Raw genomic sequence first — 72,089 nt, 5'->3', positions numbered from 1 at the left:
CTTTATTCACTTGTATTTTGCAGTAGCCTGTTTATTAACAAGTTATTTAGTTTTAATTGAATGAGTTCCAGTTACGAGAGGTAGTAATGCTGTCCTTCCAATGCAAGGAAAATTAGTAAGAATCTGGGCTGCGGAACCAGTTGTAGTAATGAATCCTTACGAAACAAAAGGTTATGGGTAAGCTAAATGATAGAGTATCTTGGAGGTCAGGAGAAAGGGCAGGTTCTTGGAAGAGAAATCCATTGAGGGATGTCAGTGACATGGACACCACATATGGCTGGGAAACTCCCCTGCCATGAGCAGTGAGAAGGCATGAGAGATGCTGTGATTCATACGTGCCTCCTCTTTTCTTGTACCCCTTCCAAGGCATCTGCTTATGGCCATTGTCAGTGACAAGGTACTGGACTAGGTGGACCTCTGATTTAACTGAGAATGGCCATTTTCATGCTCTTAGAGGTGCTAAAGCTTCGTTTGGATCTGGACCTTTGGTAGCTGTTTTAAATGATATTCTGCCTAAGCACGGTAATGTTTTCTTGCAAGTGAAGACGTGTAGGCTGAATATCAAGCAAATATAACTGTCTGGCTAGAAGGCTCTGAGCTGACTTGGGTATCTCTGTGCAGGGTGTGTAGGCAAAACTTTTAAGACATACGAGGAACGGAGCGAAGAGGACACTGCTCATGCTTTTATATCTAAAGATATTATTTAGTTTTACTCTAGAATCACTTTAATATTTTGCAGAAGCTGGTGTTTGCATAAGCAGAAATCAGGTTTGCTGTTGACCCTGCCTTATCAAGGGACTTGCCTCATAGTCATGACTGGAAAGAAAACTCTTGGCCTGATTTCATGGGAAGTTTCCCTGCTAAGGTTTGTAGGTCTTTGCCCTTGGACCAAATGTAAAACAATATTGCACCTATTTGAGGGTATGGATTAGGTCTGGGTTGGTCTGTGAAGTCCTAGAAATTTCATGTTTCTGTCCTTGGAAGCTGGGGTGGTTAGTGATATTACATTTGGGGTTTAACTGTATTTTAAGACTTTATTGAGAGCTGAAACTCAGAAGGTGTAATTCAGATGTAAAATGCTAACTTGAACAATCAAGAAGGCCACTCCACAGAAATGAATGGTATATCATCCTTTTCATGTTTTCTCCTATTTGTAATGAAACAATCAAATGCTTCTGTCAAAATATTTCACAAGAATGGAAGCAGGAGATGTTGATTGAGAAGAAGCAGATGTTTCAATCCTTATTAACTAGCAGGGAAAATAATTTAGCTTTTGTATTAAATCAACCTGAATCATTGATAACTATAGTAAATTCTGTAGTGCATTACTGCTGACCTATCACAAAATGTATAATTTGTTTGGAATGTTTTTCAATATTAAATGTTGAAAATTCAAAATATGTTTTATTGTCGAGAATAGGAAATACTTATTTTGCTTTGAGTTGTGGTGAAACCTACTCTGGAACATCAGTATTTCTCACAAAATAAGAATTCTGAGTTTGTTACCTCTATTACCCACACTGAGAAGGTGGTTGCGTACCTTTTTTGCAGTGTTGTAAGCCGACAAGTTACAGACCAACTTCTCAAAGGCAAGGGTCAGGGTGAAAATGTATTTTAGGGACTTGTTTTATGGAGTAGCATTTGTAATGAATTGTATCAATGATCTGAGCAGACTCATATTGATCAGAGGTATGAAACATCTATTTCACGCTCAACAAGTTTGAAATCTTCCTCTTGCACTGGAAAACTCACTTCTATGAGTTGCCTTGTCATCTCTTTTATACTTCTGACTTGACAGTAGTTAGCTTGCGATATCTAGATGTGATACAAAGTGCCTTTCAGAAAGAAAGGAGTATTACAGCTCGTCAGACCTGGACTCTGCATTTCTAAAGGTAACATTTTAATTTTTAAATGCTGTGTTTGTTCTTTTATAAGAAGAGTCTGAATTTTATTCGCTGTTGGGTGCTCATGAAGAAAAAATGCAAAAAAACCCCCCCTAACACTGCAGTTTTACTTTGGATTTCTTCTGGTTTTTTACTTTGGTGGGCCTGACTGAAGAATTAAAAAAGATCTCTGGTCTATAATCATATTAGATTCTGGCTTTACTGTGGGAAATTCTATTGTAAATCCCTCTGAATCAGTTTGGTTTTTTTTCCCAGGTTAAGATTATTTATCTAATTTTTTCCTCTTTTCCAATGTAGCAGTGTCCTTCTCTGCTTTCAGATTTTACTTGCTGACTACTTGCTTCTACATCTGAAGAATATGGGTACCGGGGAGAAACTTAAATACTACTTTTCTTTTTTTTACAGTGTTATTTTTATATTTTCAGTGGTCTTCCTGTGTGTGTAACCTTCTGTGATGGCAGGTGAATTTTGTTCTGGAGTCACACAACCCAATGAGTACTCTCCAAGACTTTCTGGCAGTTGTGTAGAAACTTTGGGGTTTGTCATGTGTTGTTTTTTGTATTTTTTTTTTCCTTCTCATTATTTCTTATGACGAGGAATGCTTTCAGCTTCTTTTAAAAGAGGTCTTTTTGCTGTGTTACACTTTTCAGTTAAGAGGTTGAGGGAGTTGATTTGCAAATGTCTATTATCAGAGATTTGTGTGGGTAGTGGTTATGGAAGTGTAACACATATCACCAGTGGTGAAATGGTATTTATAAACTATATTTCAGATGAAACTCCCTGTATGTCTATTAGCTTGTATTCGGTAACTAATGCCTTTAGTTCTGTGGATAAAATAGTTTTGCTACTTATACTAAAAGCATGCAGACTTTTTTCTTCATGTGTTTACTATCCTAGGCTTTTTCTAAATAGGCTGCGTTCATTAGTCCAGTAATTGTTATTAGTCAGAAGTACTTCTGGTGTCAGCCAAACAGTGGGGCAGTCTGTATGACCATTCATATCAAATACATTTCATTTTGCTTAGAAGTTGGGCTCTTTTTCCTCACCACCCTTTTGGGGAAACTTTACTTTTTCCTCCCCAGAACTTCCCTTAGGTGGGTATGCTGGTGCAGGGAGCTGCAGGAGAGGTTCTGGGAAGGTTCTGCCAGTGGGAAACCTGGGCAGAAGGGCATCAAAGCCATGGTCTGCTAGCACCATACTGCCAGGTAGGGTATAGCAGGGTGGTAAGAAAACAGCTGTGGCACTGTGGCGGGGAGGGGGGAAATAATTCCTGTTATGAGTTGTCATCACTGGTGTTTTTCGGGAGAGCAAAGGCAGCGGGATCTTTTACCCGCTTAGAACATATGCTGCTTTCAGTGAAACAAGTTGCTTGTAGTTAACATGGTGCTTAATTGATTTCTGGATGGGAGTTAAACTTTCCTGGTTAGCAATTTCACATTTATTCAAAAAATTGTTTAACAAAATCCATATGCTTTGACCAGAATCCTCATTAATGTTTTTGAACTCCATACCTATCATGATATATCCCCTGAAGTACAGCATTTGAAGACCTGTGTATCCATAAAGTACAATGTATGTAAATTTTTCATTAACACAAGAAATTCCAGTCTGCTTCCAGACAATAATTTTTTCTAAAGTACATTACCCCATAGTCCATATTTTCTGCTTATTTACCAAACTTGAAGGCAATGAATTGCTGTTGATTACATTATTCAGCTATCAGATTGTTTTATTCCTTCAGAAGGTGTGGGAGGGAAAGCTCCAGAAAAGCTTTTTGTAAAGCAGCAGTGCTCCTGCTGCATTTATTCAAGCTCAGGCTGGTTCATACTAGACTCCCATGAAATGGTGGTGCTGTGATACTTCGAAGAGCAAGGAAAATGAGGAATCAGCTTTTAGCCTGGGATAAGAAAATTACTGCAGAGTTATGTTTTGTTTCTCTGTCTCTCTTTATGCTGAAATCTGCACTCCTGGGTATACAGTCATTTAACTCGAACCTTCTTTCCCCAGAAAAAAATACTTCTTTTTTCCCCTGAATTGCTCTCCCTTTTCCATTTCAAACTGTTTCCAAGAATCCAGTTTTTTTCCTTTCCATTTAGGATACAACTATGTACTGCTGCTGCAATCATCATTTGTATTGCACGTCATTTTTCACTACTCTGCTCTTCTCTCTGTGTCATGTCAAACATAAGCCATAGCTTTTCTCTTAAGGCCTAACTGTCCTTTGTCCCAGCACTGAGAGCTCAACTCCCACCTCTAGTAATCATCTGGAACCAGAAGTGCCAGATGCTTTCACCCTAATTTTTTTTTTTATGTTCACGGACATGTACTTTTGTGCTGTCTCCTGCTAGCACAGGTGCTTGTGAGCAATTCCAGTGGTCTCCTCCACCACTGTGCTCTCTTTCAAATGCCTGCTTGTAATTCTCCTTAAAACTCCCCTAATACCTACCAGAAACTTGATGAGAGCTGGGCTGCCATGGGTTGGGCTGCCAATGGGCTGGCATCAGCTGCAATGCTGAGTGCTGTTTTCTCCGTGGTTTCAGACCCTTGCCCACATACCCCTTCACTTGGGTTCAGACCCTAAAGTTTGGAGGCTGATACTCTGTTTGCTTGACTGCCCATGCTATGGGCTGCTATGTGTGACCAGCAGGCTGGTGTGCGAAGACAGGATGAGAAATACATACCACCACTATTGGGGAACATCCATCTGCTGCGTTGTTGTTATGTATCTAGCAATTTCATTTTGCTCAATGTTTTCAGTATATCTTAAGAACCAGAAAAGGCAATGATAGACCAGTGATGTTATAAAATTCATTATATGAGTACATAGTCTCATATAGTCTGGAGAAAAGGAGGCTCAGGGGAGACCTTATCGCTCTCTACAGCTACCTGAAAGGAGGTTGTCGAGAGGTGGGGGTCGGTCTCTTCTCCCAAGTAACAAGTGATAGGACAAGAGGAAGTGGCCGCAAGTTGCGCCAGGGGAGGTTTAGATTGGATAGTAAGAAAAATTCCCTCACTGAAAGGGTTGTCAAGCATTGGACCAGGCTGCCCAGGGAGGTGGTTGAGTCACCATCTCTGGAGGTATTTAAAAGACGTGTAGATGTGGTGCTTAGGGACATGGTTTGGTGGTGGACTTGGCAGTGCTGTGTTAATGGTTGGACTTGATCATCTTAAAGGTCTTTTCCAACCTAAATGATTCTATGATAGGTGTTTAAAATAGATGTGTGCCAAGATGCCATAGAGGTGGAAGGCTTCTTTTTGCTGTGTGATGCAAGCAGTAGTGTCACTCAGCTGCATGTTCGGTACTTGCCCTACAAAGATTTCTTTTGCCCTTGTGTGCTGAGTGTCCAGGATTCTCCCATGCCTCCTGTGAAAACAGGCAGCACTGCTCTGGGTTCCCTTCCTGGCCTTGCAAGTTTGTGTGGTCTTCGTCTATTCTCTTAATAAACTTATGTTTGATTTCTTTTATATGGGATATATTTACGAAATATACAGAATATAGGTCTAGAAACTGAAATCTGTAGTGAAAAGTGTTAACTATTATTAAAAGTCTTGACTTTGGCTGATATAAAATACAAAGACAACCTAAACATAAAAATTCCAGTTACTTTGTAAGTTAGTTTCTCATATTTATTTAGCTCTTCCTTGCACTAGTTTGTCAGTGCAACAAGAAAATACTTGCTTTATATGTTCAAGAACTACGGGGTGGGGGGGCCCTCTCCTTACCCCAGATTTCAGAAGGGCCTAGAGAGAACTGTATGTGCTATTTTAAAATACATTATAATAAAAAATCTCTAATAAAAATGACTTATCTCAGTCACGTTCTTCACAAAAATGTTAGGCTTTTTCAAAGGACTTTTATACTTTTACCATCTAAATGTTAGTCAAGCTCTTTAATAATTAAACACTGATGGCTAGAAAAAAAATATTAATTATGCATCTCCTAGGCCACAGAAATAAGCTATTTTATCAGGCTACAAAATGATTTAGTATGCATAAAATTTAACATTTAATAATACCACCAAGAACTTTTATTTTAAATGTTTCCATGTTCTAGTCTTGTCTAATTAATATTTAAGTGTTAGTGCATTAGTTATGCTCTTTTGTTTCTTACTCTGTGCAACTGAAGTTTTTTGTTTAGCAGACCTTGGTTGAAGCTTCAACAAACCATACAATGGAGTAAACAGGCTGCCTGGTGTAGACTTGGGGATCCTGACATACCTCAGAAGTAAGGTTTATGAGGAATGGTCATAAGAAATGTTTTCTGCTACAGATGAACATGAGGTATTGTCTATCACCAAAAAAATACAGAGAATAGGGTTTGGGAGGTATTATGTGGGTTAAAGAAGATTGCATCCCTCAGACCTGCATTTTCATGCATAACTAGAGAAGCACTGAAGATTGTTTTGGCTTGACTAGCATTTAAAAGTGTGCACTGGAGCAAGTTTTCTAATGTCCTCTTGAATTTCAGTTCCTGAAAGACATGCTGCACCTGACAGCATATTAAGCTATTCAAGCCAAGAGGAAGCCTTTAAGCTCAGCAATTGTTATCTGTTAAAGTGCAGAAATATTGGTTCTAAGCTAGGCAATGTATAGACAAAATATAGATTGAGCTAGATGACATGTTCTCATAGTGTCATCTATGAGTCTTGTCCTTACCAAAATAAGACCTGATGTAGTATCTTTGGGTGAAAAGATATTTCAAGTGCAGAACAATAACATCTGAATAGAATAGAAGTCCTTCCAGGATATGACTGCTGCTTTATCAGTTAATTTACCCTCCTCCTCCTTCAGTGGCATGCAGACACTGGGGCATTCATTCATTGATAGACACTGATGTCAAGTAGTGAATCCATCAAGGAGCCTAAGTGTTAAGAACTGGAAACCCCTATTTTATTCCTTTCTGAAACTATTGCACAACCTTTCTCTTCCCTTCTCTGTTTCTTCACCATTTACCTTTTCCTGCCCTGCAGACACCTTGGAAGTGTGGGAAGAGTCCTAGAGGCCTCACCAATTCATTTGTTCCCTTCCTTCACGTGAAGCCTTTGATTAAATAATCCACATGTGCTAGGTGGGGTGGATTCTACTCTGAGGCATCACCTTTATGAAAAATATTTATTGGGTAGAGGAGTATGGATAAAAGCTTGAGCAATAGCTGCAAAATGGCAACCTCACATAACTGAAATTCCAAAGGCAATGCCTGTCAGCATCACAGACAACAACTTGGTAAATTGTCTAACAAATAAGTAAATAGCCTGATTTCATTACATAGAATTCAAGTGAGAATTGTGTAAAGGGTGTGAGGTCTGAGCATCCCCTGTAAGGAGAGTTAAGCTTAATGGCGACAGCCACAAGAGGAGACTTCACTTGTATTAGGCCAGTATGGAAGGCTTGTCTGGAGAAAAAAAAAAAAGTATAAGAAGGAAAACTGTCTAATTTGAAAGGTTAGCACATGAGATGTCTCAAGAAAGGCCATCAATATGAGGCCAGCTCTTCTTTACCATATGTGGTTTTGGTTGCTCTCAGCAGTATTTTGTGTCAGAACACGGAAGGGATGGAAACTGGACTCTGAGTAAAGCTTGTGTGTGTGATCAGGTGGTGCTTTGAAAGGTGAAGTGAGCAGTCCAGTGCCAGTTTTCTCGCTTCCTTCTGGTCACAGAACCAGAGGATAGCTGAGGAGGTGACTTGGTTCTTCCTCAACTTTCTTCCTGGATCCCCAAAGCTGTCTGTGGTCTATATGTGGATCTGTAGTACCTTTCGTTCTGCTATCTACCCTCGCCAGGCCAGCAAGGACTTGCCGAGGACCGTAGGCCCATGCTGGCATGCTGAGCTGCCAAACTGGGGCAGTGGAAGAACTGCTGCATGCCCAGCTCTGCTGCTGTGGAGCCACTGATTCAGCAAAGGGGCCATTGGGAAGCTGGGGTAGCCACTGATCCCAGACTCGCCAGAGTATTCTTTCCACTTCTTCCTGGCGAAGCCAAGCGACAAGGGGTGCGGCCAAGAGCACTGCTTAAAAGCTGGGGTATCAACTCACATGAGCTGCTGTTACCATGCCTGTGGCCGTGCCGTTACAGTGGAAGGTTGGTCTCTGCTGGCGGGTAGTGTCCTGCACCAGCACTTCATGTAGTGTGTAAGTTAGTGACACCTCTTTATGATATGCAGTTCTCAAAACAACTGTTAGATTATTTTGCAAAGACCCCTACTCTGGCATCATGGGAACTTAGACATAAGAGTTAAGACCTGGCAAGGTATCTTCTTGTTAGCACGATCTTGGTGTGAGGTGCTATGTTTAAATAAAACAAATAGTAACCTGTTTTTCAATCGTGGCACTAGAAGTTTGATTTTATTTCCTTAATGAAATCAATTTAGTTTTTAATGCTTAGATTCTGCTGGAGGTGGCCTCAAGGGGAGCTGATAAATTTGGGTGTTTCTTTCTTTAAAGGAAACCATTCCAAATACAGTGATAAGAGCATAATCCTTGGGAAAATTGTTCTGTGAGGTATGTAATGGGCTGGTGTCCTGGTTTCAGCTGAGATAGAGTTAATTTTCTTTATAGTGGCTGGTGTGGGGCTATGTTTCGGATTTGTGCTGAAAACAGTGTTGATAATACAGAGATGTTTTAGTTGTTGCTGCACTAGTCAAGGACTTTTCAGCTTCCCATGCTCTGCCAGGTGCAGGAGAAGCTGGGAGGGGACACAGCCAGGAGAATTGATCCAAACTGACCAAAGGGCTATTCCATACCACATGACGTCATGCTCAGTATATAAAGCTGGGGAAGAAGAAGGAAGGGGGGGACATTCGGAGTGATGGCGTTTGTCTTCCCAAGTAACCGTTAGGCGTGATGGAGCCCTGCTTTCCTGGAGATGGCTGAACACCTGCCTGCCCATGGGAAGGAGTGAATGAATTCCTTGCTTTGCTTTGCTTGCGTGCGCGGCTTTTGCTTTCCCTATTAAACTGTCTTTATCTCAACCCATGAGTTTTCTTACTTTTGCTCTTCCGATTCTCTCCCCCATCCCACCAGGGGGGAGTGAGTGAGCGGCTGCATGGTGCTTAGTTGCCAGCTGGGGCTAAACCACGACAGCTGGAAAGTGTCTTCTGCCAAGCTACAAGGCCAGTACAGGAACCAGCATTGCTGGATTGTGATCCCACTGGCACAGAAAGAGCAGGACCCAGGTATCCACTCCTTACCCCCTTGGAGACACCAGGCAGCTCAGGGCAGTTTCCAAAGCACTTCACAAAGTGCCTTTGGCTCGACAATCAGCAGTGAGTGTGGTTCCTCACGTGTGAAACACCAGCAGCATGGCTGAGTCTAGTCTGTGGGAGAGATCGTGTATCACTTTTTAGGTTTTTTTCTAAACATTTATACAAATATTCTCACGGTCAGAGTAGGAAACCCACTAAAATACTGATTGAAGGGATCTATATCGTTCCATCACTTTTTAAATTTTTTTTTTCTTTATTAATGAGCTGGTATAGTTACAGAGAAAGTCTTTGGCATCACAAAGAGGTGGTGTGGAGTCAGGGCTGAATGGGGCCGAGAGCTGGGAAGGAGCTGAGAGGGGGTCCTTGGTAAAAGACGCAAGTGCTGTTGCTAAGGAGCGGTCTGAACAGGCTGTCTGCTTTGTAGATCCAACTGCAGCTTGGAGCTGCCAGCCTCTGAGTCAGTTTTGGACATGCTTGGGATTAGTGAGTTTGCAGTTTGTGTTAGGCACGGCCATGCCCTTGAGGCAACAGATAGCAATTCTGAGCTTGCTTTGCTTTTTTGTCTGCTGGTCTCTGAGCTGTCTGTGACAAGAAATGCTGCACTTCTGTATGCGCTGGTGGAGAAAGAAAGAATTATAAGGAAGACAGCTCTTCTGCTTGAAGTCTCTGCTCTTTCAGTTAATCTCTAAATCCAGTATTATTCTAATACTTTTTAGTGCTCTGCAAGAAAAGCAAAGTTGAGCCACTGATAAGTTTTTATCTGCAGGTAAACATTTCCTTTCACTGTAAGAAAACTAGACTTTAGGGACCTGTAAAGAAATTACTTCCTCTTCCTCTCCACAGATTTGATGGGTTTTCAGTAAGACAGTGGTGGTGATGAGGGAGCTGAGGAAAAGGGAGCAAAGAGACAGCAGCCACCTATCTGCAAATACAAAATGCATTTAGATTTAATAAAGGCAGTGAGCAAAGGGATGGGACTTGAGCAAGTGGAAAGTCTTGATGGGTTTGACAAGCCTTTTCTTTATTCTCTTGAGCTAATTGTGTCACTTGACAGGCTGGCATCAGGGTACAGTCAAATTCTGACAGGCTAATTTGAGCTTGTGGTTCCAATGAAACATACATACGGCACTCATTATATTTAGTGACAATCAGTGTCATTTTCTGCTTAAATGCAGACAGCTCAATGCATTTATTCAGCTGCCTATCTGTAAATGAAGCAAGCAACCCAATGATGAAGGTAAAGCAAAAGGGTTAGGTCAGGGGGTCTATTTGTACTCTTGATAATAGTTGGGGTCCAGAAAGAGGGTGGGAGGTTGACTGTTAAGCTGGTCTGAGTGAGACTGGGAGAGGGGGAGACAGGAGGGTAATTGCCATAACCTGCCATTTGATGTGGTAAAGTGAGAGGAATTTTCCTTTCTGCGATAATTGAGCTAGGGATTGAAAGGGCTGGTGACAAAACTATCCCTGCTTAGCAGAGGCTGCCTCCTGGATACTGAGTAAGCACAAAACCACTCATTATTACATAATCTTAACTACCTGTTGGGAAGTGTATTGGGGAAAGCAGCCAGCTGGGGCGAGCACTGTTGGAAGATGGCAGTCTCAGCCATGAGCTGCCCTTCAAAACTGAGGAAGTTGGACTGCGTGCAGGCTGTCACCCTGGAACAAATAATCATCAGTATTAAAATTCTGCAGTTAGAAAGCTAAGTGATAAATAACGTAATAGAAAAAAACCTCCTTAAATTCTTTTTTTTTTTTGTGCTACTAATTTGCATTTGCTTACTGTTGCCTTTGAACACATGCTCCAGTGAATTTGATTTGGGTCCAAAAATTATTAGATAAATGTCTCGTGAGGGCATAGGGAAGAAGAAACACGATTTTTCAGTGTTGGCTCATGTTATTTGTTAAATGTATATAAGTTCCCGTAACTCGGGGTTAGGACCTGATCCTCTGTTTTGTTACATCATCTTTGGCTAATGCTATAATCTTAGGGCTGTTGTGCTATAAATCTAATGAAATGAAAACTCCATGACATTCTTCTCTCCTTTCCAACTTTTAAATTCTCTGTCACTAGAAATGGTATTTTTCTCTTGGAGCAGATGCAGCTATTCAGCGTGACTGTAAAATACCTGAAGTATGTACTATCTAAATCTGTATTGCACCAAAGAAAAAAAGCATGTATGTTTGTAATGCTGTAACATGAGAATTTTTTTTTTTGGCTGATCATGATTGAGGTCTGTGTGCAAAGCAGAGGCGACTTGTGCAGAGATTGTTACCCTTGACCATTGCTAAGTTTGTTATGATTAATACTCTGATATAGCCCTAAAAACAAGAGTTGGAGATGTGTAAGGCCTGTTTGTCTCGGCATCCTAACTGTCCTTCTGTTCATGTGGCATAACTGTGTGTTGTACATTCAGGAGGGCTCTACCTCTTTTCTGATCAGCAGAGGCCCAACATATGGCTAACAAAGATGTAAGAAGTCTGCGTTGAGCTATATTATGGTGAATTCATGTAGAATGGCAGCCTCTGGCTTTAACTTCCAGTCTACTTTTAGTCTTTGTTTGACAATTCACAAAATTCACTTCTCACTTTGGGGGGAGGGGAAGAGAAACTGGCATTGAAATCTTGCAGCTGGATTTCACTGAAGCTTTCACTGGATTTCACTTGGACCCAGAGTCTGGCTTTGAACTGTTCTTACTACTGATGGCACAATTTATATTTTTATTTGTTTTCCAAAATCCATGCCCCTAAAGAGTGAACATTTTATAGAAGGTGAGGGAAATGTAACTGATATCTGGGGAATTTGATAATTTTCTGTAGGCTTTATTCAGTTTTAAAGTATTAACACATTTCCTCAAGATGTATCCCCCTCTTGCATCAACACAATCTTGCATTTCTCTACAAGGTTATGTTGATTATGTGCTAATGTGATGATGCTGTCATTCAAAATGAAGATCAACATTTTAATGCTAATGAGCTGATTTCAACTTTGGAAAGAAACCTGTGCTTAGCTCCATCAAGGCAACTTTGTGTGACATATGTCACAGTTTGGAATTGATCCAACTAGGTGTTATGTTGTAAACACCTTGTTTCCCCTCCAGTGTTCAGAGGCTGAGATGTAATTTATTCCAATCAGGATGTACTTTGACAAGCCAGCTGAATGGGATGCAGCTGCTGTTGTTAAATATTTCCATCTCCCTCTGCTTTTCAGGTTTTCCCAGATGTCATCATCTTCAGAGCTCTCCATGCTAGCGTTGCAGGCAGCTCTGCCAAGGGTTAGGAGGAAGTGGGAGTAGGATGAGCTGGAAGGAAAAGTAGCCCAGTATGCTCATTATAGAAAGAGATGGACAAAGGGTTTTGATTGGAAAAGACTTCTCCACTGATGAATAACTAATTCACTCGGATACTAAATCTGACACTTATTGTGATTTGATGAATGCTTTGAAAATTCTGTATGTGGAAAGACATTTCATACTAATGTGACTCAGAAACAGTGAAGCAATTTAAAACCAGAGATTCTACCTGAGCTGAAATCATGCTGTTTTTGCTTTGGAATACAAAAACTTTGAAAGCCAATGTGTTTCCCTCCACTCCACAGACCTAGTAGGTAATGAGCATTGCAGTAAACTTCACATATCAGCAGAGAAGCCTGTCTCCTAAACCAGTCCTCCCAAGCCAGCAAAATTTTTGCTGGATAACTTTTTAAGGAGGTTTTTGTACAGTTTGTCATTGTCCTTTTGCAGTGGAGCCAGCAGTGGAGTTATTCCACGAGGTCTTTTGAAAGTGTATCAGTATGAAATAGTGTATGAAGCTGTCTGCATCTTTTGAAACTGAGTCATTGCGTCTCAAAGACTGAAAAAGGAACAGTAAAGGTTATTTGTATCTTGTTTAGCTACAAGCATCACACAAACTTACTACCCCATCCTTAGGCAAACATGTATGCTTAGGGTCTTCTGTGCTATGGATTATCTGACAATCTAGTTGACTTCAGCAGAGCTCTGACTTTCTCACTCACTTAAAATGACATCAGAAATAATTTCTCAACCATTTGTTTTCCCTTACAGTGGCTAGTTTTGTTTATAGTCTCTCTCTAATTTTTTTTCTGTGGTCAATATTTTTACTTCAACAGTGAAGCAAATTGGGAGAAAGGGAGACAGCGTTATACCTTTGTTAAAGTGGAGCAAGTGACATTAGAGCTGGGTTTTGGGTTTTATTGACTCTTTATTGCAGTCTTTGTCGCTCTGATTGCTAGGGCTAAGAAATAAACTTCAGTCTCTGAACTACACTCTGTGTATCAAACATCTTTACAGAGAGAATAGTTCTTTTGCACTGTTCTTTCCATGCTCTTTAATTGAAGGGAAAAGTAAAGATCACCAACGGGGAAAGAATACTTTTCCTCTTAGAGATCAAGTTGCAAGGAGGAAACACACACTCTGTAGGGAAAGATCATATTTAGGGGCCTTTTAAGTCATTCCTAGTGTTCCATGACATCCCTGAGCAGACTTGGGGGTAGACTAGATTAAATTTATAACAGTTTCTCTATGAATGCTCCATCTATGCAGAAGGTCTTCCCAACTCCAACACATACTGTATGCTGCTTTGGGGCTTGCTCTGAAAAAAAAATCTTCCATTGATGGCTTTTAGGCATTTATGGTTCCTACAGTATAGGGCAGTAGTAGAGAGAGTAAAACCTCTGGTTTTGTGTTAATAAAAATATCAGATTTTAAAAGTTTGGCTATGAACTCTCTGAGTAGACATAGCAAAAGGCACTGCAATGGAAAGTTCTTCAGGCTGCCTTACATATTTTACCCAAAGAGGCCTGCTACTAAAATTTAAAAGAGTATGTAACTATGCCCATTTGGGTAAGGACCAACTGGATTGCTAAACTGCCAGTTAATGTGGCTTGTAATGGTAGCTTTTGTGATTCATGCTCTGGTTTGCTACAGAGCTAATTTGGGCTATCTGTTCTTTTCACACAAATGGAAAATAGGTGGAAAATAGTGAATTGACAGTAACTTCCTACCTTTGCATAGCCCTCAGGCTCTATTCAGACAAAGCAGAAGACCTGTAATCCACTACCAGTTCCTTGGGCCTTCTGTTCTGCTTCTAAAATGTGTCAGCAACATGGCCTGATGGAAACCACATCATCTTTCAAGTCTGCTAGTATTTATTCATTTCTTGGGAAATGGCCTACCTGCTTCTGGTTTGTGTAGTGTGGTGGTTTTTGTTTTTTTTTTTTCCCTTGATTCTTCCTCCTGCCCTTATATTTCCTTTTAGATAAGGAAATCAGGAAATCATGAGAAAAAAAGTTCATTCATACTCTTGTCATCATCACTGATTCCGTTCTCCAAACCTGGATGAATTATGCAGGTGACAAGTTATGGCAAAGTTTATAGGTGCAGAAAGTGCTGTCAAAATCTAGCTGTCAACATCACAAAGTGAACTTCTGAATGCTGTCTCTTCCTTACAATTAAAATCCACCATATTGCCTCTACAAATCCAAGGTGTTGATGTTATGAACCTATAAGCAAAAACCAGCAGCAGAGTTGTCGGTGTTCAGATTCAGGAAGGATCTGTGTATAATATGCCTTTATTTTCTGAATACTCTCTCTCACAGAAAATGTCAAGGGTCACAGTTGCTTACAGCTGTGATTCTGTCAGATCTTTCATCAGGATAACTAGCTTCTGTTTTACCACAATCTATCTTGATTTCTCCCCTCATAGTGCCCAGTCCTGAAAAATGAAGTGAATACCTGAGTTAAGGGTGCAGGGTGGTGTAAGCAGAGCTGAAATCTTCATCATATGGTTTATTTCAAGACATCTCTACTTCGAATCTGGGGAGCAAAATAAGAATATGTTTTGAGAAAATGTATTTTTTAGAAATTACCATAATTTAAACTATTTTAAGGGAAACTTTCAGCATATTTTGGAGTCATTTGAGAAATAGACAGACAGTGGGCAATCCTGTCCAGAAAAGCAACTCTAGAATTATTTCAAGCATGGACAAAAACCCCCAAACCAAACATTTTTTTTTTCCATCTGAAGTTTAATATGCAATTTAAAAAATATTATATATTTGTCATATGATTCAGCTCACTGGTATAATTCTATAACAATCACCAGACACTTTAGAAAAAAGCCACTAAATGTGCATAATTCAGCCAGGATAAATGACATTTGTGCTGTAAATACACTATGAAAATTACATTCTGAGGACTAGTTTCTGAGTTCATAGCCCATTGCTCTGCTCAAGTGCACGTGGCATGTAGTGACTTTTTTTTAGTACTTTCTGCTGGGTTAATTTGGCCAGAGAGTCTTACTGGACGCTTCCTGACCCCTCATGTAGGGAGGAGCCAAGGTGGAAGTGCTCCTTTGCTGTGCTTTTTCCCTTGCTGTATTAGGTTTCCCGCAGACCTTTTTGGGCATAAAGAGTAGTTTTTACTGCCAGTCAACATAGTTTTCACTTCTGAGTAAGTTGTATAAACTTCTGGCACCGTCATTCATGCTCTGAAAGGGTGGAATTGATAGTGGCGAATACTGAATACCTTTCAATGCAAAAAATGAATACCCAGAGCAAAAGGCACTTTCATTTCCTCCATGACAACTTCACAGATTGTACAGTTCAAACCTGTCTAAAAAAACCCCCAGAATTAAGTGTGGGAGAATGATGATACCTGCTGAAAAGTGACTGCTTTTGGGTTGCTAAGCAGAAAGAGGTCAGCTTTCCTTTAACAGCTTGGCAATCAGAACCTTGATTTTAAAATATTATCTGAATGACTGACATTATTTTTCGATCTCTTCCTTTTTATAATGGCTAAGCTGTTTCCCTAGCTTTGTGCTTCATTTTTGCTGCCGTTTGATAATCAGAAGTTGAGATATAAAGATTTTTCTTTTACATGAAAACTAAATTTAGTTTTTGATCAGCAGTTACTGTTTCCTAGATATTTAAGAATTTTTCAGTGTCTCTTGAAACTATCTTCATTTTTTGAAAGTAGTCTGGGTTTAATAGATCAACTTGTGAAACCTCTTCAGCACAATGGGTACAGCTGGCAAATAAACAGCTCCATGCAAACGCATTGATCTGTTCCTTCCATGCTGCCTTCCACGCTGCAGTGCCCAGCATGCCATCGTTCATCAAAGGAGACTTATGGCAATGATACAATCACTGTTGAAGTGGGTGGAAGCAATACAGAGATCTACAGCTGTTTAACAGTTAAGATCATCTTTCTTGTTGATATCAGAAATATCATACCCAGGTAGATCAAAAACTGTGTACTGTTATGTGTGTGGATGTTGCATTTTTGCCCCCATGCAAGTACAAGATGAAAAAGTGTTTCCTTCTCTCTTCTAGGCACTCCTGTCTCTGGCATTTCTGCCCAGATAAAATAGACATAAACATTGTTTCCAGAGCTAAATATAGGGGGAAAAGTTGTTATATCTTGGAGTATTTCCACCACCTGACTTGGAATTACAATGCTTAAAACTTACTGGTATTTTGTCTGCTTTTTTTCTCACACCCACTTCTGTTTCTTGTCTGTTTCTCCTGCTTCTTCTCACCTACAGTCTCATTCTTCAACCCTAAGCAATGCAATGGCTAATTTTTATTGTTCTACATGAGAATTATTCTTAACTTTAAGGAGGAAGATTGTGTTTTCCATTACTCGTTACTCCTTTCCCATGCTAGCTTGGACCATCAATGCTTTCTCCTTAATTTTTTTCTTTTTCTCTTTGTGATTCCTCTTGCAGTGAGGCGATAGCTTTTTGTGTATACTTTTGGTGTCAGGGTTACCACAAGCAGAGCTTCTGCTGATGGCTTGCTGTAGCAAAGTGGAAAAAGATTTTGGGTCAAAATGTGAAAATGGCAAGTTCCAACTTGTCCAGACAAATCTAAACAATAGGACTACAAATGGACTGGCATGTGATGTTGTGGAGCTGTTGTCAGAAAAATTGTGATCCAAGAGTTTACACAGGGAGGATTGCAAATGCACCCAGACTTTCCTTCAGAGCACAGTTTGCTGCATGGAAAAGAAGGGAATAGAAATGGGAGTAAATAATATGTTCTTAGGACATAAAACTTTAGGAGCGAGTAAGGAGGACGAGTGCTACTTGGTGTTCTGAGGCAAATGCAAATATCAGGTATGATATTTATTTACAGATATGCCAGTTTTTATACTGCATTTGCCAGAACTGTTGTCTAACATAACACTCATTTCCAAGCTAGAGTCTAAATACATACTGAAACAGTTCACAATTATTAAAACTTCTGCTGATGTTGCTGTGGGGTTGAGATTGTTCAAAGATTACGTGTTGACACTTGTGTTTTTATTGCACTGCATGTATCTCTATGAAATTTAACCTAACAGTGCTGGATAGAGCAGGGCTAGCAAGATGGGCCAATGCCTTTGGGAAATGACATGTAAACAACCTTTTCACTACTGGTTCACAGATCTCCATCAATGTGGCTTCCCTCCTCCTGCTTCCATGTTGGTTATTACTTATTGACACACAGAACCTCAAGAAGCTGCAAAACAACCTACACAGATTCCTGAGACCTCATAGTGGATTTTGCACTGACACATGATGTCAGTCACTTATGTGGAGATGCTACTAAGTGGTTCTAAAAGGCAAAGTATCTTGTTGATCCACAAGTTGCAGATTCGCATGAATAGAAGTCTTAACGTGATCGTTCAGAGTGGCTCCCCTGAAGCGATTTTACTGCTTTGTGTTAATCTGTCTGGGAGCCATTTATGGTATTAATAATGTTGCAGGTTGGCCCAGCATCATGTTCAGTGTTGCAGTGGACTTGCATGATAAATGGGTGGTTGGGGTCTATGAAAAAGTGTCAATTCTTCTATTTCCAAAATATATAGCAATGTTCACTGCTTCCCAAGAGTCCATTATGTGATCTGAGGCAGTTTTTATCAAAGCAGGCATAGTACAGCTTCATGTTATGGATTCTTTCTTTGCCTCCTTATTGCCTCTTTCTGGTACTTCATAGCTATCAAGCTGCTTGTGATTAACACAATACACTTGTTTGTGCATGCCTACTGTTAGTCTACATTTTTTGCTATGAGGTTAATCCTCTAGAAAGTGATCTTGTCTTTCATAATCTGTTAGAAGCTGCTCAGGAATTTCTACCTTTATGCTGAGAAAGAAGCGCCTGGAACAGAAGTTGTACAGATGGAGCAAGTCTGACAGGACTCTCTGATCCTATGAAGTGACTCACCTTACATCTGTGGAGGAACTGAGGGATAATTGTGCTTGTTGGTTTGATTTCCTCTGTCACGTTTCTCTGCACATCCTCATTCTGGCCACAACTAGAAGTAGAAATGACACAATGTGATGAGATAGCAGCTTCAAGTGGCTGGCCTGGCTAAGCTTTGGTTAGCACAGAACATATTCCAAAGTGACACAACCAGAGACATTTGAATACTTCCTGCTTCCAGATTTCTTTCTTTCAGGGAAGAGACTCTGCTGATACCTTTATGAGTAAAAGCAGGCCAGTACAAGCTTCCCCAGCCCCATTTTCTATTTGCTGGACACTTTTTGTGCCCACCTTATCTGGTTATCTGGTGTTTGTGTATTGCTGCGCTCTCAATGTGGGTCTAGACTTTGCTGCTGACTCTCAGTGGCTTCATAGCTGTGCTGGTTTTGGCTGGGATAGAATTAATTTTCTTTATAGTAGCTAGTATGGGGCTATGTTTTGGATTTGTGCTGAAAACAGTGTTGATAATACAGGGATGTTTTAGGTGTTGCTAAGTAGTGCTTATACTAAATCCAGGACTCTTCAGCTTCCCATGCTCTGCCAGGTGCACAAGAAGCTGGGAGGGGACACAGCTGGGACAGCTGCCCCCAACTGACCAAAGGGATATCCCATACCATATGACATATGGTCAGTATATAAAGCTGGGGAAGAAGAAGGAAGGGGGGATGTTTGGAGTGATGGCGTTTGTCTTCCCAAGTAACCATTACACGTGATGGAGCCCTGCTTTCCTGAAAATGGCTGAACACCTGCCTGCCCATGGGAAGGAGTGAATTCCATGAAAGCCATGCGTGCATGGCTTTTGCTTTCCCTATTAAACTGTCTTTATCTCAACCCATGAGTTTTCTCACTTTTACTCTTCCGATTCTCTCCCCCATCTCACCAGGGGGGAGTGAGCAAGTGGCTGTGTGGTGATTAGTTGCCAGCTGGGGTTAAACCACGACAACAGGAGCCTAGATCCTGCACAAACTTCTTGTCTGGGGGTTCAAGAAGACCTCATCTCTGCTTTCATTCTAGCAGCTGCAGCTACGTGGCGGTCCTGCACTGCTTGGTGTTGTGGTGGGTACTGGGCATCAGCCCTGTCCTCTTGGGTCACCTAATGGGGGCAGAAGGGAAGTCTTCTCTGAGGCTCTGGCTCATTTTCATGCGCAGAATAGCTCAGATTCATGGACATCACTTGTCCACATTGTTGTCTCCATTGCTACTCCTGTTCAGGCCCTGTAATCTTGCTTCAGACAACCAATTCTCACACCCTGTACAGGTTTCTCTCTTTCCCTAGAAGGCTTAATCTCAGGGAGTTCTTGCTGTTTCTGTGCTTAATTTCTGTGTCCTTGTTCCTCCACCAGTCAGAGCTTCACAGTACAAGCTGTCAGGGCAAGTATTATACCATCTCTGTGGGGTTTCATCCCCTCCCCTGCTCCACAAACTAACCTTCAGAATAACTTTAGCCGGTGCTGCTGCATGGGAACCCTTGGTCTCGTGGTTAACGTAGAATGAAACATTTGTAGGAAAGGCTTTCATCTACCTCCAAACATTTTAAGGGTATTTCAAGGGCCACCTGCAGGAGACGTCTGGAAAAGCATTGACATCTGCTCTATCACATTCATGCTAAAGCAAAAATAACTGCTGAACTCAGTGTAGTTACTGCATATTGACAATTTTGTTAATGGAAAGTATTTCTGTTGTTGGCCTTTTTGCATCAAAAATCAGAAATACCTTCTGATTTTGTCTCTAAAATGGTTGTTTTGGTCTTCATTTTTTAAAAGATGTTTAGGTTTTACATATCCCATGAAATCAGTGCTCTTGAGGCCAAGGGACCTTTGAAAAGAGTGGCCCTAACAGGTTAGTCTAATTGCCTTCTCTCATTTTTGCTTGCTTTCTGCCTTTTTTCAAAATGAAGTATAACATTTTAAATTGGTGTTTGATTAGTAGTTGTTGATTATTCCAATTATTTAATTAGTAGCCATCTCAAAAAGCTGTTCTCCTGAAGAAAATATGACTTTTAAATACAAATATATTAAAACCCAAAAAACCCAAAAACCACAAACCAAAACTCACCCCCCCAAAAAACCCCAGAAATGTGACTAGTTCTATAGAGTATTTTGCCAGTCAAGGTATAGTATTATCCATAATTACATTACGCTTAAAGTTTATCTCTGTGCCCTACCTGTAAAAACTTAGTAGCAGCTCTCCAGTGAAGAGTGTTCCATTTATTAATCAGTAGCAGACTCATACAATTGTATAATAATCAACATTGCCTTGAACCTTCTTCAAAGGGAGATTGTTTGTAACAAATTCACTTTAGATTCTGCTTTGGGTTTCAGTAGAAATGAATTTAAAAGGGTTGTGATTAAAGGCCATGCTCAGCATTGCATTCAAGAGACGTCAAAAGGCTTTACAAAGGAAGAGACCAAAGATTGAGGATTACCTGATTGACTAGAGGGCTCAGCTACATTGAAACAGATTAAATTGGCCTCTAACTTGGCATTTTGGCTGTGTGGCCCTGGGAAGAAAACCACTGTTCCCCCTGCTCCAGTCTTGATGCCTGCCTGCCTGGTTCTGACCTTTTCACTTCCATGTGTGACCCTGTGGGGGTAGGTGTAGCCGTAGAGGGAAAGCCTGTTGTTGCTGCAGCTGAAGCAGAACGGGCAGCTCTGTGCCACTGGGTGCCAGCCAGGGTTCACTTCATCCTCCTGAGATGCTGGGCCAGGCCATATTCTGCGTTTGTCAGTCTGATGTGGAGACGGCATGCTTGGTGAGATAAGATATGCCCAATGTTTGACGTTTCACCTGCTAATTCTGTAATGTATTTTAAAGCTGATTTCTTAACTGATCATCTTTTTGTCAATCACTAGGCAATTGCTCAATACTAAGAGCTCAGTTCTGCCTCTTCACAGCCCACATTAAAAACCCAGCCCTGGAAATCTTAGGGGTCTTTCCCTCTCCTGCAAGAAACTGGACCGAATTGCTCAGAATTGAGCCCTGTGGAGCAGGGCTGTGGCTCTGTCATCGCGTGTCTAGATACTCATGAGATGAGAGGTACAAGTTGCGTTCTGTAGAGGGTCTTTTGTGCAGTACTGAAGAAAGAAGAAAATGCTTAAAGTAAGGCTTGTAGGCTGGGATTGGGAAGGCCTCATTTCTGGTTTGTAGCTCAGGATCGTTTCTGTGACTTCCATGAAAAAACATTGCAGGGTAGTGAAGAGAAAGAATCCTTGAAGTGGGAACTAGGTCAGCGTCTCACTTTACTTATTGGCCAGATAACTTGCCTTTATCTGAGATAAATTTTGAAGGTTGACTGTGGTCTTCTGATCCCAAACATCTGGGAAAAGCTGTTATATGAATGATGGGCAATGGTAGTGTCCTTTCTTTTTCTTCCAGTACCTGTGGTTTAAAAAGTTAGTTCTGTTTTGTTTTGGCTTGTTCTGGAGACTTGTAGGTGCCTGATTGAAGAAAAGCATTAATCTAGTCCTGACTTCAGTACCTAAACTCTAGAAAGTGATCAAGAGTTCAGACGTACCAAACCAGACGTTCCTGCTGGTTTGCTACAAAGGGAACAAGCTTATTCATTCATTTATTTGGCTTGGTCTTCTAAACTGACATATTAGCATAGATGGGGTGCTGATAGCAACTTCCTGCCTTCACTCTGGAAACCCAATGTTCTCCCAAAACCAGGAATTTCACTACCTTGCCTCTAGGTGCCTACTTCATCTCCTGGTTTCCAGTAATGGTCTCTAGTACTGGGAGAACTGCTTATGTGCATACACAGAGGTTTGGAAGATGTTCTGCTCCATATCGAGAACCTGCAATTCCTTGGTGTTACTAAGCAAGATTTAGAGGGCTATTAGCATGGTGTGAGCACAGATGTTGGTTGTAGCCAAAGTAGATCCACCTTCAAAGAGCAGGTGTGTACATTGCGGAAATGTGAAATAAAAAAAGTAATTAGTGAGTTTTTCAGTAGCATGGTGAGTTTACTCCTGAACCATGAATATCTCATCTGTATGCTTTGCCGCTAATGAAATTGAGCGAGTCCTAAGTTCATTTGTAGTTCACCTCTCTAGAAAGGGCTTTGCCTCTTGTTTATAAGGCTTCTTTGATTGCTCTACAGCTGAGTGAATTCATGTTGATGTTTCATTACCGACTGAATAGCATAAACTGTGAATGTGAGATAGAAACTTTGTTGTTTTAAATTCCATTAAGCTCCCTGGCTTAAAAATCCTAGCCCTTAAAATCAGATGTTCTGCATGGAAATATACTGTACTACATCTGCTTAAATCTGTGTAGGCAACCACAGAGGTGGCAAGAGGAAAAGATACTGACACGATCATTGAAGTGCAGAGGAAGGAGGGTATTCAGCTGAAATCATGTTTCATTCTTCCAGGTTTGTTACATTAGGACTCGAATGAATAGTGCTGCACAATCAAATGCTTTGCAGACATCATTTGCTCAAAACACTGCTTCCCCATTTAATGACTGGTTGTTGAATGCTTTGTATATCCAGAATTTTCTTTTTCCTATTTTGAGAATAGCGTTATGGTGTTCAAACTATTTGCTTTTATCAGCGTTATAATATCTTGAGTCCAAATGACTATAATTTAAGATTCTTTTCTAATACCACCCAATAACTGTAGAAAAAAAACAAAATATTTTGATTGTATGCTTAGACCGAGCAAGCAGAAAAGGTAATGCTCCAATATTAGCCTTTGACGAGACAAGAGACTCCCTTTTTTTCTTCTCTTATAAAATGCAATTTTGAATTGCTTTGTGCAATTATCAGTTTGTTTGTTTTTTAAAGCTGCTCTTCCAGGCTTTGCAGCCTTTTGCCTTTTTATAAAAGCTACAGCAAGTCATGCAAGTCTGAGAGGAATAAGTGTAAAGAATAAGTGATATGTTTGTGAAAGAGCTACTATAGTTGTTTTTGTAGGTTAGTAAAGGCAGTCAGGATAAGCTTGAGGAGCACAATGACCATATGAAAGAAAATAATTTTAATGTCTTTGAGTAGAAAGTTGTTCATCTCAGATTAACTTTCAATGCTGACTACTGCATGATACTGGGAGAAATATAGCATTGTTATTGGTTCTTCTTTCCTTGAGTCTTTAGTGTGAAGCAAAAAGTGTTTCTTCCACGAAGAACATTAACCTTGTATCTCTGCATTTGTCTCAATTTCCTTCCATATCACTGTCTTTATTTATGATATCCCTTATATTCAACACACTACGGCTAGTGTTTAAATGCGCAGACACCAATATGGAAAAACATCCATACTGTGGAGGAGCATTTAGGTCCACTGATTCTAGTGATTTATGCTTAAAAGTTATGCTGAGCTGAACGTGCTTGAGTGAGGTTTCATGTTTGTGAGCTAAAACCATAACTGTCCAACACAGGTGGCAGAATTAATCAGAGCTACTTAAAAACCAAATTCTTAGGTATTGCTCTCTAATTGTCAGGCACCACTGTGGAAAAATTTTTAGGGTCAAGTTATGTAGCAAGCAAAGATGTGTAGGTCTTGAAAGCAACATATACTGCATTGTATTATTGAAACAGTGAAGCATGTCAATGTATCTACTTAATTAAAACAAAAAACCCACTGCAACAAAACATGCAGATCTAAATTGTGTGGAAATTCTCTGGAGCCACAGTTCATACAAAAACTATATTGGTTTAATTGCTAATTATGCAAAGCCAATGTAACCCCAAAAGAATGACCTGCACCCACACCAAATGTCAAGGTAGAAATACAATTCCCAGAGGAAGCTGTGGGGCTGCACAGTGTAGCCGAGGGCTGGGGCAGAGCATCCCTTACAGAACGGGTGGGGTTCTGGTAGAGGAGAGCCCAAAGTGCATTTCAGCTCTGACAGAGTGAACAGCTGAGGAAATCTGGTATGCAATAAACAGGGCACATTATACACAGAGCTGCATAATGTTACTTTAAAGTAACTTTTCAGGATACAACTGTATTTAAATTCTGTACAACTTACTGTTTCTTCCTGACAAAATAATTCATTCCTGAGTCTTGCCTGTATAAAGCAGAACTGCTCTTGCTGCTGTTAGAAAAAAGAAGGGAAGTACAAAGTCAATAATGGGGGAATTGAAATGCTTTTGTAAATAAAAGTACAAGTGTTATGCACTCATGCTCTTCTGAATAGTCAATCTATATACGTTTTGTGTCCAGATTGCATGAAGCTATGACCTTTTGTTAAATTTGTCTCTTTGGAATTGGGTACCCACACTGGACACCAAAAAGGATTGTGGTGGGTTAACCTTGGCTGGCTGTCAGGTGCCCAACAAGCCACTCTCTCACTCCCCCTCCTCAGCAGGACAGAGAGAGAAAATAAGATTAAAAAATCCAGTGGAACAGTGGAAGCAAAGAAGAAAAAAAAAAAAAAAAAAGATTTATACTCTACTTCCCATCAGCAGCTGATGTCCAGCCACTTTCTGGGAAGCAAGGCCTCAGTATATGTAGCAGCTGCCTGGGAAGACAAAAGCCTTAATAACAAATGCTCCCCACCCCGCAGCTTTTATTACTTCGCATGACATCATATGGTGTGGAATATCCCTTTGGTCAGTTTGGGTCAGCTGTCCTGGCTGTGTCTTCTCACAACCTCTTGCCCGCCCCCAGCCTATTGGCCTTTGCAGATGTGTGTGGGGTTGGAGAGACAGCCTTGAATGCTGTGCGAGCACTGTGCAGCAGTAGCCAAAGCACTGGTGTGTTATCAACACTGTTCTACCCACAGGTGCAAAGCACAGCACTATAAGGGCTACTATGAGGAAAGCTAACTCCATCCTAGCTGGACTGAGTACAGGAATAAAAAGAGACAACCATATGTGGGTGGTTACATTTTTTTTGTTTTGTTATCAAAACATGCATCTAATGGTTTGGATCCATGACTTTGCCAAAATGATGCTGCATCTGTGTTTGATTGAATAACCTTTGATGCAGCAAGGGTAGATACACTTGTTACTAAAATTATTGCATGTCACTATCTAACCAAACTAGACTTCATATGTGAGATGTTCTAAGTAATCTTCATGGGTTTATAGCTTCATCCTTGTCTGCAGATAAAATGGATTGTTTTGGACAGAAGAGTGAAAAAATGAGTAAATCTCATTGCCATTTGGTTCCTGGGAGAGGTCTCTGATTTTGAGCTTACTTTTTGCAGACACTAGCTTGTATGCACTGATAATCGCAGTTGGAAAACAGAAAGCTGTCATTGCTGTGGGACATTCAGGTCTGTCACCTTGGAACAATAAACCTCTTCTCATACAGCTGCCATAATGAGCAATCTGTTTTTCAGTCAGAGGGTCAGGTGTGGTCTTTGTCTTGCCAGGTGCAGATAAATCATTTAGTGCTGTGCTGCTGTGGTATTGGTAATGGGAAGGCAAAGTTCAGGAGATCTTCTGTTGACAGATAAGAAGTTTTGTCAGTTTTGCTATTGTTGTTGCACTTTTAGGGTGAACACAGAAGTAAGTAGAGGTCTGTGTAGCTATTTGAAATGTTCAGGAAGCTCCTAATTCAGCATTCAGCAATTGCTATAGCCATATGCTTGTCAAGTCCTTGTAGATACTCAGGCAGATCATTCTCCCTGGTATATAAGACAGAGCTACAGAGTTGTATGGCATTATTACTAGTAGCAGAATTTCTCAAGGATTTAGCCTAAGATATGCTTTTGACAAATATAATGTTGAACTTTGTCTTTCATATTGCCAGCTGACGGCTTTCAGTTAACATTGCTGATCAGGCCCTGCAGATTTGCCAAGTTAGAGAATTTTCATCTTTAAATTCTAGACCATATCTTCAGCCAAGGTTAGCTGACGCCTCCTCCAAGCTGTATGGTACCTTCTGAGAAACCTAGCCGTTGATCTGCTCTGTATCTCTACTTATTCGGTGTTGGCATATTTTATGATCCTGCCTTGGAAATGGAAAGCTTGACTGTTTTATTGAACTCTTGCTAACAATTGGCTCTATATTAAAAATCACCCCTGCCAGGTCTCAGAAATATTTTACAGCTGCAAGAAAGCTTATGAGCATTAAGCTGAATGTGGACATTTTGTCAACAATGCCAGGATGTTTAGGCTTTTTTGTGGTACTTTTTTTTTTGTGTGTGTCTAGAGGATGGTGCTGTCTGTGGCTTTCAAGGGACATACATAACAATAGCCATGCAAGCAAAGGAGCACGTTATGAAGATAGTTGCGTCAGCCCAGACATGGAGTAAACCCTAGAGATGAAAGAAGTCTGTGAATTAATTTCACTTGACAATTATAATCGTGCACAAAACATACTAGACATGAGGTAATTTAATTAGTGAAATTAAATAGTTAAACCACTAATGCAATATGCACCCTTACATTTTATTTCCTTTTCTTTACAGTAATACACACTATTGAAGGCCATAGTACTAACTTGGACTCGATGCCAGAATTCTAACTTTCTAAATAACTGTTTTATTCAATTTTTCCCCTTCCCAAAGGATCCCCCAAACCTTTCATCTTGAACAGTAGGTTTTGCTAAAGAAAAATACCTGCACTCCTCCTTCAGACTGCCTCCTTCAGACTGTGCAATCTTTGGACTGAGTGGTGGCTGGGGGTCAAAAAGCTGGATGAGGAGGGTGAGACTACAAGGTTAACTGTGTGTGAGCTATTTCTAGACAGAAAGAGCTATTTATTTCTCAGGTGCCCATTACAGAGAAGGGCAAGGAGCTGTAGCTCAGTTTCAGGTATAAGACTATTAAAATGAGTGTCATTTTATATGTAATGATGAACTTGATCCTTAGTTGCTCCATTAAACAACCTCAGGGAAGCCAGAATTGCACCCAGTAAGTTATTTTGGAAATTCACTATTCTGTATTCCAGCTTTTTTTTTTTTTAAAGTTCTATCCCTCTTTCTTTTTGTATGCTTCTTTTGTCCCTCCTTCAGACTCCTGCAGATAAGTTCCCCCCAGGTGCTTTTATAGCTGCTTATCATTTAACCAGCCAGACCTCTCCTTATCAGTTAGTTATTTGGGTTACCACTGTATTGCATGGTTTTCTTTTCATCTCTCTTTTTTTTTTTTTTTCTCCTTTGTACCATTACTAAATTCTTTAGTAAGTCTGGGAAGATGTTTCCCCTTGTGATTGTAAGGGAATCTGGGATTAAGTGTTTACAGCCAATCTGCCACAGCCTGTGAAGCCATTAAGACAGTTAGCTCTGCACGAAAGGTCAGGAAAAGTAACCTTTTTCAGCTCTACCACTCCTTAATCTCATTAGCTACCTCAAAAAGTTGTGCTTTCTCTTCTGGAGGTAGGTCTATTATAATATCTGTCTATAAATAGGTCTTAAATCAGCTGCAGGGGGATAAAGCATTGTCCCTGAGGACACAAAGGCTTCATGCAATTTCTGGAACATGCATTTTGACCAGTTTCTCTGAATGGGGAGTGGTGGAGAGAGGGACACTAATGAGGCTCAGCTTACCAGCTGGTGATCCAAACCTCTAGTGTCTGACATCCTTGCAAATTAGTCCCTCAGGCACCATCTTTATGTGGTATCATCTTTATTGAACAATGAACAGCATTTCACAATATAATGCACCATTCCTGAAAATTTGGAACATTCTTTAAATATAGGGCTACTTGGGTGAAGCTACTTAAGTTAAAGTGTTGTTATTTACTTGTTCTTAGGCTAGGCTTTCTATCTGCCCTTGGAACATCTAGTTTCTTAACACCTTTCATGCATACACTTTTGATTTTTCCTTTCTTGGGTTTAGGGACTTTCTGCAGAATTACAGTCTAATCAAAATAAGAGGATTTAAAGTAGAAGTTGAGTGCATTTTAGTGTGATAAGATATTAAGCATACCTTCAGCTGATCAAAATCTGAGGTCAGATTTAAGTTAAGGCTTCATCTACAAAAAGCCTCTTCAGTGACTGTACTTTGTTTAACTGTAGCACTAGTCAGGTTTTGGGTTTTTTGGTGGTGGTCGTTGTTGTTATTGTATGTTTGGGGTTTTTTTGTGTTTTGTTCTTTTTGTTTTTCCAAATAGCACTTATCACTGTAGCAGAGTTTTCCATGTAAGAGACTCTGATCTAACAAAGTCAAGACTCTTGACTTTTCTCTCAGAGAAAATCAGAATGAAATATATCATGTTGGGTCTGCCACTCCACTTGCAGAATAAAATGTACTCCATCATGCCTGAGTCACAAACAATACTGTAATTAATACAAATGAAAAGCTGGTGTGTCACACTGGTGGCAAATATTCACATACTAGTAGTTCAAAATACAATCTTCTTTTTTTTTTTGGCCAGATCTTCAGCTAGTGATTTGGCTCCGATTTAGGTAGACTCCTGGGCAACCGTATTCAGAATATCTAGTTCATTAAGCAACATGATTTGTGTCACGTGAGTTGCATTTTCTGTTTGCTTTTTTAATCTCATCCTTTCTCCAGGGAGACAATTGTTTGTGGAGAGGATTGCCTTTGAAGGTTCTGTTTTGTTTTATTTATAGCAGTGCTATGCATGCTATAATTGTGTATTCTAGTCTTCCCTATACCTGGACAATTTGCACCTGTTTTAATTGCTGAATGTTATTTAGGCCTAGATGTCATAATTTATTCAAAACCTTATTGCCTTGAACCTCCCTTGCAGAGCTGTTTCATGAGCATTTTACATTCCTTTTGTGCAACAGTAAATTACTACAACTTTTACATGAGGCGCAATGTAGCGTAAGTGCAGGTTTAGGAGTGTAGTCCCATTCGGTGTCATATTGGAAGAAACAGTTTAGGAGCTCTGTCTTCGAATCATAGAATCATACAACTCTGCCCTAGTACTTGGAAGGGTTGTTCTCCTCTAAAGCATTATTTCCACTGAATTCAGTGAATAGACATGTACTGCATATTAACCAGGTTCTGGAGAGGATTAATCAGGTTCTGGAGAGGGATCTATTGATATTTAAATTTTGGGGTTTATTTGGAGCTGGGACTGGTCATGTTTCTGTTTGCCCTGAAGTTTCTGATAAGATCACAGCCAGAAATAGAAGGAGTGGAAAGAGAAAGATGCTTGTGTGACTACGAGTGAAAATATTCCTCTGAATAAACTTAGCACCAGTATTTGTGACAGTGTATTTCTATATCAGTGGAATGACTAATAAGGTATAACAAGGACCAGGAGTTTCTGTCTTTGCCACTGCAATGCATTTTAAAGCATTTTATAATAAAAGCCCTGCTGTTTGTCTAAGAATAACAACTGTGTTGTACAGTGCGACTTGTGGAATTCTTGTACGGAAACTGTCACTCAGCATCCTTCTGCTACTTGAAATGTAGGGCTGTGTATAACAAGATTTTGGATTCGCAGCTTAGTCATGTGAAAAACTTTAAAAATATGGTTTTAATATTGAAAGAATAGACTGGTCATGAGTTTCAGATGTGTTTATATCCTTGGCTTCACTGCCTGAAACTTCAATTACTTTTAAAATATCAAATATATGGGATATTTTAAGCTCTCAATTTAGATTTCTTAGGGGAAAAAAAAAAGCCTATCTGTGAAAGAAGGGAGGATAAAGGAAGAAGTATTGGATTGGAAAAAGCTGATGGAGGACAGCAAGGGCTCATTTTGATTTGTTCGGACTTTATGAAATGTACATTTTACAAATGTGTGGGATTTATTTTGCTGTAATAAAAGAAATAAGAGCCCATCAGTTACAACTGACCTGTTTCAAGCAGTCTGGTGCCATTAGAAAAATGCAGAGGATTTTCTCTTGCTATTAATTTTGTACAGCTTTCTCATCAAGTGTGCATGTTGAAATCTCTTTAATTAGAGATCCCAAATACTAAAAAAATAATAGCTATTTTATGTCAAGTTCTCAGCTACCCTTCTTCATTATCTTTACCCTTTGTATGCCAGTGATGAAAATGAACAACTTCTATACAACAATGTAAACATTATTTTCTGTCTGCTCTGTCATACTCTGCCTCACATATGTACATGGCATGATTCTTAGTCAATGTTGTGTTTAGTAAAGCCTATGAAAAAATATCTTCCTATTTTCTTTTTCTTAAAAAAGAGGCAGAAAACAGTTTTCAAAAGTAAACCTATTTTTTCACCTTCTATATTCTTTCATACAAGGCATTTAAAAGAATTCTCACATATGCCCAAGGCTTCTGATGGTAAACATTGCCTGAGCTATGAGAAACCTACCAAGTGGTCTCTACAAAGAGACAAATGTATGGAAGTATTATGGAGAGCTTGTAACTGCAGCAACAGCAAGCATATGTGATCCTATAGGCTTGGTTCTTCATGACTATGCTCAGGGCACAGTAGATGTAAGCTTTGTCTTTTGTATGCCCTCAGCCTTGACAATCAACTAAGCATCTGGCTGTTGCAGGATGGATTTGCGTAACTTACAGTTTGGATGATAGACACCCCCCCCCACCCCCCCAAAGTCATCATGTAAGGGAAGAATTGTGGGCTGTAAAGTCACTGCAGCCCTGCTTGTGTGCTGCTCACTCCCTGTTGTAGGACTCTTGCTTAGGTATGGGCACTTTTTTTGCAGGGGGTGGGAGGGGGCAGAGAGATCTTTGTTATCTGGCTCCCTAGTTACTTTGCAGTGTCAGATCAGTGTAAAAGAGGAGACATGGTCCTGGCTCTGGCTGAGGACCACAGGTCCACAGTTGCAGGCTGTTGTTATCAAAGAAGCAGCAGTCTCTCCACGTGGTGTCAGTAAAGCAAAAAGCCGGTTTTGCAGGCCAGCTCGATATGTTTGGTGTAATAAGCACATGATCACAGCTGACATTACATCCATTCAAGGACAGGGCTGCACAGAGGACCTAGTTCTATCCAGTACATTACAGTACCAATCAGAGCCAGCTCCCGAGGCTGAACCTCCTGGCATCTGAGCAAGGCGGGGGAAGGAGGGGGGAGCTTCGTCTTGTTCTACTAAAGCCACCAGATGATGATGAATGGTCTTTCTCCTGCCAGAGAGCAGCACACGAGGCTGTGTTGCAACAGGCACGCACAAATCACCCACTAAGGTCAGTGATGACAGTGCTTGCCTTCTTAGGGGGTGCGTCAGCTTTCACTTGCCCTTTTCATAAACAAAGAAGAATCGGATTAGAGCCTGTCTTTTAATAGCTGAGAAATTTTCCTCTGCCTTTTCCCTCATCTCCCAGTCTACCCCAGTGCTGTCACAAGCCTCACTCTGGGGCTGTCTCTTATTAACAGAAATGTTGCTGATCCCAGAGGAGAGATTCAGATCGGCAAAATATCCCGTTCCAGGAAAATCGTATCTTCAGCTCTGGGTTGTGATGCGCAAGTGTCTTTACTGCTTAGCTACATGAAAAGTAGATTTTGCTATGACATTTCTATTCAGCATCATGGCCAGCTGGAAAATTTTAGGGATGGTAATAGTTGCCTTTTTCTTTTAATCGGCCTCCCTTGGTCATATGTAAGCGCTTCCATCTTCTTTTTTTGGAAGATTGAATATGGTTGTTGTAGGGTAAAGGAGAGGCAAAGAAAATGCTGGCTGCTCCTCACAGCAGCCTACCCCAGTTGTGTTGTCACAGGGTGATGGGTTGCTGCTTCTAATGCTGTATCCCAGCCCCAGGCTGTATCATGGGCCATAGGCACCTAAAACCCTCCAGCTTCCTTGGGAACCACAGAAGTCAAAGAGCATGTGCAATTTGGGATTATGCTCTTATTTTTCAGAAGCTGAGGAGAATGTCACTGCTGCAGATCCTGGCAGTAGCGGTGTGGAAGCAGAGATGTTGGGACCTTCTAATGTTTCCAGTAACAACAGGCTTTTTTTGTTGCACCTCTGAAGAGCAAATACCAAGCAGATAGAAGAAAATGGGATTCCTGATGTGCTTTTCAAATTTTCTGTTGTGAGGAGTAATGGAGGCTTTAAAGATGAGCTTTTATACTGGGGATGACTTTCAATTGCATAAGCCTGGACAATGTAAACTAACACACTCCTTGTGTTCATGTTGACAGGCTCTTTGGTACTCTTTGCTCTGATAAGTAGTCAGGGTCTTATGTTAGAGCCCTAGCCTTTCTTTCAGCCTTTGCTTGCTGTGTAAGAGAGGCGAGGACCAGAGAAAGCTTTTCCCCTAATTTAGTCTGCTTTCCAAGGATCTCCTTGCATAGGGAAGTAATGCAGGGTGGAGGGCTGGAGAAGGATGGGGGAGTAAGAGATGTGTTGAGGGACAGACCTGAATCACTGAAATTATTCCAGGTAATGTTCTGGCCCATAAGAGAAAGTGGGTTAGGAGGCTGCTTTTGGGGAAGGGTTGGTACTCACATGGGAACCTAGAGGTCTCTGAGAAAGCTCTCTATTTGTTTGGGAACAGCTCAGAATGGGTATTGTGCAAAGAGGACTAAAAGCGACATTAATTTCCTTGCACCTAGGAAGAGGATAGTGAGTGGTGAAAGTCCACATTATGTAGAGTAGAAAATTCAGACCCCTGATTAAATGTATGAAAGAAGACAAGTAGGCATAGTAACCACATAGTTTATGTTTGTGTATACTGCTAGTACACAAATTGAGAGCTGAAAAAGTTCACCCCACCCCAGAGAGAATATTCTTTCCTGTTTCCCTCTTTTCTAATTGTTGGGATCTGGGGAGATGCTCTAAGAACATCTAGCTATGCTTTCTCTGACTTTACCCTCTTCCCTAACCATAGTAGAGGCAGAACTGTGGACCGGACGGATGTCTACCCTGAGTTGGCAGGGCCACTTCTGCATATTGCAATGGAATACAAATACCAGACTTCCACAGTTTGGACCTTTTTCTTCATAAGGACAGAACAACAAAACCAAAAAGTCGTGAAAATGTGACTGAACCAAAACATGATGAGCAGTCTTAGTGTTATGAAAAACACAACTTTTTGAAACTTTTTGAAAATGCAGGAAAATAAGGTATATCCTGTGTTGTTGGCTTTCCTAGTGTATGGATGGCTTTCCTTCAGTATGGATGAGCTTAAAATATCTCTTTAAACAAGATAAAGAAGAAACATGTCTACTGTAAATGAGAGAGATAAAAGTCTTTGTCAGAAATGCTTAGTCCTATTCCCATGAGAATGCAGAAATGGATAAGTGGAACAATAGTTTTATGAAACAAGATGGCGGACATTGTCTAGCACGTTGATTTAACATATAGCATAAGCAATGTATGATTTCTATAGCTTGGAAGAATACTTGAACGTAGTTCTGCCTAAATTCGTCTCCCTAGGTTTTGAAACAACAGAGGGAGGGAAGAAATGCCAACAGAACTTGCAGGAAGACACTCTAGGATGTAGTTTCTGGAGGAATTTAAATGAAAGGTGTGGGATTTGTGCATTAGTTCAGAGTGAGGAGCTGCTCTCACAAAGCAAGCAATCTGTGTCTATCACAGAGGACGAATTGTGCAGGCTGTCAGTTGCAGAAGCACAGCCAGCTTTGACCAGAATTGCTGTACTGCATCTGACGAGTGGATTTAACAGTTCCTGGCAGCACATTTTTAGTACTGTAGTTGCAGACCTGACAGACTGCAAGGGAAGAGCCATCACAGCTTCAAGGAAAGAGAATGAACTTTCCAAGGGGCACCATGCATGAAAATATTTATATAATTTCTCACAAGATACTTGCATGAATTTTTTTGTGAGTTGGAGTTGAAATATACATAGGAAGAAAGCATGTGCAAAAGAACTGAGCCCAGATCTTTGTTCAGGATTGTATAGGACTCATTAAGGTGCTCTGTGCTATATGTAAATCATACAAGGAATGGATCAGGAGAGTCTAAATCAGAAGACATGACTGGAAGTTGTGTTTCTCAGCCTTGAACTACTCCATCATTTACTGTGACAAGATGATACACAATAGCTTCCAGATGGTCGGCTCCCTGGCAGTGCTTAAATACAGTGTTGAGGCTGTTGTTCCCAGGGCCAAATTTAGGTGTGATCGTTTGAGCTCCTGCTGGGTCAGAGAAACCGCTTTCCCTGAGGACTTCTCTTACTCATCCTCCTGGGGACTGCTACATCGGCTTTGCTGGGCACAGAGATCCCAGTGCCTTGGCGTTCTTTTGCAGCCATCTCCAGCTTTTACTTTCTTATCAACAACCTTCTGCTTAAGCAGCACTCATTTTGTGTCTTCTGCACCAAGGTCCCTTCTACAAGGGCAGCTGAGCTGGTGTTGCCTGCCATTCAGCAGCAATGGCAGATGAGTTTGTCCTTTGCGTGTTGCCATATGTGGAACTTTGCCACGTGCAAAGTCCTCGTAGTGTGGCATCTCTCAGCAGCTGAGCAGTGTCCCCTGGACAAGGTCCCTAGCTCTGCCTCGCTGGAGCCCCGCTGTACCCTCAGGAGTGTGGTGACAACCTGCCAGCTGGAAGACCAGGTAGGAATACTAAGCAAGTACTGCAAGATCCCACTTGCATTTGAGGAGACATCCTTGTTGCTAGGAGCATGATGTACTACGCTCTCCTTTGCTGGCATTCCTGTGCTGCCAGAGCCATAACTGGATCTTCAGACTGTCAGTCACTTACTTGTTTCCCCCTGAACCTGACAGCGGAGATCACATAGGTTGCGCTGGAGAAGGCAGCTACATCCACAGGGGTAGGATTTCTGAGCGCCTGTGTTGCAGCAGCTCTCCTCGCCCCCTGCCCGCCTCTGCCTCCCACCTCTTGGAGAGCTGCCTGGTGAAGTTCCCACTGCAGAAGGTCTGTGTGTCCAGCCCTGTTTGGGGGTCAAAGCATGCCCCGTCCTTGAAGGGTCTGAGTGGGGAACTGCTGCGTGTGGTGGCACAGAGGCTGCACCAGTGCTGCCTTTGAGGTTTTGGCTTGCAGGGCTCTTAGCAAGACTGAGGATACCAGGAGACCTACCTCTGCTTGGCGAAGGGCTGTGTCACAGGGCTGGGCCATGCCCCATGGACCCCCATGGGAAGCCCTAGACACCAGGGAACGACCGGTCCCTGTGACACCCTGACAAAATGTGAGTAGACTTTCATTTGCGAAATGGGAGATGGAGGGCACTGAAGCCACTATGAGTTTGTTGCTGTGGATGCAGTTCAGGTGCTGTTTCATGGTTGTAATGCACAAAGTTTAAAAATGTGCCCACTGAGTGGCTATGTAGATGTGCAGGTCCTCATGTTATGGGCATCCTTGTGGGTGTATGTGGCTTTCTCCTTAATGAGCTTGGCAGGGGTTTCTGAGGTGGAGGGGAAGAGGGAGGGGAGGAAGAGTTTGTCCTCCTTTGTACCATGGGACATGTTTTCTTCTTGAAGTAATTTGAGAACTTTATCTAGCAAGTTGGTTATAATTGTGGGGACCTGTGACACATGGCAACAGAAACAGAGTTGTGTCTTCCTGTGGCCCATTGCAGTAGACATTCAAAAGCCACAATACCGAGCCTTGTATTTGCCAGGAGATGGTGAGTAATGTAGTGCGGGCTGTGATAACATGTAGGGCAGATGTTTTCATGGCAGTTTTGGGAAAAACTTTCATTGTACACTGCTTTCCTTCATGGGTAACTGGACTTGGTGATTCAAGTGATATTTTCAAGCTACATGTACCCTGCCCTAAGCACTAAACTGCTGTTAGCTGCAGGCTTGTCTGCCTTAGACAGTGCTTAAACCAGGGGACTCATAATGCAGCTCCAATAACATATAGTGGAGTTCCAAAATGAGAAGCTCACAGTGTAAGGATAACTACTTTGGTTTCACTGTACTATTTTTCACTGTCTTGTATCTTCTCCTTAGCACAGTGCTACATTTCTCTTCTTTTTTTTTTTTTTTTTTAATCCCCTCCAGTGCCTTTGGCAGAAGATGATGGTAGGTCAGATCCTGCAGACTTCAAAATTCATTTGATCTCCAAGAACTCTTTCTGAGCAGTTTGTGATTTTTCACATTGCCCTTGATAACCCTGACAATGTTTTAGGTTAGATAACATGCAGCCAGGGAATTTTGCAGGTTTCTGCTTTGAAATAAATCACCGCTAATAAATGAGAGTAGTTGCAATGTACAATGTGGCTTTGCAAAGGTACCTAACAGGTTAGGGAATACACCTGAAGGGAGTGCAGTGTCATCTTCTTCCTCTCTGTGAGCTAGAGCCAGTGGCAGGTTCATCAGCTGTTTCACGTGTTTTGATAGAGACAATGCAAACAAGCCTTTCTAAATCTCTGTTCCCAGTAACACTCTTGCTCCTCCTTCACTTGCTTTACTGCCTGTTGTTGTACTCCATGCTGTTATGCTCTGTTCATTTCCCTCTTTTTTTTGTCACCTTATCTGTCCCAGGAAATTGTAGCTTTCTGTTTGATGTAATAAAACAGGAATATTTCCAGGATATGTACAGCTATGCTCTTGAACTTGTGACATTTAAAGGGCAATAGAATGCTAATGTGACTAATAAAATAGAAAAATGGCTTTATATAAGTCAATGTGAAAATGGATCAACCTATCTTTTAAATGGACTAATTTCAACAACATTCATTGATAAGGGCTGGAGGGAGACTGCAAAGCTTGGGTGATTGAGGTAGAACTGTAAAAACAAAGAAAGCTCTTGTCATTCTCTTTTGACACCTTTAAAAAAGATCCAGCCAATTTTTCCTATTATGGGGACTCTTTACTATGTATTTTCTGCAGATGATAATTCACAAGGGTAATTGGCATACGTTTTTGTTTTGTTTTCATACTGCTGTGAAAGATGTTATAATCTAAAACCAATTTATTGGATTTCTTTAACATTGATTTTTGGATTTTTATTTGAACACATACAATAAAAGTTCCACATTTTATAGTTCAGTATTTCTAGCTAATGCTATGAGGCCTAGAAAAATTGTGTCTATAGTATTTGCAGGTCATGTCCTTTCTGAACAGTAGTAAGGCTGTACTGACTCTGAGTATATGCCATGTGGCCTCTAAGTTGTGAATTGTCCTGTATGGATAGACAACAAAGGAAAGCATCTTTCAATTTTACCTTTTTGCCCTTATTCTTTCCTCCTTAATCAACGTTTCTCAGTTAACATGAAAAACACCAGTTTTTCTGGATTATTGCAATAGTCAAAAGGCACCAAATAGCAAGAATAGTCTCTGATTATAATCCACAGTATTTGTGAGGTATGTTGTTATTCTGAATAGGACTGGATTATTTGATTAAGGGTATACTTATAAATTGGGTTGGATGTTCAGGGTGTCCCATATATGTTTGCTAAAGTTTGCTACTTGCAGTAAGAGAATTATAGGTATTTTTTCTGTTTCTTTAACAACAACAACAAAAGCCCCCAATTACTCAGAGAATAAGCAGATACAGATCTTATATGACAGTTGTTTAAAAGTACTTTTGACTAATTATCATTAAAAGCTTATTAAAATATTGTTTTCTTTAATGCAAGTTATATTCTTTCATCTTTTCCAGTCATGCAACATCTATTAAAATGTTTTGATGTGGAAAATTAGTGCTTCAGGTCTGCAAAAGTGACAAGAATTATGTTTCAGTTATAATTTCAGGATTAGTAATGCAGATTCACCCTTCCTAGTGGCATAGAAACATGGTAACCCAATGAACTCTCCATGATGTAAGTTAGGTTTTGTGTTAACTCCAAACAATCAGTGACACTGACTGTTTCTTACACCGTGATTTTGCGAAATATAGAAAGCTATATTCTGGCACCTGTTTGCCCCAGTACTTCAAGCTTCTTCCTCCCCTCCCCTCCGTGTGCCGCGTTCCTGTTATTCTATCCTAAGTGCTTCCTGCAGCTGAGGCAGTTTGTTTTGTTGGTCTTTTCTATTTGCTATCCTTTGTGATCCCATGAGGTTTGTGGGCGCAATGCCTTGCTGGCAGGATGAGTTAGCCTGACATGTCTGCACTGGCCGTCCTGCATGAGCTAAGACGGATACTGTGGTTCTGTAGCTCAGGATCTTGGAGCCCTGTATTTGAGAAATATGTGTATGTAAATAAATCCATACTATCAGGAGTGGTCGTCTTTCTTAAAAGACCAGTATTTCTAAAGCGCACTTGATCACATAGGTGATGAAGTGCACTTCCTCACTGAATTGTCATGTACAGTGTAAGCATTTCCTTGAAGAATTTCCTTCAAATTGGAAATGGAATCTTTTAATAAAGCTAGTAACTAAATAACTTTTTTTCACTCCAGCTACAGCTGTTTGTCACTTTGCCCAGTATTTGTTAAGTAGGAATCCTTTCTTTTACTGGACATATACCTCTTCTTGATTTCTCCCTTCTTCTTTTGATAGCTACATGCAGATTGTTTCCCCTCCTTACTGCAGTTCTTTTTTCCTATTTCCCCTTGTCTCCAGCCTTTTCTCTGGGAACAGGAAGGACAGGTGAGAATGATTATTTTGTGCTCGCTTTCAGGATTCAGAGTGCTGTAGGAGAGCAATCTGCTCTCCAGTTGAAAATAGCTGGCATAAACTCTCTGTAGATGTAGTGGTAATTTCAAGATTGCTCATAACTTAGTCTTGAAGATTTGAAAATCCTCCAGACTTTTGCAGAAAACCTTTATTGAACAAAACAAAGCTAACAAAAATTCAATGTTTTTCAATAATGTTTATCTAGGAAGACTGAACATCATTCCCAAGATGGGTGTGACTGTAAGACTGCAGAAGAAAGGCGGCTTTCTCCCTGTTGCATTATAGAAAGAAAAAACTTATCCTGAATTAATGTGGGGCCTTACAACTTAAATCCTACTTTTTAATGTCAAAACCAGTTATCTTAATCTCCCCTGGCAAATCTTTTCCATGAAACCTGTTTTCTGTCCATATGCTTTCCTTCTCAGTATGCCACACACTTTCTACTTCCCACACCCACAGCTTCATGATGATGGTCCATCATGCTGCAGTCCCTTGAAAGAGTTTTTGATTTGGCTGTAATACTACAACATTTCTGGTCATGTCAGATGCTTGGCTGCAATAAAATCAGGTCTGAACCATCCTTGTGATTTTGCTTTGCTGGAAATTTGCACAAGAACTTTTATTCTTCCTTTCCTATGGTAAATACGGCAAATACCATCTCTTTAAAGGGAATTACAAAGAGTGCTCAACATTAAGAAGTTAGCAAGCTGATGGTTACCTGCTTTTTGTTGGCTGTGTGACCATCTATGATCTTATGTGTGGGTGGAAGTGTCCCACCCTCCTGTACCTGTTGCTCACGTATCTGCTGAAAGCAAATTGCCAGCTCTAGAAACTTTGTGCGAAGGAAGATTGGACCTTTTAGCCTTTGTTTATGTGGCTGTAGACACAACAAGCAAAGGGCAAACTCAGACATATTGTAATTAATGTACAGGACTTGGTGCTTTTTCTGTGTTTTTTAGTCACCTAGTCTTAAATTAATATGGTCTTTGGTTTTACAATGTAGTAAGAAACTACAACTGGTTATTAATTGCTCAGTATCCATTTTTTCAGCCATGTAGCCAATATTAATGGACTCAAAATTGTAACACACATGGGTGATTATTCATTGTGGCAACACCTTTGCTTAAGGCCTATTGAATCTTTACAAAATACTTCAAAAACATTAGGAACTGCAGATGGTGTTGATTTTCCAAAAAAGTAATCTAGTTTTCTTAAAATCTTGTGTCACTAAATCTTTCAAAGGTAGGTGGTTTTAACAAAGGTGTAATAGTGCTACTTTAAAACTTGGGCACTAAAGCCACAGGAGTTATCATACTGGAACAAACTAGTGATATACTTAAACCTTATAATGTTCCACTAGAAAATATGCAGCTCATAGATACTTAACTTCTTTTTAGCAGTGAAGTTCAGGAAAGAGCATCTCTCTTTCCCTGTCTCACTTGTCACTCTGTTTCTCTCAATCAATGTGCTTGTGTCTCTCTGTCATCTTATAGTTGGTAGTAAATCTCTGTAGGGTAAGGGATATGTTTTTGTTACACATCACCTGATATAGTGGGGTTCCAATCAGGGAAGTCTTGCTATTTTGCTAAGTCCTCATGATTGCTCTGAACCATTGAAATGAGTTACTGTCAGGCTTAAGGGGTGATAAACCAGTACTTCTGCCTTTTTTGCTTTTTCCTTCCTGGCCATGAGACCTTCTCAGCTGAGCTTTTCTACAATGCAAAAGTGGTGCTTTTTTTTTTAATTTTTTCCTACTAGTTCAGTTATTTCAGAAAAGTTCTGTCTTTTTATTTACTTAAGCCAGAAAATGCTTTTTCTTTTAGTTATGTTTATGGTGCTCCTAAGTAACTTAACAGTACCCACTAGGGAGAGAAAGTTCAGGTTGGACAATCCTAACATTGTTCACAGGGTCTTGCAGAGATCAGTGTCCCCTGACTATTTCTCCCAGATCAGGTTTCCAGATGCTAACTTCTCCATATGTAATGCATCTAACTCTCCTTAAAAATGAAAGGAAGAGATAATTTACATTCCAAATACTGTAGCTTCATAAGCACTGTTTTGGGTTTTTTTTTTCAGCCGCCCTTCATGAAGGGGCAGCTGTAGGATGGTTTTTTTTCCAGAACATGAGGAAGGTCTAAAGTGCATCAGCAGCTAAGTGACAGGAGGTCATCCTCAGCTTTGCGCATACCTTCATGGACTCTTCTGGTGGAGAGCTGCACTGGATTCTTTTTTTTTTCTGCATTGAAAGCCCCTCTTACCCTTGAATGGCATCTCCTGGCTGAATTACAATGTTGAGGAGTTAGAGCTCAGAAAATTGTGTGGAAAGGGAGGGAATGGATGCAGGAGGATTATCAGCCGCAGCAAGGTGATGTGGACACACTAAGGTCAGGTGAATCATAATGCCATACTGTCCTGAAGCCACGTCTTCCTATGGGGTTAAGAGACATGCCAAGAATAGGAAAGACACTGTCCACGTAAATCTGGTCCTTAAATAGCTTTTGTCTGAGAGCCGTGGACTTTTTGATGGATACTTTGTTTTGAGGAAGTTGCTGCATACTGTTGTTATGGAAGACTCCCGAAGTGGAGCTATTAAGCCTGCTTGGTATTAAGGCTGCTAATCAAAATGGGATAACCTCATCATGCTGATAAATGTGGCTACGTTACAGGGCCCCTTTCTCCAAAGGAAAGTGGAAGAATAGCACTGTCACTTGAAAGGAGCATGCGTGGGGGACAGGACCCTAGAAAAGGCATCCAAGGACGGTGAAAACTATTACTCTACTGAGATAATACCTCAGCATTCAGATAAATCCTTTCAGGAATGGCCTGATGAGAGGGAACAGTATGCTTAGGACAAGGAATAAAACCCCTAAATACACAGGTTTTTTTACTGTATTGTTTTATAGTCAAACATTGAACACTGTTTCCAAAGTGAATTAGCTTTCTGCAGATACAGTTTATCAGAAACTGGGGTTATTACAAAAACAAATAAAATACATGAAGATTACCTTTTTTTCTACCATTCCCCCAAAAGAATATAGCAGATAAATGTGAAAGGGTATTACGTGTGTAGCAATTAGTCTCTAGCTCACAGTAGGGAAAGAGCTCACTTTAACAAGGTTCGATAAAAGCAGTTGCATCTTGCTTTAATGGACGGAGAGGGTTTTATGCTTCTAGAGTACCTTGATGTGCTGGTAGGAGATGAAGTCTCATGTGGGATCTTAAACATACTCCAGAACACTTTCTGCTTGCCAGATGTGCAACGGAAAACATATGCAAAAGATAAGTTTTCAGATAATGTGACAAAGCATCTAAAATGACATCATTAATGTTATCACATGAAAATTCGTCTATAAAGTTGAACTTATTTGTGATTGTCAAGAAATAATGTATAAGAAATTCCCTGGCGGTATCATCCTTTGGAAGCCTGGGGTAAGCTGTAGGAAGAGGTTTCCAAGTAGTAAATGTGGCTCTGGTTGGCAGAATGCGCTTTGGGCACTGGAGCTTCACTGGCCAATTGTTTGAGTAACTCCAGGTGGACCTGCTGGTGGGGCCGAGGGCATTCTTGTCCCAAATGTTCCTTCATTCCTTGCTCCTACTTGGCAATTTATTCAGTCCCCAATTTGTCTTCAGTCAGATCCTTTACCTCATGTATGGTGTTTCAGAACTGGAGAATGTCTCGGTGCCCTTGTTGCAGGGTTTGGGATTCCAGTCCACAGGGACAGAAGACATGCAATTTAAGTGGAAATGCTTTGAGAACGAGCATCATCTGTGCCAAGCTGTAGATGTCTGCAGAAGTACGCATACAAATTTGTATGTAAAGTCATATGAAGCAACTGTGATAAGAGAAAAGATCTACCAAAGCTTGCAGGCCTGGAAAGAAAAGACAAATTTTCTTACAGAAGAAGCATATGATGTAAAGAATAATATTTTTTGTATGAATGTTATGTAAGCACACTTAAGAAAAAAATCACAAAACCAACCCTTTGAACAAACAAGAAAAAGTAATGCTTTGTAAAGCTTCGAGTAGCACCAGCTGTAAAAAAAAAAAAAAAAGGCAACACTACAAAAAAAGGACAAATGATGAATAAACTGTAGAATATTGATGAATAAGCTAGGTTAGGACAAGATAAGGCAAAAAGAAAAATCAAGCAAAGCCAAGTAGAGGTTCTGTTAACAAGAAAACAATGCCATTAGGACGCTGTGAACTACAAGGAAGTTCTAAGGGAAAATATTCATGCTGAAAATTCACATTGCGTAAGCGTCCTATGAGATGCTGCTGTCAGCCAGTGTTTCTTTGGTTGCGTTTAATGACATCAAAACCTCACAAATGTTTCATGAAGCAGTGGTTTTGTTTAGATTTTATTTAGAATAGGTGTCTATATGAAGTATCAATCAAACTTGTTAAGAAATTTTTGGTCTTTGACTAGGAAGGACTATGAGACGTCATCTGCTGCTCCTCTCTGCCCTGACACAGGGCTGATAATACCTAACCTGACATATTTGTCTACCTTTGGTTGAAAGGCTGCAGTGATGTGGATTCCATGGCCTTGCTTTGCAGCCTGATTTACCGCTTGATTATTCTTGTAGTTAGAAGTTCTTTCATACTATCTGATCTAATATTTTTTGGCTGCTAGCATATTTCTATTTGTCATATTTCTATTGTGCTCACAGTGAGCACAGGGGATCGTTGCTCTTTTTTCCTCTCTTTAATACTGGAAGACTTCTACCTACTGAGCTACTGGAAACTGTTTCCATGCCCCTCTTCAGTGTTTTCTCTCTCTTCCCCTTCCCCTCTTCCCTGAAATTTCTTTGTCTTTCCTAACAGAGTGTATCTCCAAATTTCTGAATCATGTTACTTCCACTATAGTCTCTCCAGTCTATCTCCATCTCTTTTACTATTTGGTTTCCCAGAACTGGGCTCAGGGGTGAGTCCAATAAAAGCTTCACAAGTGCCAAGCACAGCAAATTAATGTCTTTCATGTGGCGTATGTATTGATATAGTGCAACAGCCTGTCAGTATTTGAAGTACATCTGCATCGCTAGTTATTTCCCACTTTGCATTTTCCGGCTTCTTCCTGCATCTAAACACGTATCTTTATTACATTTTTTTCTTATTAGGATTGGAGGGGGAGCAGTGAGAGGAAGGAGAACAACATTTAAATGGGAGAAAAGAAGGACTGTGGGAACCTGACAGTTCCCTCCCAACACCAATGAAGGATGTCATCAAGAAGATGAGAGCCAGACTCTCTTCACAGAGGTGGGAGGATGACGGACAATGGGTATAAGTGGAAATAAGAAAGGTTGAGACTGAGTATAAGGGAAAACTTTTTCACAGTGAGAACAATGCAACAGATTGCCTATGGCAGGTTGCCACTGTAGTTTCTGCTGTCTCCATACTTGGCTTTAGCCAGTGAAGTCTTGAAAACCTTTCTGAGCGACCTGCTCTGATCCTTTGAGCAGGAAGTTAGACTAAAGGTCTCTCGAGGTCTCTTCCAATCTAAATTTTCCTATCATTGTTTCTCTGATTCTCAAAGTCATTCTGGGTTCTGATGTGCTTTCTGAGGTGCTTACAACCCTTTTCAGCAGGGGACTGCACTAAATACTTTAAATATAATTTTATTTCATTTTAAGTCATTATTGAAAATACTGACTAACACTTGATTCACTGCAGATCCCTCCAAAGCCCAGCTTGAGACTGAAAATTCCTAATTAGTATTTAAGTATGTTTTAAAATCAGGTATTCATGCACTGACATTTCCTTTGAATCATATTTTCCTGATGTGAGAGTATCATGCAGGTGTGTGAAAAAGTTTAAGTAAAGAACATAAATGTCATATCTGTTCCTTTCTCCTTATCATCTAGGCCTATAATCCTAAAAAATACACCAAATTAAACTGGCATAATATAATTTATCCTTATTTTATTATTGCTTTTTATTAGCTTATTATCTTCTCAGTCCCAGTAACCACTAATTTAAATATTCGTTACTGATGTTTTGGTAAGCACTGGAGCTAACTTGAATAACGTATATTGCAATGTTATTTTAGACCAGTGCTGCTGGTGCCACTTTGCTTTTCTCTATTTCCCAGAGACACTTTTGTCCTCTGAATTATTAGGGATGGCTTTATCTGGTTCCTGAAACACTATAAGGTGAACTTCATCAGGTCCAGCTGCGTTGAAAATATCTATTTTGCCTTCTTACTTTTAAGATGTCCTTTGCTTATTCTGGTCCATGCTCCTCTTGCCTTTAATATCAGTTGTATCATTCTAAATAGAGAATGGAAAGGTCAGTATTTCAGTCTTATCTGTGTCATACATGATTTGTTGTTTTTCCACAGTGAGCCATGCACCTAAATTTTTCTATTCTTTCCCTTATATTCAATAAATAAGATAGAAATGTTTCTGATGCAATCAGTGAACTTTTTTCTTGGAGCCTTTTATGTTCCTTGCTAGTCGTAATACATTTTGTTTCTTCCTCTTTCTGATTTTATTCTTATGGACTGTGTTTCTCCCTCATTCATTCTTAGTCATGTGCCCTTGTTTCCACTTTTTGTGGGGTTCCCCTCTGATTTTCAGGTTATTAAAGAGTTATGTGTGAGTCACAAGGCAGAGACTGAGAAGAACTGGCGAACAATCTACAAAACAAAGGTTTACAAGTATTCATGTGTATCAGCCTCCCTGAATAGTCTGACAGCTAGGACAAACCCCACCTGTCTTTCAAGGTTACTGGAAATATCAAGATGATTTGAGTGTATATGGTGGCATATATAAAGATAGTTGCGTCGTAATGCCTAGATCACTGAGAACTCCTTTTTTTTTCCTCCAAGGATACGTATGACCATTCTGGAATCAAAGCCTGCCTCTGGAAACCCAGAGGGGCCATATACCAGTCAAACTTGACCAAGTCTTTCAGAGATCTTAGAATGAATTGCATTTGCAGTTAAATTAAATTGCAATTAAATTAAATTACAATTGCCATTTGATTTAATTGCAGTTAAATTATATGTAGGCCAAGTAGCAAAAAGAAACAATGAAAATACAAACCATTCCCAACAGACCTCGGAAAAAAGTAGGAAATGACCTTTCCACTGTAAATCATACAAACAGCCTCATTATTACAGGCTGCTCTGTAGACTTCTGGGAACTGACTGACTTTTTGGACTTGGAACTGTTGTGGATAAAGAATTAAAATATTTGTGCAGAAATGGAGTATCAAACAGTACAATTTAAGATAATGGACCTCAGTGTATTTACAGCAGATCTGTACAATTTACCATAAAATAGAAATTAAGCCATATCTTACTGCCATACAACCACAGCCACTTCCCGCTGTTAAACTGGGAGTTATAACTGGGAAGGCTTTATAAAAGAAAACTGCAAAAAGCAAAGGAAATATAGGGCAAACCATTCTGGAAGTGAGAAGAGATGCTACTGAAGCCCTGTTTCATCTGCAACTTAGAGTGCTGGATACCATGGTTTTCTGGTGTTTTGGGGCTGGAAAGGATGGTAGAAAGAGTTACAGCCAAAAATGTATGAAAGACCAAAGTTTGCTGCTGCTTCTACTAGACTTTCATGAACTACGACTGGTCAGGTCCAAAATGATTCTTGGGGACAAGTCAAGTAACTGTTAGGAAGTGGTATCCATTTAATGTATAAGTAGCCATTCATATTAACTTTGCAGTGGGTGAAAACACATGTTACTTAAAGGGAAATTATATTGAACAATCAGGAATGCAAAGTAGAAATGTAATTTTGAAGCAGTGAAATATGCACTCCACTGGGACTCTGAGAAAGAAGCAGAAGGAATAGGTCAACAAGTTATCATTAGACATCCATACAGATTTGCAAAATGCCATACAACTAGAATAACATGGGAGGGGGGGAAAAAAGGCAGTATCCTTCCATCACATGAAAGCCTCTTACTTGCTCCAACACAAAACTGTTTAAACTATCCATCAACATGCAAGGCCAGCTGGTTTTGTCCTGTGTTTGGTAGACACCTGCGGAGTGATAGGACTGTAGATTACCGAAGAAGGCAAATCATTACAGTACATTCAATTTTGTTTCTCCAGATTAATTTATGCCATTATGCCATTTTATGGATCTATACATCAAAAAAGGTTTGAAAAGCATCATTTTAAAGACTGTATAATGCTATCTAACAAGCGAGGGACCAATTAATTCAAATTACAGAGAAAAGAAAAAAATAGCTTTTTCTGTACCCCAGAAGCCTGAGATTGTAAAAAAGTGTTGTTTTTTTTTTCTCTTCATATGAATGGTATCAAATTTAAAACCATGTAACAAAATGATAAATATGTAAGTAGGCCATGGTATTCCTGTTTAATTATACTATCTTGAATAAATGTGCCAAAAGTAATGTTCTGGTGGATAGCCCTTCAATAGGGGCATTGTAGTGTGATCACATATTTGTATACAAGACGGTGTCTAGAAAGTGCTTAATAAGAGGGGACAGTCAGTGGAGGAAGGAATAAATCCTGAGTGTTGCAGGGGGTTGCCTGTCATTCTCATTTATGCTTGAACGCTGAACGCTCTCTGTGCTGTGCTCTGGATGGCTCGGCTGCTTTGCCAGTTTTGAAGCGCGAGCAGCGCGTGAAGTGAATCCACATGCAATGGGAAGCTCTCCTCCCCATCTCAGGCTTAGCAGCACTGCTGCCTCATTCCAGCAAGGCTCATGCTTGAGAGCCATGCGCAGGCCTGGTTATTATGACGGTCCCTGAACCTCACCATTGTGAGCTGGTGCTGGTGCATGCAAGCTTAGTTTACGATCTGGCGGTGCGCAGCCAGATATTGGTATTGTATTTGGCAGTGTTGTGTAAACCCCAGCCATTTGGTGAAGTCATCTAAAATAATTATACCTTTAAATGTACAGGGCTGTTGCCAAACCATGTACTCGCGAAAGACAGATGCTGTGAATTTTCCATTCCGTTCTGCAGCAAATCTGCCATGTGCAGAGGGGGAGCGAGGTGCATTATAAAACTTCCCCCTTGTCTTTTATAATGCAGGAAAGCTTTAATTAGACATAAATGAGTTTGATCAATGAATCATTAACTTCCATTAAACTTTAAGTAGATTGCCTGACCCGGCTACTTCATTCTGAATTTAATCTGGTATACACTTGATAATTAGAGTTAAAGGGACAAGGGCTGGAGGCAATCCTTCTCAATCCTTCACACAAAATGGAGTTGAGTCAGCTAATAAGTTAATTTTATAGTCAGTGTGTAAGGACAGAATTGGCCGTAAAATGTAATTTTCCTAGAAAAACGGATCAGGAAGCAGACTGTCACTTCGTTTTGCTTTCAGAATTACCTCAGGAATTACCTGTCCGGGGTCTTCAAAGCCTTCACAGATCCTGTTCTCCTCAGCACAGCAGCTGGAGGATTAGGTTGCATGAATATACAGTCAGAAACCAAGCGGCAAAGCAGGAAATCTTCTCACGGCTTTGTGAAAACGCTGCTGTAGCTCTCCCTGTGGATGAACAAATTGTTCTGGCTTGTCTAGCTCTGGGCACTGGAAGGAGTGAAAGGATGCTGCTTTCTGACAGCTTCCAAGCTTAGGAAAGGTAGAGTCTTTGATCTGCTGGCTTTACCAGCACCTGCATCCAGAACAGCAATTGGCATTTCTTGTGTGTGTTTGCTGTTTGTTTTACCATTTGGAAATTGCAAGCTTGCTAGCTTGGCTGTCTCTGCATGGCACTGTGCTGTGCAGTAGGGTCGTATTCTTTGGGAGGGCTGTATCAAGTTAAGTTTATACGTGAAATGTTTGAATCATCAAAGCTGACTTAAAGGACTAGAAGTTCACTACTTGCCTTACTTCTACAGAAGCGAGTTCTCTTATGAGCTATGATCATCATCTTCTCATTAGGTTATACTGAGGGATGCTGGATGATCCAAAAGTGGACTCCCTTTATCGGGTTTAGTGTTTGCCTTGTTCCGTCTGAAATGTGTGTCTGAAAGTACTTGAGGAAAGAACATATCAGTCTGTGTTGAGTTGGATGCTGTGGAAACAAAAAGTAACTGTGCTGACACATAAAGCACTATGATATCAGTGTCCAGCTGTTGTGGTGGGCAGTCCTGTTGCCGGTGTGTGCGGCTGCTCACAAAATGCTGATTTGATGGAATGGAAATGTTCCCCAAAGATGCACGCAAACCCATTTAGGGAAAGGATACGTTGAAATCCAGGGCTCTTCAGCCTGATGTGAATGCTCTGACCAGCGTGCTAAAGAGTGTGATAAAGGAGAGGGCAGGCACACCACCTCTCCCTCTGGCCTTTCTACTGTTTGTGAGTATATTACCACAGTGGGCCACAGAGGTCGTAAAAAGACTAAGTATGGGATTTCTTTTGGAGTGTAGTTATGAGATCGCTGCTTGAGAAGCGTCGTGTTGCCTGGGCACAAGCTCTTTCCTGTACGTCTGGAAGCAGGTGGGTTTTTAACCATTAAAGGATTGCAGGCACAACAGGTTAAAAGTGGTGATGTAGGGGTTCTAGTTTTGGGCTGAGACTCTTAAAATGGCAGTCAGGTTTCAAAAGGGCTCTCAATATCTGGTCTGTGTCTTTCCCATTCCTTCGGTCTCAGCCTTGAGATACTGTTTCCGAATCCCCTGGGAGTGCTGCAGCCTGGGGTCACCAGGAGCGTGGCTCTGGGCCCGTAATGACCTGAAAAATAACAGGCAGTTCTGGGGCTGGGTTTATGTGGTATGTGTTAGCTGCTGCTCTGAGATACAAGTCGAGCAAGGGCAAAAGTAGAAGCTGATTAGCTACCTATTTAAGGAGCCTTGTCCATTCTCTGCAGTCACATAATGCGACGCAGAGGGAGGCTGAATTAAGGGTTGCTGAATTAAAGTCGTGCAGGCAACCTTAATGCTGCCATTTTGAGACTTTTGAATGCTAGATTATGTGACCCTAATGCCATTATTTTTAAAGTATTTTATTTGGATGTGATTTTGTATATTTAGGTCAGGCAAAATTGCTAGCAATGTTCTCCTCTGGCTCTAAAATCCACAAATCTATTCTTTTTAATAGTGCTGCCAGTATGCACGGGAGAATTCTGCTAGAGCCAATGAAGATCTCTAAAAAAAAGTCCCTTTCCAGTGTTTTAATAATGCTGTTGTTGATAAATGCTTGCTGGTATGCTGTTATTTATCTTTCAAATTCTCCACTGCCAGGCTGCCGTTATAAACGACAATAGCTGCCGGGGTGTGGGGGCAGAGGGCTTGGGGTGCCCTGTTCCCATACTGCCTGGCTCACCTTCAGCCCAAGTCATGACTGACCAGCCCTTCTTGCTGTTGACTGTTTTATGTTGCCTGTATAGTGTGAGGTGTTTGGTTCCAAGTTGCTGTAAAACAAAATTCCCAGTGCAGCCTGGTATTGAAAAAATGCTTTTCCATCAAAAGAGCACCTAACTTTTGCTCCAGTAAATAGTGGTTTCTGGTGATTTTTTTTTTTTTCTTTTTCTATGAGAGATCCTTCCAGATGGATGTTTGCTGCACATTTTGAAGAATGTCATGGGGAAAACATCCACTGATGATGACTGTTTTGTGCCGTACTGAGCTAGAAATGTGAAGGCTTAATTCCTGTCAGTGAAGAATTGCTCACACCAGTGCTCACAGGGTTATGCATGTGAGTAGCTGTTTGCCATTGGCGGTAAGGGATTTACAGTCTGGCTCTCTGGTAATTGAGAAACTTATTCTCTCTAGGGTGTTCCATCCTGAACCTTTTTATAAACATTTAAAAGTCAATTCAAGTGATAAAACCTGTTATTTATTTTGAGGAAAACATGTTTTAAGGCATCAAAACTGCTTCACTATTTGAAAATACATTTAGAATACATACTTGCTTTCCACAGAGCTCAAAATACAAATTTCAAGTAACAAAAGCCTTCCTAGCAGGTGGTGGATAAACATTTTATGTTTCCACTAGAAGCTGGGCTTGTCTCTTGCTGCTACAAGCAGTCTGAACAGATAGTTGTTTACCAAAAAGATACAGCAGAATTTGCTACCAGCCAAGTCTGACAATCAGCTACATCTGTCAGAATGCAACTAAGGAATTTCATAGGTCTGTCTCATAAAAATAAACTTTTCATAACTATATTTAACTTTCCTTAACTATCTTTCATCCTATCATCTCTAACTTGCAAACTTTGTCTCACACAACTCCTCCTGTTGAGTTCGTGGCCTTTTTCTTTTCTTCTTCTTCTTTTTTTTTTTTTTGAGCCTACAAAGAGAGGTTTCCACAAGTGATTTGCTCAAAATCCAGTCTCTGCCAGAGCAATGCCTCAAACCCACCCTCACCTGAAGCTGCTACTACGTGGATTTCCATAGCAGCCATATCCAGCTGGTCTGTACTTGTGCGGTCTGGGGAGTGCTAAGCTTTGCAGGAAAATGAAGCGTGTCCAGTTCAGACCGAACCCTCAGAGATTTTGCTCACTGGGTTTTATCTGAGTGTATATGAACTGTGACATTTTGAAGGCTTGTAACTCACCCAGACTTTGGCAGTCTTCCACAAGGATAGGAAAAAGTATTTTTTTGACCCAAAGCAGACCCTGTCAACATTTTTCAGATTGGTTGGAATAATGTATTTCTACTTGTGTGCTCTGAAATTTTCCACAAAGGTTCAGCCTGAGATGGATATTGACAAGGGAAACTAGCCCAAGTGCTGCCAAAGAGTAACCAACTGAAAATAAGAAAAAAGAAAAAAAGATATAATGGAAGAAGTAGGAGGCAGCCTTAATAGATGGTAGTATTACTCCCAGCTACCACTTGTGCAAGATTTGGTGGATACTGGCAAGTTTTGAAACACCATTTTAGACTTCCTGTGGGTTGAAAGTAAAAGCAGATAACATCTTTTTAGAGCACAGCCAGCAACTCAAAGGAAGTGATTACTCTCTGCTGTTTAGCGCTTGTGAGACTCCATCTGGAATAGCATGTCCAGTGCTGGGCACTCTGGTACTTTAACAAATTGGAAGGAATCTGGTAGATGGCCACAAAGATGGTTAATGGATGCATGATGGCAGGCTGAGGGATCTAGCTAGGTTTGTTCAGGTTGGGCTGTGCCTGTTGAACAGATCTGTGCTTTGCAGAAACACTGTGCTTTGGCTTGCTGGCAAGTGCCTTTTCTTGTCAAAGATGAAACAAGATGACATTTTGGCTTTTGTACCTTTTTTATTGTGATGCCTACATAGTTTTTACGAATAAGTATGACCTGGGGGAAAAACCCCACGTGCTAAAGGCTTCAGAATAAGTCATCAGCTTTTGAGCTATGTCCACAACCCAATTTATTTCTTTGATCAGAAAGCACACGTCCTTTGATGGCCACTTTGCAGTGCAGCAGTGTATTGCCTTCATTTCTGGCTATCGGTTAGTTGTAAATAACAAACCACTTGCATGTGCAGTGACTGCTAGCTGAGAGGCCATGAGAGATGATGAAAGGCTGAGGCACGTGAAGCTCTTGTTTCTACACTGTGTGCATAGACAGCTTGAGCTCAGATTGCAGAAAACAGCTATTGAGGGACACAGCCTTTCTGGGATCTATCTCATCTTTTAGGTTGTTTTAGCTGCCACACAGTGGATATGAGACCTCAGCCCCAGTCCAATGGAGTGGCTGGAGGCTGCTGGGTAGACAAAAGAAGTTCCAAGCCCTTCCAAACAGCAAGAAAACGGGCCCTGGAGTTAACCCCAGAGCTTGTGGTAGGCCTAGGTTTTCCACTTGAGAGCCACAGCTGTGCTGTCCTATAGCTGGCCTGGAAGACACGCCTGCATGTGAGTGCTGGCGGCAAGCGTCGAGCGTGGCCTGCAGCCTCCTGCCGCTGCTCCTCTCCGGCAGCACTGGCACAGCTGCTGCCACTGGGGAGAGTCAGTCCTCGCACGTCCGGAGACCGTTCTTCTGCAAAATGGTCTCCATTGAAAGAGCAGTATCGAGGAGGGGAGGATGTTCTGCAGCTGCAGAACTGAAGGCAGGGAGATGGGCAGCTCCAGTCAGATCAGACAGGAGAGTTGGAAGATGAACCCATATATCTTGGTTCTTAGTTCAGTGCCTTAGGTCTTGGAGCATCCTTCCTGATGTGACCATGCCACTGTGTTAGCTAGAGAACAGTTTTTCAGTGCCTATCTTCTCTTTCTACTGTGTTTAGCACCCTTTCTTTCTTTCACTTGATGATTTTTGTTAGAACAATTTGTTCCTTTTTTCCTACCGCTTACCAACGGCATCCTCTTCTGCCTTTTGCTGTATCTGTTCCCCTTAAGCTAACTGCTTCTCCACTTTCTGGCTCTCTAATATATATCTGCAGCTATGATGCAGCAAGCAAACTGTCAGAGTAGCTCTGGCAGAGCCTTCTTGTTTGAAAGCAGTCCAAAGTAGATACAGCTATGGTCACAAGTGGTAAGTAGAAAGCACACAAGACACCAGAGGTGAGAGATCTCCATTTCCTTTTCCTCCTCCTCTCCATCTGTCTCTGTCTCATACTCCTCTGAGGAGGAAGTGGACACCACCATTAGTAAAATATCAGGTACAGTACGCTGTTGGGGTAATAGACAGATGTTCTGCAGCTGCTGGTCTAAACCTGTGCAGTGTACCTGCCCAAGGAGGAGAGGACCACAGAGCACCCACATATCTTCTGCTCCACAGGTAAAACATCTCTCTTTGACCTCACCTGAACTAATATCAACATGTGGTAATGCAGATTTTTCCTAAAGGAAACTATCAGTCTCCCTTGCCCTTGGCAGAGATTGTCTTTCTTGCATGTGAGGATAGTGTACGCTATGTCACAGCACAGATATGAAGCTACAGGCTAAGGAAGGTGAGGTAGCTTGTGGGAGTACTGGTTAGGAGACAAATAGTCACAAAGAAACAGAGGCACCATACAGGGAGGAAGCCCAGAGGGTGGTCTGACCCAGTGCTGGAGGAGGTTGGGATGACAGGTTGGGACAGCTGTTTTTCCCTTCCTGTGTGATATGAGTGGTGCTGGAGGAAGGAACATAGACAATTGAATTGTGTGCGCGGTGCTGTCAGGTTGCTCTTTTCTCCCCCACCAGACTTCTTCCCATTGCACACCAGCAATGCATCTGACTAGCCTTTCTCCTCTCCTTCCTTTATGCCTGCAACTTAGGTGGAAATGCTAGAGTAGGTATACCTGCCTATTTGCTTGTCATGAAGGTGTCCCAGGGATTCACAGGTTTAGTGTGGAAGGGCTTTGCTGTGTAACTGATATCCAGCAAAACAGTGGGTCAAAAGGGCCAAGGGACCCTACAGGCTGTGGCCCTTCTGTGTGGCTCCTGCTCCTTTCCAGTCACTGCGTGTTATAAGGGAGGGATTTGACAATGCAGAAGATGCTGCTGCTGCTCTTAGGGGTCTGCACAGTTTGAAGCCTGTTGGAGGCTTGCCCGATTAGCAGGTTTGATGGCTGCATTGTTCACCGGCACAGGGAAGGCCTGCAGGCCACACTGTTGTTGTGAATTATGTGATGAACCGATTGTCTGTGCCACGTAAACCAAAGCTCCCATTGAATTCCTTTGGAAGGAGACAAGGCGTTTGGCCTGCAGCACTTGAGTGAATAAATGCATGAAGCCATGGGGAGCTCGGAAGCAGACTTCCAAAGCTTTAAGCTGTCTGTTTTAAAATATATTTTCTTCAGTAAAAATTCTGCCCAGCACAACAATGTGTGGAACAAAAGGCAATGCTTTGCAATACAGCAAAATGATTTCAGATCCTTAATGAAACAGATTCCAATTTTTACTTCATCTGTCATCTTAAATGTGACTGACCTGCTGAATGACTTCTTGAATGTATGTATTCTGCACATGCATATGCATCTGCAAATGCAGGCTGAATTCCTTGTGTCCTCTATAGTGCTCACTGACCGTATTCACTTACATGGCTGATGACAAGCACAAGGAAATCTTGCTGAGACCAGGAGCATGCTGCTGTATTACTCTGCAGAGTGTTTCTGTTTGGTGTGAGCTCTACACAATTTAGTAATACTAAATAGTATAACTCAAAGAAGGCAGTAGTGTTGAATATATGATGCAATGTGTGTTGCCAGAGAACACTGTAAGATCAATAATACAGTGAAAGAGAAACTAAGAGGCAGATGTGGGGGAGAAAAGAGCTTAAAATTTTTAATTATTTTTTAAGGGAGTTAGTGAAGTCTAGAGAAAACTCAAAGCTTGAGGTAATGTACTGGTATTGGGAAGCACCTTTTTAGGTGACCCTGTTATAGGAGTAGAATGTCACCTCTGCAAGCAGTTTCAGAATATTTTCTTCAGTAAACTCGGTTATTGTCTGGCCTCTGTTGCTCGTGAGATCTGACAGAAGAGGTGGCCTCCTGGAAATCAGGGTAAAATCTTCCAGGTATATGAAAATGCCAAGTGACTTCGATTAGTGGTGTTAATGGTCCTCTGCAATGGTTAGAGTTTTGCAGCCCTGAGTGGTGTTGGTAGAATGGTAGAGAAAACCTCATGGTAACTATTTTACAACAGGTTTGGAGTGAGCAATTTCCACCTTTTATCCGTGACAGTAAATGGTATTATCTGGCCTTGGGAAGATATTTACTGCCTCAGTTTCCCACCTGCAAAATGAGAATCATACATAGGAATGTCTGAAAGGGATTTTGTGGAACTCAGTGATCATTAACTAATCTGAAGATGGGAGTGTCTGTAGTCTGCACAGAGAGCTTTTTCCTTTTAATTCATTGACACTGGTTTCCTGAGGAAATGGACCTTACGCAGGCATACTTTGCTTGTTATACATCTTCCTCTTAAAATCTATTGATTCTGTTGTAAAAACTGGAAGCCAGCTGTATTCGTATGGCGTAGAAGTAGAGACCCAATAGATACGTATTTGGGTAGAGAAGAGACCCAATAGAGAAGAGTGCTCTTGACCATAATTAAATATTTAAGGAGCAGAAGCCACATGCAGTCAGCATTTAAAAATGCTCCAGCCATGGAGAAAGCGTTGACTGGGGCTTTCACTTTTACATGTAAGGAAATTCAGGCATGAGGCGCACATCCATAAGAAACTTGGTTTTGTTAGTTCTGCTGCTCTCAAAACTAGTGCTGCTGCCAAGGGCGTGTCTTAGGGAGATTGTGTCTTGATGTCCCTTCTGTTGCAACTTGTGATGGTAGTACCATTGAGCGCTTCAGGAAATGGAACTGGGACCACAATTGTTCCTGGTATCCTTCCTCTCTTCTCTCCCCATTAATGGTTCTCTCCTCACTCTGCAGTTAGGGCTAGTGCTGGTCACCAAGACCCACATTCCCAGGTTCACTCTGAAATCTTTTACTTTCAGGATATGCCAAGTGCAGGAGAAACTGTTTCCCTTTTCCTAGCACCATAGTGGGTGGATTAAAAGTTGTCATTGCACATGAAAGAGATGGCAGGAGAAAGGGCAACTGCAAGCAGAGATGAGGTATTGCTAAGCCTGGCAGCTTACCCCAAAATGCGGAGAAATAGCGCAAGAGGCTAGAGAAAACAGGGGACTAGAGACTTGGCTTTTCCTTTTCTGAATGTTGTTTCAAGGCTGTGGGGAATTTCTGTGGTTTCCCCTTCCTTAAAAATGTTACTTTAAAAATCAGCATCCAGATTATATGCAGGAAACAGTGACATTGCAGTGACACACTTAATCTTTGTCACATGGTGCAAAAGGAGAAATGGAACTGAAAAGCAAGACCCCTCTTTCAACCGTCTGTTTTCCCCCAGCCGTCATAGCAGCGCCATGGCATTGGTGAGGGAGGCCATGACCCAATTACCCTGCCTGAGGAAAGAGAGAACAGCAAATACACCCTGTTGGGTACTTCTGCCTCGGGTGCTAGCACCAGAACTGACAGTGGTGCACCTGCTTCTGCTTCTTGTCTGCTCAGGGGAATAAAATGCACAGAAGGCAAGAGGATGTGAGGAACCAAGGCAGCTGCTGCTGGCCAGTAAGGGTCTGAGTGATGCTCCTGGAAGTGTCTGAGCTCCATGCACAGCAGCAATATGTCTGGAAATACTACAGAATTTTTGTCTTTTGAATTCATCACTGCTGCAGAGAGGCAGCTGCACCAACTGTAGTAAGTTGGCATCCTCCTTTCAGGTATAGTTCGGCCTCTGTACATGTGATGTTTATTGATATTGCATTGCTTGGCATAAGTGTTCCACTCGGGGCTATTCTGTAGCTGCTACAGATAAAAATGCCTGTGAATAAGTAGATCAGAAACTGTTTTTATCCCCTCATTCAGACTCGAGGACATGTGTCCATCCTTACCCTGTATTGCTGTGGCTCCAGGTTGTTGCCAGTCATTTATGTTCAAGCACAAGAGATGCTCTGACATGGTGTGGACTGGCAAATGCCTGCAAAATAACTGTTACTTGATTCACCTGATCCTTGCAGATATGTTGTTTTGAGTAAGATTTCCCACACAGAGATTGCAAACCCTGCAGCTTTTCAGAAGGGGAGATACAGTCAGCCTTAAGATCTTTGTAAGGTTGTTAATGCATCTCTAGAGCATCTAGACTAACAGACCGTGCACTGTAGTGCTGGATGAGAATCAGGGTGTGAATTTTATTTTATTACCTTGTTACACAAAACCTATGCCCATCCTCATGGCATTTTCTAACCCTTATCCCAGGGTGAGAGAAGGCTGCCAAATTATCATGTACTGAAAAGTAGAAAAGCACGCTGCTACAGCTTTTCTTTCTCATTTCTCCCTATAGGTCTCTCTTAGTCAAAAGACAGTTTTCTCCAACCAGCCTCCTTTGAGATACTGCTTGGTGAAATTGTGCTGCTGGGTTTTGCCCTTTCCTCTACTAGCTGGAGACATGGTTCAGATTTGGGCTGTGGAATGGGTCTTGAAAGAGCGCAGGGGAACGGAGTGGGATATGGGAGACTCCATGTTTGCAAGGAAGAGATGGAGATCTTAAAATTATTTGTTTGGGGAAAGAGTGGATCAGAAGATAATTAAGCAGGTGGGAAGTTGCTCATTTAGCACCTTGGTGACATCAGAGGGAAATGTAGATAAAATAATTCATTAATGCTTAATGAATTAATAAGAACAGATAACTTACTTTCCGTCCATGCTTGGAGAGGGGGTTTGCAGGGTTAATTGTGGCTGACTCGGTACGTGGCATTAGCAATAAAATATGAAATAGTAGTTTAAGAAATGTCCCTGAGAAAGTGATTCCATATCCAGACTTTATCCCGTGACATATGTTTCTGGCACTGTCACAGGACTTACGGAAACTAACTACAGTCATGGAAGCAAGCCCAGCTTTAAATGATTAAATTGCATAGTAGAATCTCCTTGATTGCAATACTTGGTACCCTTGTAATCGGGATGCTAGACAATTTAAAACTGGGCATGGGTCCATGGGTGCAGAGAAGTCTCTGTGACAAACGTGCCAATATTCTAGGCCATCATGCACTCATTGCCAATGGTAAGTAACGTAGAACATCTTTCAAGGTGGATTGATCAAGGGGAAAAAAATCAGCCATTGTTGTGAATATTTCATTTCTGTTGCATGCTGGAAAGGAAAATTTCTGTCATGCTAGCTTTCATTTAAAAAAAAAAAATCAAATGTCTACACTAAAAATGATAATCCTGTTTAGGGAGAACTGCTTTTTTTTTTAACAGAAGAGAAAATATTCAAGTTACTGGCAATTGATTTTAACACCTTATGACATTAGGAACAGTCTCCTCCTGGAGGTCTGGGCTTGGGGCTTGAGTAAGGAGAGTTAGAATTTTTCACTTCCAAGAGATGTTAGGTGTTGCTCCAGTATGGACACCCTTCACAAAGCTCTGGAAGACTGAATACACAAGGAAAAGTGAACCATGCCACAGATAGTTTGTAAAGGCAGAAGGGCTGCCAAGATATTCAGGGTGCTGACACATGACATATGAATAAGGCTGAAGGAACTGTAGCCTGGAGAAGAGAAGACTGAGGGAGATCTTGTTGCTGTCTACAACTGCCTGCTTGCAAGACACTCATAAGATGGAATCAGACTCTTCTTGGAGGTACCCAACAAAAGGGCAAGAGACAGTGTGCATCAGCTGGAACATGGGAAATTCTGATTGGGTGCTAGGAAAAACTTTTTGATCATGAGGGTGATTAAACACAAGTTGCCAGAAGAGGTGAGGGAATTTCCATCCTTGGAGGTGTTCGTGATCCTGGACAAGGCCCTGAGAAATCTGATCTAATTAGACCTGCTTTGAACTGGGGATTAGACTAGGTGGCCGCTGAAGGTCCCTCACAGCCTAAACTATTCTTTAGTCTGTGGTTACAACTATTTGGGATTTAGCACAGTATTTGCTTAATGACTTTGCTCTCAGTCATACATGACTTTGAATATGTGTCAGTTTAGAACGGGCTTTTCTGCCAGTTGTTCCTTTGTGATGAAGACTATTGTATTCACTACTGGCAAGAAATGTCAATGGAGGCAAGGATCTACTATCATTCGGGAAACTGGGACACCTCAGCAGACATCCAGCCCTGCCTGCTGTAGGCTATATGCTATTTGGAGCAAGGTATGACTAAATGTGATGAATGAGGATCAGGGACAGATGACAGCCCTGGGGTATGTCAAGAGGATTGCTCCACGGTATGTACTTCAGGCTAACTACAATACTCTGTTTATATGGTGCTAAGCCTGAGCTAATATACCTTTTCCTTGAATCAAGGTAGTTTTTTCTTGGGGTTCCTATTGTACATTTTAAAGTTGCATTGTCTTTGGTTGGTTCAGAGTGACATCAGAACGAGCTTGGAAATATCTTTAGTGACTTTGTGTGGCTGTTTTAGATACTGTAGCCATGTAGGTAGTAGCATTCCCTAGACTTAGAAAACAGGATATTTTAGACATATTGTTAAGCTTCCTGTTGAAGTGATGATCAGTCCTGGTGAAACAGGGGTGATCTATGAACGATAAATGGCAAGAGAAGGGAATAATGACTCTCATAGATAAAGAAAGCCTGGAGGAATAAAGTGATCTGCACGATGTCACACAGGAAGTTGGTGGAAATGCTGGACACTGCATCCAGAGTCTTGAGTCCACGCTCTGGGCTCTAACTGTTCTCTGGAAGAGAATAAAGCCCAAAATTTGGAATTACATTAGCATCACAAATATCAGTATTGCAGTTCCCATTAACATAGTAGTGCAGGAAAAGACTGCATAGATCAGTTATATTACTGGATTTCACTGATTATTTTATCAATATTTTAATCTACAGAAAGCAGGTGTTGGGTTGTTTGGGTTTTTTTGCCTACAAGATGCATGAACATAAACTTCAAAAACTTCCTACTGCTTTATTTCAGTGTTGCTGTTTATTTAAACAATTTCTTTCTTGATTTTGCATCTGGTGGGGTATGTTTTCTGATGCATCTGATGTTTGCTAGGAACAACAAAGTGGCCATCCAAAAAGCCAGCAGCTGATCCTCAGATTCTAAATGGTTGTTATCCAAAGGAATGTTTGTGAAAGTCAAATGATAAAATTAACTAAGAAATGAGGTGTTTATGTTTTTTATTGTCCTTGTTTTTGTTTGGATGAGGACCAACTGTTTCAAGTCTAAGTTTTGGGTCATTCGGAAAGAAAATGATATTTGCAAGAAGACTAATTTAAAAGACATTAATTAAAGGTTACTTTGCTGCTGGCCATCAGGAAGGCAGATGTCTTGACACTCCTGCTTAGTCACAAACATTTTAACTGTCCATAATTTCTGTGACTATCAGATTTTTTAAAATGTTTTCTGTTTATTATTTTGTTTGCTTGGGCAGAATGTGGTAATTGGGGATAGATGCTAACTTCTAAGGGCACTGCTGCAACAAAACATGTCAATATTTTGTTGCTTCTGCCTCTGTTGAAAAGGGAGAGAGGGTTGCCTAATTCTGAACCCTTACTGAATTATAAGCCTCCGTATGTGCTACACTGAGCTGAGATGCTGTTTTGCTCTAAAGTGAGGACAGGAACTTGATGTAATATCATCAGTGAGGGTGTCTGTCCTGAAATAACATTGGATTTGAATCTTTTGGTCATGATATTGCATCATGACACAGTCCAGGAGCTGAGGAAGAAAGGGCTGAATTCTTGGGAACTATCCAGAAGAAGGAATATTTTCAGTGGCTTTCAGGGCCACTAAAAGGAGTTATCTACAGGGTGACTTCAAAAGTGCAGTCTGTGTGTATCAGTTGTCCAGAGCATACTCCCTTATGGGCCATCAGTGGAGCGTATTAGCACATGACTGTTTTTAGCTTTGTTCTTTCAGCAATAGACATGGAAGGGCTAATGCAAATTTTTCACCAGTCCCCAGTACTGTTTCTGATGACCACACAAGATCTTTTGCAGCTGCTGAAGCACTCTTAGTACTGACCTGAAGGCAATGCAGCTTTTCTGTGAATAATGACAGTCTCAGATACCCCCCTTTACTGATGGGATCATGCCAGTACTGTGGTGCTTCTCTGTCTTCAGGAGAAATCCTGAGCTTGTCCTCTGACACGAGAGCTGAGCTCTTCTAGGGGACTGTCAGGTGTGCTGCAAACTAATATTCACATGGAGGTAGTAAGTCTACCTTTGCATTTTTTTGTGTGAATACTTTCAGCGAGGTAGCTTTGGTGACATGAGGCAATGGCAGGTTGGCATATATGTGCCAGGTAATGCGGTGAAGAAAGCTGCTGCTGGAGTCTGCATCTCTGTGGTTCCCTGCACCTCAGTTAGGTGGATTAAAACTACTGAAGTATAGCTGCACAAGTTGCAAGCTCACCTTTTGATTTTGATTGTTGGCTTACCTTTGTCCTCGATCCAGTACAGCAACTCCATGGTTTCCTAAGAGGAAAAAGTAAGTAGGTGTTAAATCAGGTCAAGACGGAGATTATTTAAAATTGATGTGCTAAATGAATGGATGCTAAGAAAGATGCTTCAGGTGTAGCAGAGTATGAACAGACAGATTTTTTGGTTCCTTTTATTTATATATTTTGCTTTGGTCTACATCTGAAGTACAAGGTTGTTAACTACTACAAAGACTGCATCTTTTGTTTTTAAGACAGATATGTGATTGTTTCTTCCGGGAAAAACAAAACAAAACAAAAAACAAAACCCCACCCAAACCAAACAACCCAAAACACAAATCCTCAGAACAACAAAACCCCTAGATAAAAACAGACAGAAGCAATAAAAACTGGAGTTTTGTCTTGGCACCATGTTTTAATCCTGGCATGTAAGGAATTCCTTCTAGGGTAAGAGCACAATTCTAGCTTCTGTGTCCACACAGTCTTTAGTCTGCTGTATACCTGAGCAGGGTGGCAGCTACTGCCATCAAGAAATGGTCATTTATGTGATGCATAGAAGTAAGGAAATAGGTGTTGCTATTGACTGACTTCTCATTTGGCAATTTATTTGAAGACTGTGTTCTCACGCTTACTCTGTCCTTTTTATGTTGTCTGGATCTACTAGTGGTGTAGAGTCTCTGTATCCTAATTCTGTTTTCATTGTGTTCACAGAAATGCGTTCTATTTTTAATTTCTCCTCCCCACACACCCTGGGCTTCTGATCAGAACAAAATTAGTGAATAATGAACAATTAATTTTTCATACATTCTTGTCGTGGTTTAAACCCAGCTGGCAACTAAGCACCACACAGCCGCTTGCTTGCTCCTCCTTGGTGGGATGGGGGAGAGAATCGGAAGAGTAAAAGTGAGAAAACTCATGGGTTGAGATAAAGACAGTTTAATAGGGAAAGCAAAAGCCACACACACAAAAGCAAAGCAAAACAAGGAATTCATTCACTGCTTCCCATGGGCAGGCAGGTGTTCAGCCATCCCCAGGAAAGCAGGGCTCCGTCATGCGTAACTGTTACTTGGGAAGACAAATGCTATCACTCAACGTCCCCCCTTCCTTCTCCTTCCCCCAGCTTTCTATGCTGAGCATGACGCCATATGGTATGGAATAGCCCTTTGGTCAGGTGGGGTCAGCTGTCCCAGCTGTGTCCCCTCCCAGCTTCCTGTGCACCCCCAGCCTCCTCGCTGGTGGGGTGGGGTGAGGAGCAGAAAAGGCCTTGACTCTGTGTAAGCACTGCTCAGCAGTAACGAAACCATCCCTGTATTATCAACACTGTTTCCAGGACAAATCCAAAACATAGCCCCATACTAGCTACTATGGAAAAAATTAACTCTATCCCAGCCAAAACCAGCACAATTCTAAATCTATTTTTTAAAGAGACACAGTAAAAAATTCAAACTTTGTGATGTTAAACCCAACAGAATATTTTGATTCTTGCCTATTATATATTTTCCTTGTTCTTTTTTGTTCATTCCTTGGATTAAGGCCTAACGTTAGTGCTTATCTCCCTGGTCATACCATTAAATCAGAAAAATTTATTAACATGAAATACTTTATATTTAACTCTTTTTTGGAAATGGCTTTAATAAGTTTTATAATAAGGAATATTTGGTAGTTTGAGAGACTTAGGAGTGAAAACATATACTATAAAAATACTCTAAATATAAGGATTAATGTTGGGATATCATTCCTAGCATGTAATAGCCTGTTTTTTTGATTTTTCTAGACACAGAAGAGCTGCTGTTGCTATTTCACATCTTAATTTGTTCCAGGCTGAAAACTATGACTTCAGATTTCACAGTGAAAGCATAACTCATGAACAACGAATCAATATTTCTATGCTCATGGTTAAGTAAAAATGGATTTCATATCAGTAAGCAGATCAAATTAATGCTTACATCTGTAGTTTTGTAGCTACCAGCACTGCAATTTTAATTGGCACTGCGATCCACAGTGAATGGCTCTTGGTCTGTCATAAAAACTTGCATGCGTGAAGTTAACAGGTCAGTTTCTGTGTTCAGAGAAGATAACTAACACAGAAACTTCTCTGTTTTAGAGACAAATTTATTCAAGGATGCATATGCATTGGGTGGTGTTTCCCCCCCCCCCCCCCAAAGCATTAGGTAAAATATGGGAGGATAACAAGTCGGCACCATAGCAGAAAACATCATAAGGAGATTGATGGATAATTTCTCACTGTGGAGAACAAACACTTTTGCAGATGTTTGTTCTTCCTTGTAATTTTTTTTTTTTTAAACAGTGTTGACAATGAACATGACTAACTCCAGCTTCCATTTTTCTTCAGCAGGATCTGACATAGTGCAGCTGTTATTGTGCATTTTATATTAATTTCTTTTAATTTTTAAAAGACCAATGAAAGTAAAGCTTTCCATTCTCCTCTTCCCTAGCCTTGTTCTTTGAATTTCTTAATTGCTTGATTATATTCTGAAATGAAATGGAAACCCACATGTTCTGTGCTTTTTTGGGGAATGAAACTGTCTAATACAAGGCTATATTTTCTATTGGTTGAGTAACATTGCCTATTCATTTAGGTAAAAATGAATAATACAAAAATAATACAAAGTTGCTAGAAGACAATACATATATGCTGTATTTGGGCATGCAGTATATTGCTTATACTAAATCATATTAATTTTTTTCATTTTAGTTTGCAAAATTTTTATACTGCAGATGTAGGGAGGGAAGAACCCACATGTTTCTGCATCTATAGCAAACATATCTTAAGAAGTCCAGGTGAAGGCTATGTGTGGGACAGTCCACTAGACACTTTTCTCTTCTACTGCTGTATTATGTAGCCTGGTAAAAATAATCTAAGAAAGCTGCCAAATCTTGGAAAAAACAGTGCATCAGGTTTACAAACTGCATTGTTTAGAAGAAGAAAAAAAATATGTTCAAGTCATCTGAGGAGAATGTGCTCAATGAATGCTTTCAAGGTTTCCTCTGTGACTACCGTGGCAAAAGTCCCTTTATGTTCCTCCAGGACATGAAAACTGAGACTTTTGCATAGTCTCTTGGTTCCAACAAGTGGTTCCTCGAGAAGAGCATGAAATATCTCAGGAGTAATGGTAAGTGAAAAACTGCCCATGCTGGGATGACACAAAAAGTAAGTAAGTAAATCTCGTTTGGGTGAGCTAAACTGCAAATTTGTTTTCCATAAAAGTCACTGCTGAATAGTCTTTATTACGTAAATAGAGTATCTGAGTACTAGCAACATAGGTACAGTGCTGTTGTGGCAAGTTCTGATATCCAATGAAAAGTGAGCTCTATAGTGGACCTCACAAGGTATCTTATCTGAGCTCTCAGCAGCCTTTGAGTGTGAAAATGAATTTAGACAGCTAAATGCCTTTACATGTGTGAGAACTGTTGCCTTTTAGCCTGAGGGAAAATAACACTGCTGACTAAAAGGGTGTTTTGGGTGTATCTGTTGCTTAATGTTGCTACAGGGCTGAACACTGTCAGTCCTTAAACATATTTCTTTTCTGATTTATTCTCACTTATCTCACTTTCCTCCTTTGACCTGGTTTTTACAAATGCCCTTCCCACCAAAAGAATCCTTCTACCTGCTTCAGCACAGTGATGAAAGCCATGTTAAAGTATTCCTAACGTCGGTCCCCAGTGGCTAAGAACCAAACTTGATTGCGCATGCATTTGATCTTGCGCGATAAAATGCTACACCTCTTCTTCAACTCCAGTCTCAGGTTTGATTAAGGTCAACATTAAATTTGGCAGAATACTGCAACGAGGGAAATATATTTACAAAGATTCCATTTTGCAGTAAAATATGTTAAACATGGTAAAATATCTATGTGGCAAGTCTTGATTATTTTCCCAGGGAAATATAAAGTAAATTGAACCTCATTACTCTTGAGGCTCTGCATAAATTCCCTTTGCCAGGTCTTGGCTGCGGGGAGTTCTTCTGGCTTCATCATCTTGTATGATATACAGGACAAACTCTGTGGTAGTGATGAAAACATACAATAATATTAGCTGCCAAAAACATTCTCCCTCTCCCTTTCTCAGACTTCTGTTTTTGACCATAAGTCCTACCACACAAGTGATAACCACACACTGGCACTATGTGCCAGTTTGGATGATGATTTACACTAATAATGTTGCAGTACTTGAATTAAATGTACACAGAAAGAGCAGTCTCAGTACTGAGGATAATTCAGAGAAACAAGCTCAGATACTTGCTGGGTTCTTTAAAGTTTTGACATATATGCAATTTCTAGTGAAGAAATCAGTACCATATTTAGGACTCTGAACGTCTTCACAGTTCAAAGGGTTTACTTAGGTTTGCATCTTACAGTTTCAACTCTATTTCTGCTTTTAATTCAGACTTGTCTCTTTGGCTATACAATCTTTACTGAGTTTGTTTTGAGTCAGTCCTTTTAAAAAAACTAAAAATAAATAGAGAGGAAATGCTCTCAGCTCTGAGAGTGAATATGTGTCTTCATGAAATTACAGAGACAGTCAACATATTTATAAAGTCTTTTATAAGTAAGCACTAATGAAGAGTACAGGGAAAGATGTATATTCTAAAGAGTGTCTGAACTTCACATGTTTACCTTGATGAAAGGCCTGCTATCCCTGGAGGGACAGTGAACTAGAAGTTATGTGACCACAAACTATTAGGAAAGCTCTATTTAACCAAGAAAATATTTCAGCCATACAGTATAGTAATAGCTTCCATGACTAATCAACATTTAGGAGAGAAGTTGCTTGACATGTTTAAAAAGGCTTGGCTTTCTCATCTGAATTTTCCATTACACTAGATAAAAAGTCGGCAGGTCAATTTTGTTTATGGAATAAGCTGCACAGAGCTTCACTGAAAATTACTATGAGAAAAATTTTTCTTAGGCAAGAGTTCTGGATATTTTGAAAAAATTCTGAATGTACTGCACATGGCAAAGAAAGGCTTTCCTCTCTGCCATTCTGTGGCAATTGCATAAGTGTATTGGGCTATTGCATGTGAGAAAGTCGCATTTAAAGCAACAAAATAGCTGGCTGGAACCAATGAAAGAAATCTTAATTTGTGTGTTGGTGAATTTTTGTTTTTCTAGCTTTGATAAAGCTAATTTAAGATGAAGTATGTGGGAAGCTGGATGAGAAGTTTGTTTCTAAAACACACTAATGTACACATTTGTCTTCAGTAACTTAAAATGCTTGGCCCAGTCTTCTGGTAATTTTATTGCTGCTTGACCTAGACAGGTCTAGACAACCTAAATGACACTGAGCTGTCCCTTCCCCCTAGTGATTATGTCAGATAGGTGCAAGTTAAGGATACTGCAATCTCTCCTTTGCAGATTATTTTTGCCAGTTTTGTTGTTACTCATAGATAGTCCCTAGCTATCTATGCGAAATAATGCCCAAGGATCCCATTCAAACTCAATGATCCTGTAATTCTGTGCAAAATGTGTGAGGTACATAAGAAATGGGGTAGTGAAAATGCTAAAAGAGATATAATGTCCCCTAAGTAGTGGAAGAAACCAGAGCAGAAATGCTCTCATTAGACTCTGAAGAAGCAATAAGGAGACATCAGCAATATGATTTCTGAATAAAGGAAAATACTCTATGCAGTGCAGTTTTGATGCTAGATTAAATCACCTGCCAAAGATTAAATACAAACGAACTGACTAGCATGAGGACCTACAAGAATTCCTGAGCTCTATGGTTTTGTGGTATCGGTAAACAACTGTGAAAAATTCATTTCATGCTTATCTACTGTAGCAAAATCACTGATTGAATTGCTGCAAAAAGGTAAAAAATGGGTCACAGGAATGCTAAACAGTATGTGGTGCAGCTACACAAAGGTTTGTGTATTCTGATATTGTTTTATCTGTGACCTTGTCTTGTGGTGCCTTCCTCATGGGATCAGGAGCTGTGATCTCACACTGATTGCCAGATGGCAGCGGGAAGCCCAGAGCGCGTGTACTGACAAGCGGGGGGAAAAAACAGCCGCACAGAGCGATTGCACGCTGCAGCACAGAGGCAATGAGCTAGAGCCTAGAGAGAGCATTAAGATACCTGCCAAGACTGAAAACTCGGGTGTGAGCAAGGGGCCGCAGCTCTTTTCCAAATGACACAAGGAAAAATGGACAACCTTTAAAATGTATACATAACCAGGACAAGTAGCTATGGACTTGCTGCTCTTTTCTTATTCTGTGTAATAAGCTTCCAAATAGGCTAAATCTGTATGCGGAAATGTATGATTTTGTGTGTGTGTGTGTAGGGCTAATAGTTCGTCATTTTCTTATAGCTAAACTAGCCCCAGAGAGGGGCAGGGTTGGTTTGTGGACCACTGACTAAAACCCCAACAGTCTCCTGCCTGTGAAGTGAAAGACACTTTCTTAAGAGTCTTTGGTCAGGCAGTAACTTTGTCCTGATCAACTGACACTTCTAACTGGTGACTATCGGGTTATCACATTGGGGATTCCTGGAAAATGGCATTTGCGAAGGTCAAAGCAAGCCTGGCAGATATAGAAAAGTGTCCTTATTTCTCCTAACAGGGCAGCGCACCGTCATCAGTTAATACTGATGTAGCCTTTTGCTTTCTGGAGACCTTTTCTTGCTTCTGCAGACATACAGAGTAAATGGAGAGCCAGAGAGGTTGAAGGGGAAGCTTACAGCTGTTGTGCACCCTATTCTGTTTTCACATTTGGTTATTTGCATTTTACTCTGGTATCTTGAATCTTCATTGTAATTGTATGAGTTATTCCCCTATTGCTCCTGCCTCCAGGAGTATCCAGATAATGCGTCTTCATGTGCAAGACTACTTCTGTTAGGGCATATTTTGGTAGTCTGTTATTTTTTGTGGACAGCAGTTCCCACAGTATCTAATTGGCTTCTACTAACATAAAGGAAGCGTCTTTCCCTGAGCTGTTCAAGTATTTCTTTTTGGTTCTGTAAATGTCATTAGATTTGATCAAGCAGAAAGAGGCATGTGACACTGGAGTGGTAATGCTGTCATCTGGAGAGAAGACTTCCTTCCCTGGAAGATGTGGCACATGAAGGTATTACAAGTTCTAAATCACCCTTTGTTTGGCACCTATGGCCTTCCTGGAAACAAATCTTTAACAGCATTAGAGAAATGAAACTTCTTTTTACTTTGTTACTTTTAAAAAATGTGAGTTTTATGGTGGTGGAAAAATGTCAGACTGATTCCCTTATGTCCTTCATGCAGCTAGAGAACAAGCCTGCGACAGGGAATAGGAGGGAAAATGCAGCCATACCAGAGCTTCTGGAGAGACTGTTTTAGAAATGCTTTGCGAAGATCGGTTCCCTTCTGGAAATATTCTCCAGCTTCTCTCAGCTGCTTTACCTACTTTATAGTTGTCAGTTTCCCCTTGTCTTTTAGCTCTTATCTTTGGGGTTGACCTATGGATTGCAGAGAATCAACCCCAAAAGTTTATGTACCTGGGTTAGATACAAACTCATGCCACACGTGGTGCCATAATACGTGTACGGTCAGCATTGTACAGCTGGGAGAACACAGCTACAATTGCCCATCTATGGTCAATGAGGCATCATTCAGAGGAAAAAAAAGTTGACTACTTGAAGCTTTCTCTCTGTCCACGAGTCAGATTATGGCTCTGACTTCTCTGATGCAGAGAAGCAGCTCCCACTCTGCTCTTGAGCCCATCCCACTTGGGCTCAACCTGAAGTTTTATATTATTTGTAAGTACTGATTCAGGCTGGACTTCAACCCATAGCCTAAAGAAGAGGATCTGTTTCTTTCTAGTACTAATCCTTTGAACTTTTTATTTTCTGTTTCTTCTGATTTAGACAATCACCAGTACAATTTGAGATTAGAAATTAAGAGTTGATTTTGCTAAGAATTTATATATTTATTTAAAGTTTAAGACTAATCCAACCTAGACTATGGGAAGAGAGACAGGTTCCCTGATAGTATGTTCTGTCATTAACTGCTCTTATACTTGTAAAAGTTGTGGGCACAGTCTAAATTGGATAAAAACTAGGTACATTGAAATTTTTTACCCACCAGCAGTCTAAATTCAGTCCTTGCTCTGAATATCGAGCTGGGTTATTTTAATAAAGAGTAACTCTAACTGTATTTTGCTCTTCATGGCATCTGTGCAACCCCCACAGACTTAGCTGCATTTCTTCAAGTGTAAGCAATGAACATTTGCACAGCAATGCTGTCGTTCCAAAGGATAGACTACACCTAACCTTTCTATTAGCTGAGCTGATGCTGCAGGATTAGCAAGAAAGGACTTTGCCCCCATAGCAGGCTGACATGACTGGATGTACAGGTGGCAGAGTTTTGATGAGAAAAGCAGTTTTGTCCTGTGCTGATCATTTACTTGCATCCCTAATTTTGGTTTAAATTGTTCAAATTCTCCCAAGTTTGAAGCTCAGGTGTTTAAAAGTTGTTCTTCAGTGCTGAAAAACTATTCCAATAGAGTAGGATCTTGTCAAAGAAGACATAACAAACCTCTTTGCTAGCCGATTGAAACATAGAGTCTGCAGGAGCTGCTTCAAGACTCCTTGCTCTTCTTTTCAGTGTTGCCTTGCCTAGAAGATCAGCAAAAAGTAGCTGTTGTCTAGATGGAATAATTACAGCTTGCAGACTTCTCATGTCCTTTCCATTGTAAGCTGGAGAGAGGAAACTGGTGATGCTGAGGAAAGGATGGTCAAAGTGGGAATGGTTATGACCTTCTATTGCCCATTATCCTGCTAGGATGTTGAAGGAGGAGAGAAGACAGGAGACTTGCTGTTTCAAGAATGAATGACTACTGAAATAATCACGATTTTCTTGGCTCTCAGGAGTGGAAGTCTAGTGTCGGAGTAAGGAGTATCTTTTACAAGGCCTTTAGTACTTGCAAAGTGCTCAGTAGTGAGTAATATGAGTGTTGGTTAAAAAAGACTGCTGATTTAAAATATCTTTTTCATTTTTAAATAAGAAGTGGAAAAGCTAGTGTAACATACAAAAATGACTCCCCTACAAAACCTATTTTAACTGTGCTTTAGGCATGATTGCGTTAAATTAACGTTAAAACTAACATAACTGAATTCAGTTACAGAGCCTGGGTTTCTGTCTTGGGGTTTTTTTTGGTTGTTGTTTTTGTTCGTTTGTTTAATTATATATATATATTTTTTTTTAAGGAGAAAATCCTTCTCTCAGACTGTATTTTTTTATTCTTTTCATCTCCTTCCAAATCCTCCCCCTTCATTTATAAGTCTCATGCCACAAGAAACCAAACAATTTACCTCCAGCTTTCTAATATAGACATTCTCTTTGGCTAAATTAGAGTAAGTGTTTTTACAGTCATAAGCAACAAAGTGAGTAGCAAAATGGCCTCTCTGTTATTCAACTGCATACCCCAAATGGCCAAGGACATCTGGTGCAAGTTAACACCCTCCTTCTAAGGAGAAGAAAGTGCTACTTCTGCTCAGTGCCTCTTCTTTATTGCTCCCAGCTACAAGGACACGTAGGGTATGTGACAACTTCTCATATTCCCTCATGAAGATGAGAAGCTTTATACACAAAAGTCACCATAAAACCAACAAACAATACTGTTATACCCAAGGTTATCTGGGTTGCATAATGGACTATTAATCCCAAACTGGTCTTTCTTGTTTTTCAGTGTGCTACCAGTGCAAAATGCCCTGCTTTTTCTCATCAATTTAAATGTTCTCTTTAGTGCATCAACTCTAAAAAATGTTATTTTCATACTGAAGGGGGAAATTCAAACACCAGTTTTGTTCCAGAGTTACATTTCCTTCTTCAGGGCAGACTCCTGGGACACATATGAGACCTGGTTAGCAACAGCAGTAGGAATGGAGGCTGTTACCCCCCTTTTGCCAAGATACGCTCCCCCTATTCTTCTCTTCATCCTGGAAGCACTGAATGCAATGAATTTCTAGCAAATTAATTTCTACTCCCCATTCCAACAGCTTTGTGCTATCCTTACTGCAAACGCCTACAGAGAGACCGTTCCCAGTTTTAGTTGCCCTAACTTTGTATCATGCCCTGATGGAATATGGTCTTGGCAGGGGAGGAAAGTTGGTCATGTCTGCTACAGGAGAAGTTGAGGGGACAAGACCGACTGAATCTTGGAACAACTCCTTTTCCCCACTCACTGCTGTGTCTAGTCAAGCATTGCCATGGCACAAAGACAAGGATGGCTGTTGCTGATGGCTGACTGGAAAGAGAGGGGTGGCTGGGGAGAGGTTTGTTAGCTTTCACTCTGATCTCTGCTACTATCATCATTGGCCTGTTGGAGGTGAGTCTCAGGAAGGGAGAAAAGCAACGCTCTTGTTTTATAGCTATGTATTATTCAGTCAATTTAACTATGGTTGTTTTCCCCAGAGTTGAGAGATGTATAAGAGCTACTTCTGGTAAGTAAAGGGTAGGTCCTCTACAATAGAGCAAGGAGGGTATTTTGCTCCAGACCTATTTTGGGAAGCTAAAGGAAGGGGCGAGCTGTGAATCCTTACGCTGTAATACAGCCTGGAAGTTGTGAGAGAATTAACTTTTCCTTGGGACTTCTGAAACTACTGTGTGTCCCTGCTGAAAAATTAATCAGTAGCTCTGCGTGAGTATAAATGAAAGCCTGTTGAAAAATCTTCC

Source organism: Ciconia boyciana, chromosome 3 (genome assembly GCF_034638445.1).
Source record: "Ciconia boyciana chromosome 3, ASM3463844v1, whole genome shotgun sequence".
NCBI classification, from domain to species: domain Eukaryota; kingdom Metazoa; phylum Chordata; class Aves; order Ciconiiformes; family Ciconiidae; genus Ciconia; species Ciconia boyciana.
The sequence above is the reverse complement of the archived record's forward strand: the minus strand, read 5'-3'. Positions refer to the sequence as shown.